The sequence below is a fragment of the Papilio xuthus genome, unplaced genomic scaffold (assembly GCF_000836235.2).
Source record: "Papilio xuthus unplaced genomic scaffold, Pxut_1.1 DF826923.1, whole genome shotgun sequence".
Classification (NCBI taxonomy): Eukaryota; Metazoa; Arthropoda; class Insecta; order Lepidoptera; family Papilionidae; genus Papilio; species Papilio xuthus.
The window spans coordinates 3,480,152-3,552,240 of NW_013531726.1; the positions used below are offsets into that span (position 1 = coordinate 3,480,152).

Genomic DNA, 72,089 nt, shown 5'->3' on the forward strand with positions numbered 1-72,089 from the left:
AATCGAATATTCTTTTTGCCAACTGTTTGTTGGCGACTTTCTTTTGTTTTATGATTCCTTAGTATTCTGATCATTTTATCATAAAGTTACATAAAATTGTTCCGGACGGATAAAGCCCATTTATGTCTTCTTTTTTTTAGAAACCATGACAAACTTGTCGCCTGTACAGTTGTGCCCATTTCTAGAAATTAATCATAATGTCATAAAAAGACGATTTTTGGTGTTAAAATATTAATAACGTTATTTTCATTCACAGCAATAAATTAGTGCCATGTGAGGAACTGCCAAATGTGGACTTATCTTTATGGGCAGAATCAAGAAATTACTATAAGAAGAAATAAGTAGGACAATCTTTATGTTAAGAATACATAATACGATATCTAGGTGTAAAAAAATATGAACTATCTTCCTATGTATCCTATGCCTATGTATTATTTATAGAGGAACAAATAACAATACTAATCATGTGATATAAAAATAATTATCCATTGTATGTAGCTTAGATATATGATAAGTAGAGTTATATGATTTAAATGATTAATAATTATTTTTTTACTTTTATGTAGGTTAGTTAGGCTTAGTTACCATAAATTTCATTATATATCATTGACATTGTATGCATGTAATAAATAGCTTATGTATTTCTTCAAGTGTTCGCATAAATATGTAATATTTTTAAAATTAAGTTTGTAAAGATTATCTTAACTTATTTTCTTTTTGTAAATAATGTTTAGAAAAGAATAAAATCGAGATTAAAATTAACTATTATTATTCTATAATATTTTAGTCTATTTCTAAGGTGTAAATAAATATATTTTTTTTACGATAAATCGTTTTTCTTTTCTTCCTCTGTTCCCTAATATATTTGGATTCTATTATAAAGTAAAGTACCTAAATTCTGCATGTGATTAGAAACCATAATTTGATGCTAAGACCTGTTAAAAGATGATGCAAAATCTTGGTATAACTCTGGTTTAAAACCCAACACAAATGATTAATTAGGTATTGAGATTAGTACTAGACTTCATAATAACTTGAGCGTCATCTTTAAAACTAGAATTAAGGAATATTTTTTTCAAAGAATATACCAAAAATTTTCGTTAACATAGTTTACGTCATGAGTACACTGCTATTGGAATAGAAGACGTGACGACGCACGTATATTTTCGTAAACATTATAATTTTATTCACTGCTTTCGCCTTATCCAATATACGACGAAACAAAATAGCTTATTTAAAAAAAATGCTTGTACGTATCTTCATAACTTTATTCTTAGAAAAAATGAAAAGAACTTTATTTACGAGTATAAGCAGCCAATTTGTTTGACATTCCAGAGTTGTTAAATATGACATCTTAAAAATCCTCTTACATTTAAATGATGTAAAAATTGGTATTATGATTATAGTTATTATGGTGTTAATATAACCTAACCTAACATAAGTAACGTATCTTTTGTGTAACGTAGCAGATGGGTGTTGTGAAGAAACCCTGTGTTTGGTATCGATTGAAACCGGAATTTAATAGACCAAGTAAACGCTTCCACAGGTTCCAAAGACTTTATTTGATAAAATTATTCCAATGTGTAATCTTATTTTATATTTACGTTCTATTACTACGAGTAAGAGTTAATACATAACATAATTGTATGCGCGCATCATAAACTAATTACAAGCAAATTAAATTACTTCGGTGTTGTATAATTTCATCGAACACGCCTTTCCTGCACTCGGTTATGTATTTTAATTTAAAATAACAATGTAATGTTTTAAGGAAAATACTGTTTTTGATAGAATCGTCGAATGTTTTAGAGCTGATGTTCACAATTATAGTTATGAAGGCACAGAATTGAATAAAATATTTATTGTTAATGTTTAAATTACAGGTCAAAGAGCGATTTACAAAAGAAATCACTGATTTTTTTCATACGAATACAGAGCCCTCTTGACAAGCACTGATCTCTTTTTGAATGATATGAGACTAAGTTCCGCTGTGACATGGTCCGGCAGCTGGTTGTAGAAATAAGTTTACATCTTATCTTATTCATTATTATTCAAAAGAAGAATAGGTGTTCTATCGTTTTTAACCTTATAATGAAAAAAATAATTCACTAGATCTCGTTTAGTTAATAACACATTATAGGTAATGTGCAATTTCTTTGTTACTTCTACGTAAACAATTCTGGGATATTAATTCAAAACAGTAAAAATGTTAGGTTTCCAAAGAGCTATATTGTAACCAGAAACGATTCGTGTTTTTGAAGCTCTGCGCTATTTCACTTAGCATAGTTTCATACTATGTATGCTATATAGGGATGAAAATCTGCCATAGTTGTTAACATAGTTAGGTAGTTTAGTATAATTTACTCACGAATGTTGTAATACGTCGTTATGTTATCCCTAGTTTGCGGAAAGTCTGAGCCCTGCGGCATAGTGTTTATCAAATTATATAACTTAGACATATATCATATAAGTTGTACGAATTGGTACAGAATTAGAGAAAGAAATAAATAAAGTTTATAGACGTTAAAAATTATATGACACACTATTCTTTTAGAGCGTCGGTGGCTCAGGTGTTAAGCACTTGACTTGCAATCTGCAGGTCCTGGTTTCGAATCCCGCCAAGAAACAATGCGTTTATAGATTCAGATATACATATATATAACTGTCGGCCAAAAGTTTCAGACCACCTTGAAAAAATTACAATATTGAACTTTTTATGTAACATAAAATAATTTAAAAAGTACAATAATTATATATATATATATAGCCAGCGTGGTTGACTATGTCTAAATCACCCCTAACTTAGGGTAGGTTCCGAGCCCCTCGATGGGGACGTATAGTGAGCTGATGATGATTGTTTTAGACAGTGCTTCACCTAATACGTTAATAAAAGAGAGATAAATAAAAAATGGGAATACATATTTATTTTACTTAAACATAAGGGAAGTAGTCACAGGAATCAGCTACATTATGCTAACGAGGTAATTCAAACATGCAAGCGCGAATACTGAATAGAATTACATGAGATCAAAGCAAATCAATGCGTCGTTACAAGTTTGTTGTGAACTTATTTTATAGAAATTTACTCGGAAATAACATCACGTGTAGGATAGGATGCAATGATTGTGAATATGAGTACGTTTCAGAGACACTTTAATTAATATTGAACCTTATTGGCGTAATAAAAAGATTATATGATCTTCACTAAGCTTTTAGGTCTCATAAGGGGACAAAAAGCAATGAAGTCGAAGCTGAATTTTGACCGTGCAAAATAGAAAGGTTATGAAAGCCTCATTCTTTTAATAATCAATCATAAATTAATTACACTACATTAGATTTCTTAATAATATGAAATTTTAATACAGTCTAATATGCTTCTTTTGTGCGTTCTAAGCCTGCAATACCCGATCCGGACGCGAACAATTCACCACAACCTTTGTATTTCATCTCCATTGTTGTCGGGACTTTACAAAAGAAATGAACAAGACAACTTCATACTACGTTGGTATTTTTGTGTCAAGAACACAAACTTTTTGCGCAATAACGGAAAACATGATCTGCTTGTTTTATTGTTATTTAATTTCAATCAGTTTGATATCTTACGACTGCACTCAGAGTTATTAAGAGATTATCAAAGGAGACACTAATTGTAGATTCATAAGGTTAATCTAGACTAAGGAACTGCTCAAAATTTGACCGTTAACTGTAGACAATTAATATAAACTGTGCTCGTCCCTTATAATTTTAGGAATTGATAACGGTGGATTAAGTGGTTGTTGAATCTTGTCGAGTATCCTCAAACCGAAATGTACTCTTGTACTAAGCCTCAGTTGCAGCCATCGTCTCATCTCATTGTTGTTAATCGTAATTAATTAAAGTCGTTGAGCCCTGTTTTTAATTAATTTCCTCTAACGTTTACTTCGACAACAAAAAATCTTAAAAGAGAAACAGTTGCTCGAAATAAAATAAACGTTGACAACACTCGTAAATGAGACATAAAAGGAAATAATAAAGAATTCCTTAAAAAGAGACTTGTTCCTTAACCACGTTATTTTATAAAATGTACGTTAAAGATACAATCTGTCAAAAATAAATGTACTTGTTTGTTATAGTTTAAGTACAATTTATAACTTTTATTTTAATACTAGTTATTGTTTGTTCTCTTTAGATTATAAAATTATTACTCAACATAAAAATTGTACATACGCAATGTAACTTATAGGAAGTCATTGGCTCCTTAAATACAGGGAAACCTAGTAAAGGAGCCAAGGTTATAATGAACCAGATTTGTAAAATGTACCATAAAGCATTATTATTTTAAAAAATATATATTTTTCGAACACTTTTAGCAATAGGTACTTCATAACCGTTCTACATATTTCAGTATTGGATTTTATTTCTAATCGTTAGAGATATACGAAAGAGAGTCTGAAAAGTAAACACTATTAGTAGAAAAAGTGCGAAATCTGTAATTTACTCGATATCTTGGTTTCGACCGATTCCACCGATGCTATTACATAAATTTAATTAAAGGCGTTCAAAAGTAACCACAACACAAAGTCACGCTTCTTAACCATTTTGACTCATTAAATTACCAATTAATATGATTGTCTTCATATTTTGAACATAATTTGACAATTTAACTGCAAAATACAGGTCACGTCAGTGCTTCGAAGTGTACAAGTAATGTAATCGTTGAATAAAAACTGATGTTTGCTTAATTATTATTTGTTCTAGCAGTAATAAGAATCGGTTACGTGATTCTTACGCCCATACCGGTATTGTGAAAAGTAATTATCAAATAAGGTATTTTAGTATAATAGTGTTTTTTTAAGCGGTTTCAACTGCTGATTGAAGTGGAAGAAATTCCGTGTTTCGCCTGATGAGTATGCGTGCCTGAGGGCTCATTATTTCCTTTATCTTTCCTCCCTTTTTCTTATAAGGGAAGGATGAAAAGGGAAATATCCACTTTCTGGGCTTCTTCTCCTCCGTCGATTTTAGGCAATGTATCTGCAATTACAAATGTCTATTGGCACCAGTCACTTCGTTGTTTCGGCGAAATCAGGTCGCAGGTCGCTAGTTTTCCACCTTTTAATATAGAAAGCGGACGGCGTGGAGAAATCATTAGTCAAAGTTTGCCATGCACGTTCACAGTTCGATCTGCTATAAAATGCAGCTGGATGACGGCAGCAGTCGGCACCGAATGCTTAAAGTAGTTCCGTGTAAGGAAGTCCTTAGATGATGAAAATAAATAAGATGAGAAGCACAATGGTACATTAAGGGTATGTAAAGGAATAGACAGAGAAAAATGAAGTGAACTCATCATTTTCAACCCGTCTCATTATAATAAGTAAATTACTTATTATATTATTTACGTTAATTAAATTCGGAAGATATTGAAATAAGTAGCTGTTAAGACTTACGGCGAGGCATTGTAAGCAGATGTAATCATTTTTAATCAGAGCGGAACGAATCGCTTGGTTACCTCCGTGTCATCGACTGTTGTCTTCAGGACATTGGCCGTGAATTATCTTTATAAAAACAATAATGTTTTTATATCCAAGCAATCGCGTAGGTTAAATTTAAAAAGACTTGATATTATGGAACTTTTGGCGTGTTTTAATATTATTTACATTAACAATGCGAACGGCAACATAGAACTGACAATTAACGCCAAGTCTTAATAACGAATTGTGTCATGACGTAATATTCATGACGGTTGCTGGACGTTGCTGGGCGCAGGCTGAATTTCGAGCAACTAATTGCTGTCAATCAAAGTCAGCAAATGCTTTACGGTATAATTACGTTTTCTTTTGTAATTCTTTTAGCATTTGAAGAAAGTTTAAGAGATTTTTTACTGCGGTCTAGATATGTTAAAATAAAAGATATGTTTTAGATCGGGCTTAAGTTTCATAATTCACTATTCACTAATATTATAAAAGCGAATGTTTAGAAGGATGGATTGATAGAGGGATGGATGGTTGTTTGAAGTTATCTCCAGAATGGCTCAACGGATCTTGACGAAATTTGAAAGTAATATGTTTTTTTCCGCGCGGACAGAGATGGGTGACAACTAGTTTTTCAATAAAGAACAAAATAATTTTATCTCTGTCACCGTGGGTTTCTGAGAGCAATATTAGAAATTCGAAAAATTTACACGTGTATGGGTTCATGTTTAATGGAATAATCTTGTGAAATAGTCACTGTCCTGTATCGATATTTTATGATTATATATATTTAAATGCGACAGATGACTTTGCCAGGTGTGCAGGGATTCCTATTACATTATCAGTCTTACTTTTTACTAATGTTATAACTGCGAATGTTTGGATGGATGAAATAATGGATGGATGTTTGATTGAAGGTAACTTTAGAACGGCTGAACGGCTTGCGCTGAACTTTGGCACAGATGTAGAACACAGTCTGGAAGAACACATAGGCTAATAATTAAGACTTATTAGATCCGTACGGACGGAGTCGCGGGCCACAGCTAGTCAACAAATATTTCTGCTTTTCTTCCTATACATAATTATTTCGTATTCCTCTTTGATTTAGGTTTTATTAGCATACGGTACTTTATTTCTCTGAGGTTTGTCTTCTTCATAATTAAAATGACAACGTACTATTCTCATATAACATTTCCCGCAAAAAAACTCCGCAAGTTGTATAACAAAAGCGTGTAATAGAAACGTGACAAATTGACCGCTTCCGAGCTTGCTTTTGTTTGAAGAAAAAGGACAAACCACACAAAGTCCTTGGCTTTGTGCAATAAATTATCCATAAGGGAAGAAGTAAAAGAAAATGCGTAAGATTCAAAGAAAATACAGATTGCTTATTGACATGACCACCAATTGCATAAGCGAATCCACTTTTCTATTTGGTTGGTTTCAAATAACAGATACAAAATTCTGTGTTTAATTCAGGGCAGGGTTCTTCTAACTTAACTTATTTGATGTAAGCTGACGTCCTTTCGACGATGGAGAGATGAAGAAGAGATGAACTTGGGATGCTTTTTACTGAGCATAAATTTGACTAGGATTCAAGCGTAATTTTTTAAGATATAATACTCTATGTTCTTGACATACAAATACCGCGTTACAAAAAACAATCGCGTTTATAATATTAGTAATCAGGGCAGCGGGGGAGGGGAAGAACCCAATGAGTTCAGTATACTAATAGTTGACCTCCTTGTGTCACCAAATAAGATAAACGCGCCCTGATTTACTAGCATAACGTTTTTCTATGTCGTCCTCTATTTCCGACAAGGCTTTCTTTGTTTAGTAGAATAACAAAATTGTTTTATCTGTGCCAGAAAAATAAAACGATAATTGTTGTGTGTCTACAATAACGTTACTAAAAATACACATTTTTAAAAATATCAAATAGATGAAATCTCGTGTTTTCAAAAATGTTTGGCATCCTTCTTTTTCCTGTGTTCTGATGCAAAAAATTTAAGAATAGTTCTTCTAAGATATAATAAGGAATCCAGAGCCACCAAAGTTAGCTTGCACCTAAAAATTAAATAAACCTAGCAAATTTTGATTGGTGGAATGCAATATAATAAAATTCATCAAACACATTTAAAGGTTTCTGAGACAAATTATCATTAGTCTAATGTACTAATGACCTATATTTTTTAAGTAGTCAAAGTGATCAAACTAATACCGTAGAACAAAGGTGACTTGTGATTAATCACAGAACTAAATGAAACACTAGATAAAAATATTTGAAGTTCAAAGAAAGACATCGAACAAAGGAATTAAAGGATTCTAACGACACAAAAGTACTACTAACTAGTATATTCATTGATACAGAATAAACATGTTAATAAAACTTAGTATCTACGTAACACTTCGATTAAGGATAGGATAATAATTTACATAAATTGTGCAGATAAAATGATATAGGTACAAAAAACTTAAGAAGATTTTAAGAGAAGGTACGCGAAATGAAAAAGGAAGCCATCGGAAGTAAAATTGCCATCGGATTTCCAATTTATTCGGAATTGGTCTCTAATGGATACGTTTCATAATTGGTACGTTATTTTAGAATATTCACTCAACTTTAATGTTACATTACGCTTTGAGAAATTGAACCAAATATAAATAACTTAAAGCTCGCTATCCGTCCCTACTAAGGTGCTCGAAGCCTACCATAACTTAAGAGTGACTATGCGATAGTCAACTACGCTGGTCAAGTGCTGGTTGGTTGACTTCACATATATCCTTGAATTTGCATCAAGATGTTTTCCTTCACCGTAAGAACGTCGGATAAATGTACCTATTGTTTGGAAGAAAATCCGACACTGTTCCGGTGTACTGGCGCAACACTAGCCTTATTGAAATGTCGACGTTTATGTCCCTTCACTAATCATTCTGACACTTGACTTGGTAACAAAAGCGCGCCATTCGCTCCAAAGGATTCTAACTAATAATGTCTAAAATGATGTGATCGAAAAACACATTGGTACATAGCGGTATTCGAACACATAACCTGCAGATCACAAGTCCTTGATCCAGGGATCAAGCTTAAGATTAGGTAGCTACTAAAGCTATAAAAATAATTTATAAAAGAAACAAAATTAAAAATAAATAAAGAGCTTGAAACAAGCCTTTAAGAAAAGCGACATCAAAAATTTGGTCTTAAATGTCATCCTATCTGACAAGGTGACAAGGCTAAATTAAGTTAGACAAGAAAACTTTATTAATATCAATTAAAAGCTACAACAAAAAATAATCGTTTTTACGAAGTCACCTCCGAGCTCAAATTAAACACCATATTGGAATAGCAAATCAGATATAAAATTATGTAGTTATCCAACACAAAATATAAGCTTACAATAATAAAGATTTTGTAATAAATACTTTCACACATTGCGATAACGTTATAACTGAGATTTATTGCCTTCACACAAATAGCTAGCAATTAAGTGATTCGCGCGATGTCTGCTGTAACGTGTTATAATTTCTTAGAGAAAATTAATCAGGTGATTGCAGATTGCAAAATAATGTTAATATTACTATGGCTATAAAGCTTAAAATGTATTTTTGTTCCTTTGATTTTGTGTCGTTTTTTCCAATTTAAGTTAAAGTCAAAGTACATATAAGGAAAATTTAATTTTCTAGTAGTCTTTTGTTTGATATTTAACCCTTATAGTTTTAAGTGCTATCAAGTCAACCACTTAAGGAGACTAAAGTTTTATGATTCAAGATTACAGCTGCCGCTCAGCTTTTTACTAATTATTAATTTCTATCTCTGCCCATAACTGTGAGTGCTCTAAAACAGACAAAATATTGGCAGTGAAATATATTTATTATTCACCATCTGATATTTAAATAAACGTTTAGAAAGTATAAATTAATTTTATTATGAAATTCTAGACTATCTACTAAACCTTAATTGGTTACAATAGTAATTTGGGGTTAAATTACCGTTAATTATTTTAATTACAGTATGCAGAAAAGGCAGAATAATTATTATACATTGGTTAAATAAAAAAATATTATCAATTAGGATGCAAGTAAATCCAAAATAAAGTGATGAATAAAAATAAATTGTGATCTTAAATAAAAATAGCAAAGAAAACCTCTGACAGAAACAAATGAAACCATTAGGCACCAGTTGCTTCTAAATTGGTAATTAAAAGGTATTTTTCCGTTGCAAATTACACGGCGCCGCATTTATACTTTATTATCTTAATAAACTAAATGTTTTATTTAATACTAGCTGTCGCCCGCGACTCCGACGGCGCGGGATTAAAAAAAGGTTCCTAAAGCGTTTCCTGGCAACTATAAGAATTTTTCTCACCTTTTAAACCTTCCCTAGACCTCCGAGAAAATTTCAAGACCAAGATAAATCCGTTCAACCGCTCTCGAGTTTTAGTAAGACTAACGAACAGCAATTGATTTTTATATACATGGATTACACAAGCAAATTTTACGTGCTGGTTACAAATAATATTCAGTAACACGCGACGCCGCAAGCCTTAATAAATGAATAAATCCAAAATTTATAAAGGAATCTTTATAATTGTTCGGATTTAATTGTTCTTGAGATACAATAATGAAATGTTAAGACATAATGGGATATTAATGGATTCCAATTTGATTTATCTGCTTTGTTATTAAAGAATTTAACACTATACAATTTCATCCAGGTTATAATTCAAACGACCTAGAATTGAATACCCGACGAATACTTAAAAAAAAAATAAAGAAAAAACTACAAATTCTTTTTTTTGTGTCAGTAATCGATGTATTAACGACTAGGTTTTGTGCCAGTGCATTTTGAAAGTCAACTTTATATATTATATAAGGTTTTATTGCGAAAAATAAATGTCCCCATATATAAATTTGGCACAAGAAACGTTATATTTCGAATTGGCTTGGAGCCATTTTATCTTACGATCTTGATGCTTAACTTTTGTTTGACTATAAACTGTTTGACTTCGGGTAAGTATGGAAAATAAATAACGAGCTTTGGAACAAATCCAGTATCGTTTTTGATTTCCTAATGACATTTTAATTCATCCTCATCCAATCATTCTCGCCCACAAGTTTATAATATTAGAAATAAACAAAACAAATTCACCGTTCCACTAAAATATCGATTATGAAAGAATTATCTTAAAATATATCATTATTTACTTAAATTGAGCTTAAGGATACACTATATTATGAAATTAAATAAATAATAAATGTATAAATAAATAGATTATACAGTCGCAAAAATACTTATTGTTTGTGCTAAAGGATGAGATATAGACAAGCCTGCTATAAATTATATTAATAACTTTGTAATCCTCGAGCAACAATGTTATTAATCTTGTTATCTAGTGTTTAAAGATCATCAGAAATATTTTTAACATTTGAATCGCTTTTATGCGGACTTGAGACGTTCGATCTCAATTGTTTTTTTTATCGTAAACTAGTGCTCGTCCGCGAGTTCGTTCGCGCGGGATTTAAACAATAATTAGTAGTATCTTAAAATTAAAACAAATTGTCTCGAGGACTTTACTTTCATATTGATGTCTAGTTATGAAACATTTTGTAATTTATTTACTTCTAATAAAATTCAAATAAAAATAAAGATCACTTTCTTAACGTTTTTTGGAACTATTTCCAATAAACCACTAAGGAGAGAAGAGATAGAAATAATCTGGACATAGATCACTTTCGTCATACCGGAGAAATTCAACAAAGAATTCAAGTGTAGCAACTACTTGTAAGTCAACGATCAATATATTAAAGAAAACAGCTGGTTCATGTCTGTACTATGAGATTAATAAAACCTCCGTGTTCAAGAAAATAACTAGAAAAAAGAGATTATTTAAAAAAAAACAAAAACCTTACTAATACAAAAAGGATATAAGGAGTTAATTTCAAAGTCGGTTTGACTAATTGGTAATTTGAACTCCAACGTCCACTATAAAGGCGAAAAAATTTCCCCTCCCGTGTCAGTCGGTGTAAGAAAGTCATTAAAATCTCATTTGAAAACTCATTGTGTAAAGAGGTTTAGCTAATAACTGGAACAATCGAAGTGATTGATTGAAATTGATTACAAGGCTCTGTTTTATACATTACGCATACGACAAGAACGGATTACGAATTGTTCAAGAGAAGCCTATATCCCTGCTGTGTGGATATAAAAAATATGTAACTATATTAAGCTAATATTATTATTTCAGTGTCTCATTAGTAGTTGCATTAATTCATCATATGGGCATTGCCCAACTGCCGGGTTAATATAATCAGAGATATTCGCGTATAAACAAAACCATTAGACGTCTCATAAATTAACATATTTATGGATGACGATGATGCAATTCAATACTAAAATTCAAGAGGAACTAACACTACAAAGCTTCATTTAAATATACAGAAGTATTGTTTATATTGGGTTGGTATTATATCTACCTAACTACAAATTCAACGTTGTCATAGCAATAAATCATTCATAAAATATGTTGGTCAAACTTCAGATATGATTTCTTATTACCTAATTAGTTAGCAGAGGTAAGCTGCTACTTTATTGTGTTATTTTGAGAACCAAGTTCTGCAACTCGAGACTACATGGAGCCTTAGATATGAGACAATATTTACCCAAAAGTGTCATAAAAATTGGTAATATTCCCAGATAAATATATCCAGGAAAATCTATATAAAATTATAGATAAAAAATCTTCAAAAAGAAGGGTTACTCTTTAATCGACTGCGATGTTAAAATTTTGGTCGCTGTGTTAAACAAAGTGTTTTAAAACTGAATAAAGTTTCAGTAAGTGTATTTTACGTGCTTATTTGATATCTCGGGGAACCAGGTATATAACGCGCTAAATTATAATACTATAAAAATTACAATTAAGTAAAATTATCACCAAAAGCCAGTGTTGTTGATTTTTATTTTATCCTAAGAATAAAGCATAAAATATAATATGTCTGTAACCCTTTCCATAGTATTTCTGTAAGGAATCTAACAATAGCCCGTGCATTTTCAATATTACTATTTTTAATAAGTACGGAGAAAAGTAGAGTTAAAAAAGTATTTTTTTTGTTCTTTATGTTCTTTATGTATTTGCAATTTTAGTAACTTTAAATATTTTTTAAACCATAAACTACTAAACTATTAAAGGCTTTAATTTTTAAACTAACATTATAGTAAGTATGTCAATTTAAATAGTTTTCATATCGTTTAGTTAGCATTCATTGAAAAAATATCTCACAATCGTTACCATTTCCTTACGCCAGCTTGAAAACCCTATTTAAATGTAAATATACATCTTGAAATGCGGTTGGTATTTCAACGTGAGCGCTTATGTAATTTCACGTAACAAAGTGGAAAAATTCAGAAGTAGATTTGAAAAAATCCAACTGTTCTCATATACTAGAGCCCTTAATTTGCATATGAGATAGGAAGTGTAAAGGTAACCGAATAAATAGAGAATATAAATATATAACAATGGGTTCCCTCTACGCAAAATACCTGTACAGAATCATTCCTCTCATTCTTCTCTATGAATAAAACGGGGACAACAAGTTTCTATAACAAATCTTAATACCTATAAACTTTAAATTACTTTAAAAATATAGTACCTTTTGACTTTTTGAATTAGGAATGAGTTGACAAATAATTTTGAATTTTATAATAGGGTAAAATAATTCAAACGTAAAGTAAATGTTAAAACGTTGCATAGATACAAAGTTTCTATTATAGAAAGTAAAATGCCAGTTAAAACTTTTAAGTCTAACTGGATTACATTAGCTGATGAAAATGTACCGAGAGGGTAAGTCGAGAGGGAAGTTGCTTAGCTTAAGTAAGATAAACACTAAACATAATAAGACAAACTCAAGTGGCGCACCATTCCGTCAACTTCGGTACACATACAATTAAAGGTACAAATTTATTTCCCTACTGGTGATTTAAATGTAATATAATAATCATGAGAAAATTAATAAAAAGAAAAACATTATGGTACTTAAAAGATTTACTATTTTCGAATAATGGCATTCGAACTCTCGACCATTTGATGGGAAATCTGTATACTTCAATATTAGGTTATGGGCGCTTGAAAAAATTAAAAAAAAAATCATTCGGTATCTGCTACGGTGGATAGTGTACCGGTTTTCAATTAACCTTGCAAAATTTTAATTATAAAAATTCCCCGCTTTAGTAATGTTATGAAATACATAACTTCGCTGGTGAGGCAATCTTTTGAAATAATCGTGACGTCATATAAAAGTACCTCGTAAACCAAATTAGCCATCGAACTCTCACCACATCAAATATATTTAAGTTTATAAAGTTTGGACATTGTAAGCTACACTTTCGCTGATTGTATCTCAGTACTGGCTCTATTTCAGTTGTATAGTATTACATGCCGACTAGTGTCACTGCATAAACGTCTGTCCGAGGGAAAATAAGAAAAAACTAGTAGCCCGTGTGTTCTTTCAGGCTATGTTCTACGTCTATGCCAAATTTCAGGGAGATCCTTGCAGCCGTTCTGGAGATATCTTCAAATAAACATCGTTCCATCCATCCATTTCAACATTCACTTTAATAATATAAGTAAGATATCTCCAAATTGTAATAAGCTCCCTCTGTTGTTAAAGTGTGATATAAAATAAAATAAAAATTATATATGTATCATACATAACATGTTAATTCTTACATTTGTTACACTCTATTTTGTAAGATTCACTAGAAAGGGCACATTGGCTCCCTAAAAACAGATTAATAAAATCATTAAAAAAACATATAGGAACGGTTAACGAGGTAATTAATCAGTTCCAGATCTTATAACATGTTTAAGTCACTTTTATATTAATTTAGGACAGCTATCAGTTTTGTTAATTACTTTAATTAAAACTAATTATGTTGTCATGTTTTTTACTATTTATTAGCGCTAATTGATATGCGCTTTTGACTATTCATAAACAGATAATAGGTCGCTAATGTAGATTAGGCGAAATACCATCTAAGAAGAAAGTAGGCCTTTCGCTCTCTCTAAAAAACGAATTTTATTTAATCATTGTACCATAGATACTGCTCAAGAGAATATTGATTAATTAATTTTATAATTATTATTAAAAAAAAACATTCGTGTTTTATTTATTTTCGACGGTCTTCTTTTGTTTTTATTCTTTCCAAAGACTCAAATCCACTGATGGTAAGCTATCACATGGAACTATTTTATTCCTGAAAAATAAAACAAGAATAAGAATTTTTCAAGTTGAAAAACTTGTTAACTAAGTTATAAGTAAAATTGTAAAAAAAAAGCAAGTCGTAAGTTAAATTTAGTATGTTCTAGTGGTAGAATCTTACAAAAACTGTTTAAGGAGTGTCTTTGAAAGATTTTACTCCACGTAAATAAATAAAATTGTACTTTACTTGGGAGACACCAGTTCGAATGCTCTGGGCTGCATACTCTTTATATTTATTCCATTATCACAGATCAGACGAGCCAAAGAAGTTCCTTTGCGAATCGTAGCTAGTTGACCTGTTAAAGTTTCAATGTTCATGTTTTTTATGACTTCTAGCTGTATATATATTATAGCATAGAAGTTATCGAGTACAAAGTTATTTTTTTTAGTAAAACTTACTCGGTGTAAAAGCGATATTCATATTGCTGCCATTTTCATAAAAGAATCTATCTCCGACACGAATTTTGTAGAACTGTATCAGCGAAATGCAAAGATAAGTTGGTCCCATCAGTGCGTCGGGGACATGCTTCTCTAATGACCCACCCACGGTAAGGTCTATGTCGTCTACTGATTTGTATAATGATTTCAGCATTGCTATATTCTAGAAAAATATTTTTATGTTAAACCTTCATGTATCGTATCTATTTAAAAATAAAATATCCTATTAATCTATTTTTTTCCTGCCAGTCCATCGCTTGAAGTTCCTGCAGGGCCAGTTCTACGGCGTCTCGGCAGCGGTATCTGAGCCGCCCGATACGTCGACGGTCAATCAGGAGATAACGCAGGATAGGCGACCTTGGCGATCTCTTGTACTGGAGGCCACGACTCACTTTGGGTCGCTGCGCCAGCGGAGTAAGTAGTTAATATTTTTTTCCGTACTTACAGTTCTTGAAATATCTACACTCAAGTCATCAAACGTCTTCGGCTCGGAAAGTCCGCAGAAGCGTCGGAGAGCGACGTAGCTAGCGAGACGGTGATCACGTCCGCGTTGAATATCAATAGCTCGCAGATCACTACCTTTGGTATTGTTTCCTCTGCATAATAATTGATAAATAATCACGAAACAAGCCAAGTTCTTTTTACATCTTAAATTGATCGACGATAAAATTTAAATCATGCTTTCCCTTAGAGTTTATATCAGCGTAAAAAAATAGATAATTACTCCACGAACTTGAGAATAGAATTCAGTTAAACATCAACATAAAAAAATACAGAGTGATTTAATTTTTATCACTTTACCTTAAAAGATATTGACTGGTTTCTGCGTCAAAATATTGGTCAGCTCTATCTTCAGATTGATACGACAAGCCTCTCGCTAGGCCATCAAAAGCATCAGGTTCTTCGATTACAGAAGGTCGATTATACCAATCGCTTAATCTTATAGTACGCTGCAATATGCGGTTTTCTTTCACAATTCTACAAAAGAAAACAATTTTAAACATTGGAATTAGTCAAGTTCTATTACTTCTGTGTACTCTTCTAAGTAGGAACATTATTAAGACTGAAAATCTGGTCTTTCTGCTAAGAAACTTTCTAAAAAGAACTAATAATATTTATAAACGATCTTACTCGATTATATTATATAATATAATGATATTTTTAATTAATTATAGTTATGGTTACTATGACTATTAATAATGTTGACGTCATTTGCTTCATGATAATTTTTTGTAATAAATTCTTAAGTTTCAGTTATTACGATGTCAATATGTTACTTACTCCAGTTTCCCTCGTATTAGCGTATGAAAGTATCTGTACGCTGCAGTAGAGAATTCATTTGTTACGCCAGCACTTATATCTGCTTTGTAATCATTTATGTAATCTTTTGGATCTTCGTAAATTATTTTATTTTTTAGCATATTATCTCGACCTGTTAAAACATAGTTAATATTTATCTTATAACTAGCTGTAGCTAGTCTAGCGAACTCCGTCCACGCGGGATCCAAAAGAAACTCAATAAGTAGCGTAAGTTCTACATCTATGCAAAATTTCATCAAGATCCATTGGACTGTTCTGAGGATACCTTAAAACATCATCCATTCACCAGTCCATTCACAGCCACAGCCCCCAAGCATTTCCAATGAATTATTTTAAGAATACTAACCAAGTAATATTGGAAGATATTCGTAATAGGTAATATGTTGAGACATAGCTATGACAATGCGTCGTGTTTCCTGATAAATTTTATCGTCGTTCCATTGTCCATTCAACTTTGATAGTATACCAGCTATGCGATTGTGTTCCTTCAACAAAATGATTTGAAGTACCGCTAATTCTGGATTTTGGTTAATTCTAGAATCACCTGGATAAATGACAATTATAGTAAAATGCAAGAATGTAATAGCTACACAGATGTTGTGTTATCGTATCGATTTGGACTGATGTTTACATTAGGCAAGACATGCTTAAAACTTTTAAACAATGATAAAAGTGACATATGATCTTGCTGTTGAATGAGAAACAATGAGGTTTTCAAAGGCTTGACATTATTTCTTCTTCCTATCATATTTAGCCTTATACCACGCTGAGCATAAAAATGTGCAGATATTTTGATTTATGTCCCTCTTTTAAAAGGAGAAAAGAACAAATTAAATGATCGCCTAATGTTAATAGACCCGACGCCTATGGATACCAGTTTTCTTACCAGCTACATAGCAAGTATCGTTAGCAGGTATGGTGGGTGTGCATGTTTCTTGAGCATTTGCAGCCTGAGGAGGCCATTCGCCTCCGTTGCGCTCAACAGTTAACATTCGACCTCCTTTGCCTTCACGCAACGATTTCGATTGGTTGTCATTAACGCCGTATATCAATGATAGGTCCATGTAACAGGTGTTTTCATTTATCTAAAACAGATAATTAACATGATCGGTAATATTTGTATGTCATATGGTCATCATAACATGGTCGTTGAATTTGATAAAAAAGTACCTCAATGCTTATGATTGTTTGTATAGCATATGACTCATGATATATTATATATAAATTCATAGTGAAGTAAAAAGAAAGAGAATGCTAATGAAAGTCAGTTATACTATTGTTATGGTGCGATATTCCAAAGTATTCTATTGATTTTCCTTTGGCTAATTTCTTTATAATAGCTGTCGCTCGCGACTCCGACCGCGCGGAATTAAAAAAAAAATAAGTATCCTATGCGTTCTTCCAGACTATATTCTACATCTACGCCAAACGACTTTCCGGAGGTACGTTCGCATTTATAATATTAATAAGAAGTAAGTCAACACAATCGACTGTTTTACCGGGTAAGAAGGAGCGGTCGGCGCTGTACATCCTGTATCGTTTGTAGTTACAGTTCTAACAAAATCAAAACATTGTCTTGTATCCACGCCTCTCGGTATTGGTATGGCAGCGCAAAATTTATTACTATCAGCTTCCGATGTAAACTCCCCTTCATTGTTACAGCATGTTGGGCTGGGAGTATCTACAAGGAATGAAATTTTAAAATGTTGTTAATGACTATATTCCATATATTCTGGAATAAAGTAGGAGGTATAAACGTACTAATAAGTGATGTACTGCCTGTCAGAGAAATATCATGAGCTACAATTTGTCCCCACTGCATTGTGTTGAGCGTCCATTTGTAGTCCAGAAAAGATAATGAAGGAAATATTTTAAGCGATATTTCTCTAGGGTTCGGTAACAAATTTCCTTGTGCAGATATGTTTATACCTGAAATATACGAAAACTATAATATAATTTAATTAGTTGCTTAAAGCAAGCAGTTTCGAATTTAGCATATCTTGGTTTATTTAAAAGCTCCTGGTTACGATTAGGTTTCCTCGACCGTTTTAAATCTGCAGTCTAAAATTATAACAGCATTGTATCCTTCATTGTTATTTCCGCGAATTTTTTGTATGTGTTACTGTAAAATTATTTTCAGTTATTATTATACTTACTATCTGGACGAGCATCTGCTACCAGCACAACGAAGGGTTCTTTAGCAGCACCCCAGGACGGGTTCTGTAGATTGTTGCAAGTGCCATCTATCGATCGGTATCGAGATTCTCCACAAGATTTCGTTTTATCACAAGTTTGAATAACAATATCCCTGTCATTTATTTCGTTATTTAATGCTCGTTTGTTTACATTTGTGTCTTCTAATCTGTAAAAGTGAATATTACATGATAAGTAACAGTTTTTTTATTAAGTAAAAGGTCATTTTTTTACAGAAACTTACCCAAGATTTTTTAAGAAAGTTTCGAGACGATTAAATAATGCACGGTATACCTCTTGAAGGCTGCTACAAAAGGCCAAAGAGTTAAAATTCTTTTATCTTAATACAAGCGGTCGCTTGACTTTGTCAGCGCAGAAGTAAAAAAATAGCCTATAATGGGACCGCGTGGATTAGTCATTCAGACAGATGAAAATAAAATAAAAACAAATAAAGATATCAATTGAAAATACAACATTAAAGGTTAATAAAATAAAATTTGTATGTATGTTTTCCAGAAGTTTTCTTACTTGTCATCCTTTTTGGGACAGATTACTAAAATTATAACGTTACCAACCATTATACTAATAGTTTATGTTAGTATTGAAATATCTAATTAATTGTATAGTCTTTTAATATAGAATTATTACTTCAATTTTAATTCTAACCTAGATTTATCTTCAGTCTCCGTAGAATCTGCAGCACTTAGTAATATAGACAAACTAGTCAATACCACAAAACAGATTTTTATCTTCAACATTTTCTCTGCAAAAAAAAGAATTCCAATTTCGAATATTAAAATAAAACTCACCAGTAATTATAAAAAAAAGAATAAGCGATATAACAGAATCGTACCACATAGAAATTTGTGCTTCCCTTTCTGATTATGGGACTATTTTTAGTGCCATTTTGTTACATTGTTAGATACCTTTATAAAATTTTCCTTTAAAGTATATCGTTGATATACTATAAGGCGATAATCCATGGACCTTACCTTTTTTGTATGTTTTATTTACAATTTATTTATTTTTGTTGCAAAATCTACATTACACTGGTTTGTTTTACACAGTTTCTGTACACTCGCTCTTTACTACAAGTACGATTGTTTTTTATACATTTCCTAATGAATATTAATCAGAAGATACATAAAGTTAATGAAAAACCTGTTTTTTATTACATGTAATAAGACCTATCAGTACATCTTACTACAATTTAAAATGCGATTGTTTGGATGGATGGATGTTTGTGTATCCAAAACGCCTGCATGGATCTCGCTTGTATTTGGCATAGATGTAGAACATAGCCTGGAAGAACAGGTAGACTACTAATTAAGTTTTTTAATTCCGCTCAGACGGAGGCGCGGGCAACAGCTAGTTTTGTTTATTTTTCAACCATAACTCAACAATCACAAGTAATTTGTTATGTCAGATAGTGCAATGATGGTATTTATATATATATTTTAAACATACGAAAATCGGAACGAAATTTCCGGACAACCTATAATGTTCATACAAAGTGTGAAATGAATTTAACAGAAGTAGTATATTCCAAATTGTACCACAAGAATATAGACATAGAGTTCAATTTTGTCAAATGTTACGATATTTTTGCATACCTTGACTGGTTAGTTACTTATGACTCTGTGGTAGCTACTATATTTATGGACACCTTAATGTACTCATATATCTGACGCTGTGTATGTACCGATGTATTTGAGCTGAATGAATGTTTCTATTAATTTGAGGACTTTTGTTGTACTTATATAAATGATTACTTTAGGAGTACCTATATATTTGAATGTTTTGTTTGCTCCGGTCTTTATGCAGCTGACTGTACTCAATAAATGCAGACACAAAGAATGTGTAATTCGTAGACCTATGGCGTCCATTTTTGTCCAGCGCCCTGGGCGGTAGCCCCAGTGCAGAGCCTAGAGCAATTGCCCAAACCCGTTAGTTTAGCAGCTAATTCTTCCATCACGGATAGCAATTGATGAAAATATGTAACATCTGTAATCGTTTGACCAAAATTTAGAAAACCGTAGTGACAAACACTAGCACTAATCCACTATACACTCACAAGTAACTTTTTCCTTGTATATTTTCGCTTGGGCAGGATTTTGCTGGTCCTTCAGAGTTCAACCGCTGCTAAAAATATTTCCTTTTACGACGCATGTTTGTTGGTTTGCGTTAGTCAATTCATAAACTAACTCTGAAGTAATTTGTGATGGATCTGCTTCCGCCTTTAATTCTTCATAATTAACTTTGGTGTCCACGGAGCTTATTCTAAAGGTCGAAATTTCCTGAACGAAAACTTTGGAACCAAAAACGTATTTTCGTTTGCTGCACCATCGCCCTACACAGAGTTAATTTGAGCTATTTCTGCACTACTGCTGCTATGGCAGAACTCGTATTCGGTAATAATGCGATATTTCAAGTATTCCGATGTGCGAAATTAGCAACGCCAAAAAAAGTTATTGAGGAAAAAAAACAAATAAATTACTGGTTTCGAAATTCAAATGTACTAGCTAAATTGGCTTATAAATTTAATTTTGGAATACCTAATAAAAGTGGATATATCCCATATTTAATTGACCTATAGGGCAACCGGTTTCCTCGTATATGTTGTTGGTGAATTGGTTTTATGTTGTTAGCTTTAAATTAAATTAACCGAAACCCATAGTAAGATTGGTTATTTTATATTGTGTAAAATTGTTGTGGTAGAAGACGACCTATAAAAACTTATGCCGATCAAATTAGTGAAATAGAATAGAACCGGGAAACCGGTAAAAAAATATGAATGAATAAAAAGCAGAATCTTAGAAATGTAGAAAAAATGTCACACATAACTTTCCAAATTTATTTCAATGGATGTTATGTTATTGTTAGTTTTAATATATTTCTTATATTTTAGATCAATGGAAAAAAATATTCAAACATTTTCTGCCAAGACCTAAACTCTCTTCCTGTACCAAAAGCAGTTAGTAATAAAAACACTTAACAGCTGTGCGCCTTTAATTTCACAAGTAATAAATTGTGAAACTTGCCGGTTCTTATCTGAATCTTTATACAAAAACAGCCATGTTTCGTTCAAAATTGAAAGAATATTTACCTGTTTCACGGTAATAGAATTTGAAAATATAGAAAAATGTGTTCACCAAAACTAATTGGTAAGGATTTTTAGACAATTATTGATTATAGTGGTCAGCCACAAAACCACCTTTCAGAAATTTCTTTAGGAAGTTTCTATTGCCCAGAATCTATTTCTGTTGCTATATTTTTATAGCACGTCTGATCCAAAGAATGTTAAATAAAATAAAAAACTTGTAAAATATTGGTTTGAGAAAGTAATAGGATTAAGGGAAAAAAGAGCCGCAAGTGATTTTGGTTGTAGTTTGTATTCGCTTGCGCGATTCATTTCGTAGTTCAGTATTTATATTTTTGATCGTTATCCAATATTTGTTAATTTAATTTAAAATGTATAAAATAAATTTATATGCTTTGGTTAAAGGGACTGTGACGAGGAACTTAGACGATAATACACGTCTAGGTTTGGGTTCCCAATAATTAGTTCTGTTTGGAGTTAAATAATAAATAATCTTATTTTATTTTAAAACTTTAATTTTTAGATAACTTTAAATGTTAAAAATATAATAGCAATTTTAAGTGATTGCAAAAGTGCTATTTTGTTATTTTCAGTGTTTGTTTTGACTTTGTACTCCGCCTGCGTAACATCTATTAAAATAGAAATCGATTCTGAAGATGTGTATAAATTTGTACAGAATTTTATGAATTTCGACGTATTTAGAAAATTTGCAATAGACAATTACAGAGGTTTATTAAAAAGCGAATTCAAGAATCCTTATCACCCGGAGGACAACGTGCCCAACATTGAGAAGGTGACAGTATCTTATGAAAAGGAAAATGAACTTCTAGACATGAAATTGGAGAGTGAAAACAGAATATTTTTATCGGAACTATATAAAAAAGATTCCGCTAACAACAGTCATTTCTCAAATCCTTACAAAAATCGAAAAATTATTAGCGCTATTGGGAGCACAACGTTACAATGGGCTAACAGTGCGACGTTGTTACCTCTTTTTAAAGGAACCTAATAATGTTAATATTTATAATTTTATTAAATACAATTATTTTACTTTTAAATATACTATACAATATATAACTTTAATAATTATATAAGCGTTAAAAACAACTTTAAGCGTTTGATCGATAGATACCTTTCATTATCTATAATATGACTAGCTGTTGCACGCGACTCCATTCATCAGCGCAGAATTAAAAATAGACTAAATTAGTAACCTATGTGTTCTTCCAGACTATGTTCTAGACCTATGGCAAATTTCAGCAAGATCCGTGCAGTCGTTCTGGAGATACCTTCAAACAAACATCCATCCATCCATCTAAACATTCGCATTTATAACATTAGTAAGACGTAAGATTACATTGCTTTGGTTAATATGAACATAATCGTTTTCAGCCTAATTAAATACTTAGGTTTTATGAGATCATTGCACTATTTGTAGAAGTAGGTGATAAATATAAATATCAGGACAATTTTCTTCATCCATTTTAAGACTTTTGTCCGCTTCTCATGTACATAAGTTCATTTGTAAGTAGAGCGACGTCATATAGTCTTAATTATATACCTCTGTAGACAATAGCTATCATTCAGGCCAATGTCTACATACAAAAGAGTTGGCATCTTCAAAACAGATCGTCAAACTCAAGAGTACATTTTTCACATAACGAACAACAATTTCACTCTACTAAGACAAAGCCTCGGCGCTTAAGTCACATTTTTCTTAGCTTATTTAGGCTAATATATTTGACGTCGGCTTCGAAAAAATAACGATGGATTATTTGTTGGCTTTAACATTTTAACTAAGTAACTACATATTAACAAATTAGTTAACTCACAAACCTAATATTAATATATAACCAAATTTACATCTTAATTCTTAATAATCTTATAAAGGCCAATGTTTCGACGGATGGATGTATGGATGTATGGATGTTTATTAGAAGGTATTTCCAGAATGGCTCAATGGATCTTGATGAAATATGACGTAAATTTAGAACATAGTGTGAAAGAACACATAGGCTAGCAGTTTTGTTCAATTCTGCGCGTATGGTGTCGCGGGCGACAGCTAGTAAATAATTAATGTAATAAATAAAGAACGCCGTTCACCAATAGCCAAATTCAAGATGGTTGATATAAATTCATCGGCTGTTCGTCTTTATTTAAATTCCCTTGGGCTGGCATTGTTAGCAATGTTGATTTTAGCAACCACGCTTACTTGAATACATCTTGTTATTTAAAAAAAACGTTTATTCAACGTAATATTTGAATAATTCAAACAATTTAGCATTTATTTTGATGAAATTAATTCATTAGTAACAAAACATCTGTAAAAGCAACTTAAAATTTTTGGAACAAAATAGTTTTATTCTGTATGGAAAAAACATGCAATTTTTTTAGTTCCGTGGACAATTTATTTTCAAGTCTAGACACGCCGCAATACTGGGACTCGTTATTTTTTATTATCACAATGTTAGTCTGGCTTGTGTTTATGAAAGTTATAAATAGTTTTAAATATATATATTATAGATCATATCAAATTTATTTATTTCACGTGCAATATTACTTTCAACTCTTAATATTATTAATGCTTTGGCCACGCAGGACAGAACAAAGACCACTCTGTTCCGTCTTTAACGTGCATACATGCAACTCATTTAGTTGTTCCGAATCTTTAAACTTCCTGCCAACATAGAAATTAATTTTGTTTCCTAACTCTTCGAAACAATAAAAGAACTTTAAGGTTATTATTTTTATTAAAACAAAGTATTTCTGCTATACTTCCATCAATATTCATTACGGAAACCTTTTGAAACCACCAATCCTTTTAAACCTTAATAAATTTACTATTTTATGAAAAAGGGAATTAAGAAAATTTCGCTCTCAACATCTTGAACTTGAAAAGGGAAGCTTATTTTCATCTCGGAAGCGTGTTAGATACTTCTCCGCAAATTTTCCCAAGGAAAATGAGCGTCTAATGTTGTAAATAAATCGCCATAAAAAAGAAAATAAAATGCTGTAACACAACGTAAAATAATTTTACATCTTCTATAAAATAGAGCTTTTTAAATATTTTTATTGAACATTTTTGTATGTGATTATGTTTAGTAGACATTTTTTTTAAATGCGGGATCGATAGGGAATTTTCAAGGTTTGAAGACAATGTTGTCCAGAATAATCCCAGCAATTTTCAACTCTATGCAAATTGTTTAAGCTTCAATATTTAAATCGACAGAGGTACGAATAATAAAATCGATTGTAGGAATGTCAGTTATTGACATGACAGTTAGGGCAGGGCGACTCTATTCCCTTTTACAACGCCTAAATCAAATTTCGGATCGTTTGTTTCAATTATCTTTCTCGTTTCGTTCGGAAGAAGAAATTAGGTTATTTTCCCCAACTTGATATATGTGCTCGCATCTTTTCGGAGGGAAATAAAATATTGAAAATTCGATGAAATTCAGTTTTTAAGACTACACACAGTTGCAAAGTTATCATTGAAAATGTGGTTCTCAGACCGAAATCCCCGTTTAATCACTTAAATTAACATGTATTAATATATATAATAAGTAGCTGTCGACCGCGACTCCGTCCGCGCGGGATTAAAGATAGATGTTGGCCGATTCTCAGACCTACTCAATATGCTCACAAAATTTCATGAGAATCGGTCAAGCTGTTTTGGAGGAGTCTGGGAACGAAAATTGTGACACGAGAATTTTATATGTGTATAAGATATGAATTAATACTTCTCGATTTTGATTACTACAAAATTTAATTTTGTAAAATCTTAAGCGAGACAAAATTTCTACATCTTTTTCCTCGCGATTATAGAAAAAATAGTCATTAAAGGAGTAAAAATCGCATAATTGGCTTTTAATTTAGTACTTTTACACAATTTTAAATAACACCGAAATACGACGAAATAAATCTTCAAAGCGAAGGTTACGATTAATCAAAAAGTAATTGCGCAGATCAAGACAAGAATACGTGATACAAAAAACACCGCATATAAATTTTATTTCCATTGTATTTTTCCTTCGCAAATAAAGTAAATAAGGTTTTTTAAAATTTCGTTTCAAAATTAATTATAAATTTTGTTAAAACTTCTCAAATTATTGTCAGTGTTACGGCATTAAGTCCGCATACGCACATGCGCTTTTTTATGAGGCGTTAAAACGCATTAAATAAAACAAATTTTCCATGTATCTGTTCATACGGCAGCGCTTTAAAAACGCGACGCTTTTTATCGCACAGTATTGCATTTTGAACGCTGGATCATGTAAACAAGAGTGATTTTAAAGAGTTCGGCGCTTAACGCTGAGTTTAAACGCAGCGTAAAAAAAACGCCCGTGCGAATGCGGGCTTAAACTATAAAAAAGGGTCTTGACAGACGGACGGACCGGACGACAAAGTGATCCTATAAGGGTTCCGTTTTTTTCCTATGAGGTACGGAACCTTAAAAATATCAATTTGTCCAGATATTCGTTTAAATTAGTTCAGCTTGTTTTAAAATTAGTAGCTCTAGATCAGAAGGTATTTTAATAAAATACAAAGAAGATATAAAATAAAAAGAAAACATGGGTTAAAGGTGTAAAGAGATTTGTTGTGTAATTTTGGTACAAATATTACGAACGAAAAATCCCAGTGTATCTTTATTTCGACATGGGATTTAGTATAACTTTACCTCGATATTAGATTTTCTTACTAGTTCATTCTTAATAATGTTCTTCGAAACATTGGATTTTGTTCAAACTTTCTTAATAAATCTTGGTTCTCGATATCTGTACTTAAAACTTAACTTCAAATAACAATTCAAGCATTTTTTATTGAAATCTAGAGATACAACAGTTTAAAATTTAATTTTAAAAAAATTTGGGGCAATAATTTACGCATATAAATAAAATGTATTTATGCAACGAGACGTTTTAAAAATTCCTTTCTCATTTATTTTTGGTTGTAAAGTCGAAAAAAGAAGGCACATTTAAGCAAGACTTATATAAGTTGAAATATAAGGCGCAACTTATCGCGATGTCCCATCACATGTGAAGATTGCGTTGTTCAATGCGAAAAAAAGGCATAAAGAATGTTAAGGTAACTAAATTAATAAAAGTAATAAAATAACGTAGAAGTTTAAAGTACATTGAGGCGTACTAATATTTTCACGTCTGTATTTGTGCTAAAAATGTGCTCATGAAAATTTCTTACAAATGTACGTTTTTTTTTACTTGTCTTATTTCTCAAGTAGAATGAAAGGAATGACAATTCATGTTTATACAGGTGATTCTATAGTACTAAACCAACCTGAAAGAAAGTATATTTAACACTTTAACTCACAAATACATGTGACGTACTTATTATACATTGAGTTAATTTTGTATCAACATATGAAACTGCTTACCGATCACCTAATTAATGTTCATGACAATGAATATATTTTCAAATGCGTCATCATATTAACAATACAGTTACGTATGATTCTTGTCTTGTTGTGAAAAAGAAACAACGATTTCACGGTTTTCATTTCATGAGGTCCTGGTACTTCACTATAAGAGTCGATATAATAATGTAACTAGTTGTTTCTAGTTAAAAAACCTGGTACGTCGTGCATAAATTACAGCATTAAATAGAAAAAAAAATTGTGTTTCCATATTCGTAATCTACTGAACTTATCCCACAAATTGGTAGATTTTGTAATTATGCTGTAGAATCCAAGGATAGGAGCGAGTTATATTGCTTATTAAGTAATACAATGGTGCATGTGGAAGAGGATAAAGGAATTAAGAACTGGAGCTGAACTTAAATTGAATCGCTTGTGAAGCTTTGGCAAGCAAACTTCAACAATGACGCGATATAGCACAATAAAATGATAAAAACATTGAATGTTATTTCATTTGGAGCTACATATCCTTACAGTAATCCGACATTATCTTTAAACACATAGGTACATACGAGATTAGACGACGAATAACTTAAATTATTCTATTCTCAATAAGTTAATATAAATAGTACGATTTTATAATAGATATAAATATGAACTTCATTTGTAAAACAAAACATATATATCACAACTCAACAATTACACTAAATTAAAATGCAAAATCGAATTAGGAATGAATATTTTAAATGCTACTCACGTGGCATGTTTTCCCTTGGACTGATCGGGAAACTCACAGCAATGGAAAACAATATGCCAATTAACAATCGGCTGAAACGCAATTTTATTTATAAAAACTATAGTTATACTTCGCAAATTTGCAAATTTTGAATGACAAAAATTCGGAAAGTGATAAAACGTTTCAAAAAGTTGTTTTCTACAATTAGAATGCCTTAATCAAAAGTTCACATAATTAATAAACTATAGCCGGCTCAAAGCCTTTAGTTTTAATTATTAAAAACTTCCTAATTATGTGTTTAATAACTTAGATATGATTCACTAACAAAAAAACCATTTTCTTCTATAATATTTCCATACGAAAATAGGAAAAACTTACCAATTGATGTTCACGCTTGATACATGGTATTCTCAGCTCCGTCGTTAAAACGTCTTTGAATTAGAACTAACCTCAATTTCCACAACAAAACTAACAATAACAAAACAAACAGAACCGAACACTTGTGATAGCAAACACCTTTGTTTACAGTCAAATATACTCAAAATAGTTTCAAGAGTACAAAATGAATATTACTTTATCACATTTTAAATCATTTCTTGTTACCAACATAAGTTGCTTGGAAAATACTAAATTATATTTAAATTACAACACAACAGTCCACGTTATTTTTACACTAGTAATTGTCGCATAAAAATAAGTCAATTAATTTTACAAATTTTATCAAGATTAAAAGAAGATTATTTTTAAGTTTTTATTCCATTTTTTCAAACACTAACACACATATTTAGGATCACTAAAGAACAAGGTTTTTGATGTACCTACTAATGTCATACTTACTGGCCATCTTCTGTCTTTTTTCAATTAAACTTTTAATTTTAGTGTTGTAACATTTAAAAATATGTAAATTATTAATTTTATAATGTAAAAAAATTGTAATTAAAAAGAATTTAGCAGAGCAGATAAATCTTCTGACATATTTTTAATACTAGGTATAAAACTTACGTCACCAGCTGCGACATTAAATTGCTGGCTTGTTTTAAATTAAATTATATACCGCGTTTTGCTAACAATGAGAATACAAGATAAGAGCCGAACACAGAGCTGCCTCGAATCTGTTGTGGCTGACTTGTTTACCACAAACATTGTTTTGAGTCATCTTTTTGATTTTAATAAGAAGTACTACGCGTTCAAAAACATTTCATAACGTAATATTTATAAGAAATTAAAATGGTATATTTTCCAAAATTATTTGAATTTAAAAATTATTTCAATTGTTTATTATTGTAATTAGTTATATTTTACTACAAGCTATTGTGCTGAGGCCTGTTTGGTACCAAAGAGGTTGGTTGATATTACATTATTTTAATGTCTTAATTGATCAAAGGTAGGGTAATACCACTATTATAAAACTAAAGTGTAACTAAAGGAAATTAGGCTATTGATTTAATTAAAAAAAAAGCTATCATGTTGACTGGCCAGCGACAAAATTTAGTGCGGAAAAAGACTGGCCGGCAAGAATGTGTTCAAAAAAAGAAAATGAAATAAAGTGTTTGTTGTCCCCCTGCATTTCCGGTGTATTAGATAGTGTTGCACAAGTACGAACTTTACATTATGTCAAAAGTGGTTTCTGTATCGACGCCCAACATTACTAGCTGAAAATGTTGAACAAAAAGAGAGCCCTGAAGTTATTTCGGCTACGTGTACAGCTCTGGTAATTGGGACAAAAAGAGCAGACTATGAAATCGCAAAACGTGAGTATTAATTTCTTATAATTTTGTAAGTGATCAAAGTCAGCATGGATATAAATTTTTATTCGTCTCAATAGTAAAGTATTGTTGTGGTCGAATATTAAGTGCATAAGAAATAGCGCTAAACGATGCAAATTTAATTTAATTGCGGAAATTTGACATGTAGACTCAAGTTCGTTTAAGACAGGTAAATGTGTAATTATTTAGAAGGGCCAAAATAAAAAGTTTGTTTTATTCGTTTTGGCAAAAGTAAGATTACTAATTTAATTGTCCAATGAGAAATAAGATTTTGAGATATATAGAGCGTTTTAATACAAAAAGTAGGTATCGAACAGGCGTAGGCGTAATATAATATTTTGGAAGTACCTCACGTACTCTTACTTTTCAGTTCGCATAATATGACATACAAGTATAATAATATTTCGATACACCGACACGAAATTGTATATTGTTGATGACTAAGATAATTTTTAGTAAGCGTTGAAAAAGAAAATACTTTGACTGATAACATTTTATTACTTTATTTTAACCGTTGAAAATACTAACGAGGTTTGATACGAAAACGAATAATTATTTTAAAAGGATTGTTTAAAGAGATCTTTGTTGTCGCGTCGATTTTAAAAACTTTGAAACGTTAATTTTTAAATATCAAACGGCAATAGAAAAACAAATGAGGCACGAAATAAAAGATTGGAGTTTAAAGTTTTGGATAATTTTTAAATTTTATTGCATTTATATTTAAAAAGATTACATAAAGCACGCTGCGGTTTTGTAAAATTTATAAAGCTCGAGTTGTCCCTACCATTGAGTTAGTTCTTACGCTGTAGTTACCGGTAGTCACTGAATGCCGAAAGGCGTGGTAGTTAACTTTGACACTATATATAGTGCGTTACATATTTTAATAATTTCAGTTTTCTTTAGTTATTTGGTGCACATTAATTTAATTACAAGTAAGTGTTCATTATCGTTAACGCTAATTAACATTTTAAGTGAGTTTCATTGTTCCTTTCATTCGTTTTGAGTTTATTTTACAATTTCATAAATGGTTTTTACATACCCGCGAAAGTAATTATCGTTCTGGCAGGTGGGAAAAAAAGTAAACGATTGTTATTTAATTTGATAATTTAATTAATGAATTAAATTCGTTTGGTTAAAAAAAATTCCGACACTTTACGTTTACATTTATATGATTTTTGTTTAATTTTAGTCTCAATATATTTCCATAAAATGTAAGATTTAAATCATATAAGTACTTGTCAATTCAAGTTCTTATTTTGACTCTCCTTTAGCGAATGAAATTATTTGTCAGATTAATACGTTGTGAAAGTTGTAAATATTTTGGAATTTTATTTTGTTCAGTTCAAGTTTAATATTTTAATTTGATATTTCAAAGTAATTACGTTTAAAAGTGATAAGTTACATCAAAAAATCAAACTATAAGTTTAGTTATAGTAGTGTTCATGAAATCTAGGTATACCTCAAAATTTTAAATACGTGTACCTTCTTTAACGGCTATATTTTGTGTTACTTTTTATTTCGCTGGCAATCCGTAGTTAGTGGCTCGTGAATGAATTAGTGAAACATTAACTCTGCAGCATACATTGAAAGGGTGAGCTAAAATGCTAGTTATTGTTTTGGTTAGTTTAGATAATTTGAGTTTTATTTTACGAAAAATTGAAATTAATTTCTTTTTTGGTTGCTAGGTTGCTTGTTGTTGATTGTTTTGTTGACAGGGTTGAGTATTTTTGAAATTACTCGAAAGTAATTTAGTAACATGCTTATACAACTTGCATACAAGGCCAAAGATTTTTACTACATTTTTTACGATTAATAAAGCCATAAAGTTTGCGCGTCTGACAGAAGTTTTTTATATTCGCAATCATGTCGATCCTTAGATGGAAGTATATAGATAAACATTCATGCCTTTTTACTTTTATTACGGATCATTTACTTAGTTCCTTTTCTTCATAAATATGATATGGAAAAAGGGTTTCGATCGGAAAGAAAGTTTCTTCTCGGAGATTTCCTTTTACTGGTACCTCGTTGGTCGGAGGTTGACTTTTCATACACATATTAACTAAATGCCTAGCATTTTGTGGTAAAAAGCAACTGTCCGGGAAGATTGAACGTATCTAGTTAGACTGGTCACGACCAGTCTGTAAAGACTGAAACGACTACAAATAATAATTATAGATAAACTTGAAATTAGAATTCGTAAAATGAAAAGGCAATTTTTTTAATAACTTTTACTTGGCTTGATAACACTACCGGTTTGATTTAGAAACATTTGTAGTGGGTGCATAATTCATACGAGTAATTTATTCGACTCAGTTGAATGAGCAACTGATACAAACGACGTTATGATATAAATTATACTATAAAACACCTCATATATTAAAACTTGTAATTTATTTTATGCAAGAATAATTAACAAATTAAGATAGAGTTTTCTAAGTATTGAATTAAAGCTTGAATCATCCTTATTTTTGTATTGTTAAATTGCCTACATTAGACCTACAATTTTGGTCAATCGTTCTATAAATATATTTTTCGGAATAAATTTATGTTTACATTTTTACGTCGTAAAATTTACTTCACAGAAACAATTTTGTTTTCCATTATTTAACAACTTTATATAACATAATACAAGTAGTGTACGTTCAACGTACCACAAACCGCATATTAAAGGTCAAGTTGTTAATAAAAGTGTAGATAACCTCTAAACACACGAAACTTCATAAACCTACCAGAGTACATTTTATTACAGTATGGTAATTTTACATAACTATATTTAGATCTATAGAACTTAGTCAAGGTTGGTCAAGGTGAAATAAATTTCTTTATTTTCCCCAAGCGATTTTCCCAGCTTTGGTCCATATTCATGACTTATTTGCAATTTCAACTTCCTCGTTCTCACCTATTGATTCTACGCGATTATAACTTAATAATTTAATATAAATATATGTGCTTTATACTTAATTCTGTAGCGAACTAATAAACTACCTACATAATAAAATTTGGCAAACTGAAAATAATTTGGCAAAATCACAATTAATCTCAGACTGATTTTCTTTTAAGTAGTAACGCAAATATTTTTCGATATAAAGTGTCTAGTTACTAGTTTAAAAAAAATGCGTATTACCTTATCTATAGACATTAAGAAAGTTCGGAGTAAGCAGTTGACATAAATAAAGGAAAACATTAGTGTTACTAATGCATTTCGCAATTTAATATAATGTAATGTGCTTTCGTTGGTGAAGTTTTGAAAGTTGCAATGCATATATTGAATATAAGCTTGTCACACGCTTAACTTGACTTCCTTATCCTTGTATGTTATGTAAGAAGTATTTACGTAACTTAAATCATCGCAACTTAAACACGTGTTATAATAACCACGCCTTACGTTCAATAATAACAGTTATTTCCATACTTAAACTTGTTACGGAAATTTCATTCAATTTAGTGGTCCAAAGTGTCCTAAAACTGAAGAGATAATAGACCTACTTTAGTTTACAAAACAGATAATCGTTGAGTAGAGAGAAAGTTCGTCGAATGGTGTACACGAAACAGTAAACTTAACGTTCGTAAAGTTTGTACCGTTATTCCTTAAAGCCTATACGAAAGTAACTTTTGGAAAATTTTGTTTTTAATTTTTAAATTAAAGCCACAGCATTATATATTGTTAAACAATATCATAAAGATTTTTTATAATTTCCTTTTGATACTAATTACCTAAGACATAAATTACATATCACATAGTACATAACTGCTTTGATATTACAATAACTCTGTGTTTTTATTAATTCAATTGTATTTTAATCATACGTACACTTCAATTAAATGCATATGTAAATAATATATAAATATAGTAGAGAGAAAATGTAGCGGCTACTGACGTCAAGTGACGGGTTCCTACATATTACTCATGCATCTATAAATATATATGTTTAATATCGATACAGTTATAATTTCAAAAAATTAATCTCATTACATATGTCGTAATCGTTATAAGGCTGAGTACACGGTGCGTTCAAAAAGTAAAGTCAGTCGTTGACGTTGGAAACCATGTCAAGCATCATGTGATGTAGGTTTTGTTCTACTTATGTAAGGCATCTCAAGGTTAAGGCGGTTTGAAAGTGGTACTTTTGATACATTTAGATTTGTGTTTTTGAAAATACTAATTAGGTTTATTATTAGCGGCATAAAGTGTCATTAATTATTTCTAAAATGAATATTTTGTGTTAAGCGCCTTTAAACTCGCCAATATTAATATATATATTTTTAATTTTAACCTAAAAATAACATACCTCCTTACTTTCTTTTTTACATACAGTAAATTCTTTGTTTCATCGACAAAAATTTCATAAATGTTTTCGCTTTATTACTTTCAAGTTAGTCCGTATACTTTGCGTTAGTTAAGTCATTATTCATAACTACCGGGTTATCTTCAAGCGACCACAGCTTCCGTAATTTTATTAAGTATGAACGGAAATAAGCTTCATGCTTAAGATATAATTTTTTTTTTAAATTAAAGTCTGAGCGCTTTTGTAATTTAAACTCCACCTGAAGTATTTTTGTTTAACTTGCTAAAATATTGATGTCAAGGTAGTGTTAATTTTTTGTGGAAATTTTTTTGAGCCACCAATTTTGTTTATTTTTTAAGTGCCCAAAATATTTACACAAGAATAAAACGCTCAAAAATATAACAATAATGCATTATATATATCCTGTAATATTTCTTGCATTAAGTCTTCTATGGAGCTTTCAAAAGCGAAATAGAATCCGACCCTCGGATAAAAAATATATTTTTGATCACATAGCGATATTAAACAGCGGAACGCTTTTACTCTTAGTTCAATGGATTTTTTTCTTTTTTCATTAAAAATTGTTTTTTTTTTAGAGGTAATAAGTAATTTTAACTAGTGTGTTACAGGGTAAACAAGATTATATATAAAAGATTCTGTAGTACATTATTTTAATTCCAAAACCAAGGCTTAGATAAGTAACAAAAAGTTAAATGATATAAATTGCACAAAAGATGCAAAAAGGTACGAATAAGAAGTCATTACCCTTTAAGCAATGTAAATTGCTTTAGAAAACCAAGCAGTCAACTGTAAGAGGTCAAGGTCTCGAGTCGACGATGACCGGAACGACTGTTACTGATTTATTATCGGTTCACAGCAGTTAGAGACAATATGTTTAGCAAGCTGTCGAGAATCGTTTTTATAGTATTTACATTTATATGTGTTAGTTTATTTTTTACAAAAAGGTTGGTAGTGACTTAGCGGTGTCCCATAGACATCCCTATGCTTTCTTAATAGAAACTTTTTTGAATTTGGCTGACTCTCACTGAAATTTGGCATAGATTATTTTTTTTAATCCCGCACGGGCTGAGTCGTGGGCGATATCTAGTAATGGATAAAAACTTAGTTTAACACCACTCTCCTCAAAATTACAAAAACAGATATTAACCCGCGATTAACTTGTTCGTATCGTTTCAGGTACAATGGCACAGTTATCGACCTTCCTACTGTACAAATTACTATTTGTTTGTACTGTCAGTGGAGGATATATTAGCTCAATAAACAATGATATTTCATCGTTTATCCAGAGTATAAATATTTTTGATTATCTGTTTCCTGAAATCAATAATAATCCATCATATAGTACACTTGAAAAGTTAACCGAAAATGGATTTAGGTAAGATAAATGATGTGTGTAAGTGAAAATGTCATTCCTCTTTAGCCCGGTGTAGATCACGGAGGCCTTCTTTATTGCTCGCCACAATGCCCACCCTTATTTTATTCTAATAGTGTATAACGAGTATTAAAGGTATTGAACCTCCATGGTAGCACGGGAGAGTTTGTAAGCGGCCAAGGATGTCGTACTGGCCGGTAATACGACGCCGCGCGAAATGACGAAAAGAAATATAACAAAGAAACGATTGAATAATTAAAAATGTAAAAAAATGTAGTTGTTAAATTAGTTTTGTTTCATAGTTTATTTTGTTTACTTTGTGATATAGTATATTTCATTTGGTTAAAATGTCTTGTAAATGTTATAGAAAATAAAATTAGGCAATTAAATAATATTGTAGACCATAATTGTACATCAATCTGCAGCATAATTATTCAGAGGTTGTACAAATAGTATAAAGATAAACTTAATGTTAGTTGCTTTTTCTATTAAATTATTTTTGCTTACAGAAATCCGACACCGCCAGATAATACTTGTCCTATTGGTCCTCGATATTGTTCCAATTCTCGATACAGATCTAGTGATGGATCTTGTAATAATTTACAAAACCCGACTTGGGGCATGGCGCAGACACCTTACGGTCGCTTAACGATGTATAATTACGCTGATGGTAAGTTAATTTTTAAAATCTCTAACAGTGGTTTTCTAAGACCAAAATCCCGGTTTAAAACATATTGCTATCTTTGTTAGGCAATGACGGGGGTGACGATATGTGTTACACATATTTTTTATCTCGGAAGCCAACGGTTAATCCAAATTATAACTCAATTTTATTATAACATTAACAAATCCTATAATGGTTAAAACATTTTTGTAATAACTATGTAATCTTAACATCTAAAGTAAGTAGGTTTAGTTTACATTGTTATATTTTTCCAGTACGAGTAAACAATCGTTTTTTTTCAGGTATCAGCGCGATGCCAATTTCCTTGACTGGCAGACAATTACCCAATCCCCGGGAAATTAGCGTAAGTCTTTTTCCAGACAAGCAATTAATTGATCCAGTTTGGAATTTAAATGCGCAACAGTGGGGACAGGTTGTAACACATGACATGTCTTTAACCGCAGGCGTAGCACAATCACGTGAGTACAGACAATTTTTATTTAATTTTATATGTATAAGCCTATTAGTACAGAGCACGTGATCGGTAATGTAGGTTGATTTGCTAATAGCTGTGCAAATAAACAACTCGATACTTAATTTATGTATCAGGTAATACTGGGCGTTTCTTGTTTGATGTGTACTTTTTTGTAATAAACAAAAATTTTTTTCAACGGTTTGAGTAATTTCAGAAGGAAATACGAATGTGATAATACGATTTTCGACTATTATTGACGTCTATTTATTGCTATTTTACTGGACCAGATCCAGGACCCCCGCGACTATTGTGCCTCTGATGACAAGTCACCTTAATAATGATGATGAATGATCACTATAACAACCTATATATTTTAGCATAATTCATTACAATTTATTTATGTTACCAGACTTCGCATAAAAGAATGACAATCATCAACTAAAACTTATATAATATATACTAGGTAAATAAATAGTTTGAATTAACTGTAAGCGGCTTATCGAATAATTAATTTCATAATCTTATTGTACAGAATTGTCTTTACCTACATGAATAGTACTATAATACTATTAATGTTCTGCATATTAGCTATTGAAATATAATTATATACTTTTCAGATAAGGATTTACTAACATGTTGCGATGACAATGGTCAATTGGCACCTGACGCTGCGTTCAATCCCTCGTGTGCCCCAATTATTGTCCCTCCTAATGACGTCATCCATGCAGCTCAGGGCACGCAATGCTTTAATTTCGTAAGAACAGGGACGACGCGAGATAGAGGATGCACTCCACCACATGCGCCAGCTCAACAGGTACATGTATAAATTAATTATATACTAAACACTACTTGCTTAACTTGTGTCATAGTATCATTAAACTTGATGGTCGGCGCGGCAGTAAGAGATAAGCAATTGATTGATATCGCTATAAAATGCAGTTGATTAGTGATATGTTTGTTACGAGAATCATTTATTTAGTTTTTTCTCCGTAGACGTCATTTTTGCTATGATTAGTTAGATCCTTAGGAGTATTCCCTAGCGTATTGGTTTTTATTTTGTGATATAAATGTTTCGAATCTCTACCTTATTCGTTCTTTAAATATATCTAAGTAACAATAACCTGTTTTCTTATGAAACATTTCATTTTAAAAAGAACACAAAAGTTTATTTGTTCGATCTGAAAAAACTCTGAGTCTTATATCTGATTTTAAAATAATTTTCTCGGTTTTACAATAAAAAGTCTGAAAGTACACCTTGAAGTATTAACATTTTGAAATTGTTTACACAGATATCTATAGTGTCCTCATATATGGATTTATCAATGGTATACGGCGCGAATGATTTACAAGCGGACGAGCTACGGTCTTACGTTGGTGGACGACTGAAGACACTAGTGAGAGGGGGTCGGCAGTGGCCACCGCAGGACTCTAATGTCTCATTGACTTGTGAATCTGCACTGTCACCTAACGAACCCTGTTATTTAACAGGTAAGATCTTTCTTGTCTATTAATCTTACTAAAGACTGCAAGGTAACATGATAGCAAGATCCCTTTGTTTAATGTTATTTTCCGCTTGACACTTCCCTGCGCAAGCGCAAGGAACTTCCAAGAGGACTCTGGAGTCCCCTGAGCACGATGAAATATACCCATGTGAAGACGTGGGCTTATATGGACTCCTGATGATCCCGATCGTTTATATTGGTGCTGAAATCTTTGATTTTTTATGTGTAAAGAAAGCTCTTCATCTAAAACATTCTATTAGGAACAACTACTAACCCAAAAATTTTTGAACTTTGTTTTATATAAGAATCAAACTCAATTAAAAACTTATTTTGTTCTCAAACGACCTACTAACTTATCTATAAATGTAAATATTTATTGAAACGTAATGAAATCATAAGTTTTAGTTGAAATTCGAAACCTTTTACGGATAATTTGACTTTAAAGAAAGAACTTTGGATGAGGAAGCAATTAGTTGTAGACAGCAAATGTAATCCCATTAGTGACTGATTCAATATTTTATAACACTTATTTATTTTTTGTCTATCAGTTATTTAGCTTGTAATATTAATCATGTATTATTTACAATAGGTGATTTAAGAGTGAATCAAAATCCTCAGCTGGCGATACTGCAAATAATTCTGTTGCGCGAACATAATCGTATCGCAGATGTATTATCCAGACTCAATCCATTCTGGGACGATGAAACCGTTTACCAAGAGGCGCGTCGTATTCATATCGCAGAAATACAACATATAAATTACTATGAATATCTACCTATTTTTCTCGGTAAGTTATACGAGAAATTAGTAAATCTTTCTTTCTCCATATTTGCTTTTAAATGTTTAATAGTTTTCTATCTTTAAGGTTTTGAAAATATGGTGAGAAATAAACTGATCTATCCCGGAGCGACGAGCTACGTCAATGATTATGATCCTCACGTCAATCCGACAATACTCGACGAACACGCAACAGCGGCGTTTAGACATTTCCATACTCTGATTCGAGGATATTTACAGTAAGTATTTCACTTTTATACATTCAACCTTTTTACTTTCACTGTTAAAGTACTTATAACGATAAAAAGTAGTAATACAATGCTGCATCAAATCCAAAATTTTATAAACACTTGAATTATCCATGTCCTACTTTGTTTCCATTCCGGGCCCTCTTGATTAATTTAAGTAATTTAAATAGGTATTTTTTGCAGAATGATCAGCGAAAATCGTAAGCTGGTGGGAGCAGTTCGATTAAGCGATTGGTTCAATAGACCGATACTTATCGAAGCTAATGATGTATTCGATGATTTAACTAGAGGTCTCACCGCCCAGCCGCAACACTACAGCGATCAGTTCTGGGATAGTGAAATAACGCAGTATTTCTTCAGGTTAGTCACATTAAATATCGTCTGTAGCTTTTGAAGAAAGGATTTTGTCAGAGATGAGTATAACATTTTTTTTTCTTGATAATAATTAGATTAATAAAATGTGTTAATGTTTTCAAATAGACGCAACAAAACATATGGAGAAGATTTAAGAGCTGCGGATATTCAACGAGGTCGCGACCACGGCTTAGGAAACTACATATCCGCGCGCGCCGCCTGCAACCTTCCTGTACCAAACACATTTGAGGATATGTTAGACTTCATTTCCCCAGAGGTAAATACTTACATTTTTTAACATTAACTAATGTCCTGATTATTTTTTTATAGAATAATGTGGCAAACGAGCGAGCGGCCACATGAAATCGCTGAAATAGCGAAGTGACATAGACATACGCAATTGCATATGCGTTGCCTACATTCAATCGACGGAGGAGAGGATACATAGAAAGAAAATATTTTCCTTTTCCATGCATCTTCTCATCCTTTCCTTATAAGAAAAAGGGTGGGAAGGGAAAGAGGACTAAATGAGGCCTCCGGGACGCACGCTCATCAGACGAAACGCGGAATTGTTTCCACTTCACGCCTGTCTTCTTTGTGGTCGTGGTATTTCACCGGGCGAGCCGGGCCAATACGTGCGAAGATGTTAAAGCGGGCTCTACCACTGTTAAATTTTTGCCCTTATGTCATGATACCTAGTTTTCGCAATGATTACAAACACCTCTTTTTTTCCGTACATACATCTCTCGCAACCTGCCTGTTTAAACAATAAGTAATTATTGTGTATTCATTTTAAACGTTTGCTTTTAGAATGTGGAAATACTCCGAAATCTGTACGAGACGCCAGAGGACGTAGAATTGGTGGTGGCTGGATCTTTGGAGCGCAACGTTCCAAACTTGCAGACTGGACCTACCTTTTTGTCTATCATGACGGAGCAATTCTATCGCACACGAGTCGGTGATCGATACTTTTATGAAAACGGCAAAGACCCTGAAACTGCTTTTACACCAAGTAAGTAATAACTTAAACTAATATTTTAATTGCAAATGTTTGCATGGATCGATGTTTGTTAGTAGACACTTTTAGAATGGCTCTCGCTGAAATTTGGCATAGATTCATAGTGTAGAAGAGCACATATGTAGGCTATTAATTATATTTATTTTTAATTCCGCGCGGACAGAATCGCGGGCGACATCTAGTAATAAATGAAAGTAGAGTATTTTATTATACCATCGTCTCACATTAAACAGGTCAACTGGAATCAATTCGACGCGGATCTTCAATGGCCAGGCTACTCTGCGACAACGCAGATAATATACAATCGATGCAGCCGAGGGCTTTTCAGCAAATATCAGACTCGTGAGTGATATTTATACTAAAATTTATCATTTTTGTAGTATTTTATGGTAGAATTTAACTTAAATTACTTAGTAACATTATTAATTGAATCACTATGCCACTAATATCCTGTTTTAATTTGGATAATACTAATTGAAATTGCTTCTTGTAATCATAACTTCTTGTAATACTATAACACTGAAAAATAGGAACTTAGTATACTTTATATTTCCAGGAACAATTTAGTGGCATGTGCTGATTTACCCACTATCGATTTATCATTATGGCAAGAAACCCATGCATCATCCCAACACATCAGTACGTTATGGTAATTTAGTAAAAATCTGCATTGAGTTCAAATTTTCACCATCATCAAACTATTTTGTCACAGTTTCATAGCATCATCTTTTAGCTAAATTAGGTTAAATCTGATATTCCTAAGATGTTTTTTTGAAAGTATGCCAATTGAAAAAGAAGATTATTTGAGATAAATACTGTATTAAGTTATCTAACAATGATAATTGTGTTTACTTTTTAATAATTATTACTTACCTCTAACTAATTCGATTATTAGGTTAAAAGTATTTTTACTTTTATTAAGGAATCGATTGTAATTCATCGAATAGTTTTACCACAAACAAGAGTAGTCATAATTTAGTATTTATTTGTGTATATTTATTTTATACATTTTGTTGACTGAAAGCATTTTATTTTGAAACCATCATTCCTTTTCCCATTACGACACGACACGACACAAATCTGTGTAAAGCATTTCTATTCATTGCTAGATAAGCACGTTAAAATAAACGCGAAATCTCGTGCCGCTAGAAATAACCACTGATATAAGGTGGCGTTATAAATGACGTACGAAACGGAGATGAGATTTTCTACTTCAATTTTAGATGCAAACACGTGGCGTGGCAATGGAATATAATGTGAACGCGTGGGAAATCTTTATAATTATTAACAAAAGACAAAGAGTTTTGACCCGGGACTAAGCAGGATAGGGGATTATAATTCAAAGTTCTTTGAACCCATATTTTTCAAAGCCGTTTTTGTTTTCTTTTCTTTTTGTGTCTGTTTGATCCTGTAAATTTCCATTGCTGAAACAACTGTACATATAAAAATATATTTTCTCTTTTTTTCTCAAACAGAATGAAAGTGATGACACTATGTTTAGCTATATGTTTTTAGAAATCCACAAGGATAAAGTTACTCCTTCCAATTCCTTAACGATATTTTGCGTTGTAATTCTATTTTACTTATATTTCTTGACAAAAGAAAAATACCTAAAAGCTGTAGAAATGCAATTTTGTTAGAAATTTTATTTGAAAATGTTGTAGCTTTTTAATTCCTGTATTAAGGGCTAGTATCTGTTACCCTGTTTAAGGAAATTTAATTCGGTTAAAACTGATTCGAGAGGCGATGAGGCTGAATTGCTTTATGGCATTTTAATTAACCTGGTTTGTTTTTAATTAAGTTTAACGAAACAGTTTTAATTAGTCGTATTTTCCCGTTTCACTATTTTTTACCGTTAATTACTAGTGAATTATTCTTATTTCAAGTTCTTATTTTTTTTTAAATAAACCTTTATTCTATGTACACAGTGAAAGGAGAAAAATGTTAATAAACCTTTCAAAATTTATGTACCTTTTTATATAATAATAGATGAATAATAGTAAAAAATTTAGAAGCTGATATATTCATTCTAAAATTTTCTTTTTATTAATTAATCATTTTCATCCAATTCCATCAAAGTACCTAATATTTCTACAACTAAACTAAATTTTAAATTATTGTCAAATAAAAACCATTTTTTTTAATCATCAACGCACATATAAATCTAATGTATAAAAAAAATATTCAGTTATGAAAAGTTTGAAAGCTTCTTGCGGAAAAGGAAACGGGACAAAACAAGTCAGCAAAATAAAATGGAAATAGAATGAAAGGGTCTTCTTTGTAAAAGTTTGGATGGTAACGAGTCTGCAACTGAATGACAAAATTTATATATCCTATATGTTTCTTAGAGGGTAATTGAATTCATGATAACAATCGTAAGAAACGGGATTCTTACAACGATTGAGTTGTTTGAAATATTGGGAGATCAAACAGCTCAATCGTAGTAAGAATCCCGTTTCTAACGAATTCGAATTACGAATTCATGTTAATCCTAAATACAATCATTTCAATTCAAACATTTTGTCATCAAAATGGTGTAATACCAGAAATTGTGGCACACAAAAATAACAGAACTATGTATCTATACATATTATTTAAATGTCTGCTGAATGTAACCGTACATAATTCGTAAACATGTAGGTATTTGTGTTAGTGCTAACGAAAAACCAATTTTTTAAATTTTTTGTCTGTTTTGTCCGCAAGGCAGTGTTCGTTCCGGGAAACGACCAGAATGGCCGGGAAACGACCAGAATGGCGGATCGATTTAGATGGAACTTTAACGGGAATGTAGCTAATGCACGCAGGTTCACTATAGGCTCCTTTTTTATCTTGTGTTGACGATTTCCTCTTACTGCACTATAAGCTATGCATTTGGAATTCATAAAGAATTGAATTCTTGCTCCTTATGCGCGTGTCTCTCTGTTCTATTGTGCGATATAAATACTAAAACTAAACATATGAATACTTTTATTCGTTTTCATGAATTTCAAAACGTGCGCTATATTTCATTGCGCTATTTTTTTGCTTTTGTCCCTAAAAATAAATTGTTTTTAGAAATGTTATTTTGTCCCGGAATGTCAATTTCGTGGACGCATAGCTCGTGTTAATCTATTATCCTCTACCTTAAATGTATGAGATAACGTGGCTACTTGCCAATTTTTGACGTTCTATATATTGTGCTTCAAAAACCTTCATCTATGACCATTAATAGTGACTTTTTGTTTAAATGGCCAGTTCGCAGTTATTTTATTTTCGATTTAAAACTGAATGTAATATTATATATCGGACAAAATATAATTTCTACTAAATCGTTTTTCAATCGTGTGCGTATCGTTTAAATTTATGAGGGTACTATATCAATGTCAGTGTTCACACAAGCTTTTATAAATATGTTTGTTCATGTTTTTGAATGTATCGCAGCAAAGTGTCGCTGGTAAATTTAAATTACTTGGCGCTACTACAAAACTTTAGACATAAAATCTTATTTCGCGATTTGCCGCTTCGTTAAAATTATACTTGTGATTCCAACAGTAATTTATTACATTGAATTTATAATTTAAGTAACCATTAGTTTTAAATGAAGTGAAAGTATTACACGATCATATTATCTACCTAAAATAATAATCATTTTACAAAAAAGCGGGCAACGTATGAAGCGCCTGTCACTTTTTTATATCAAAGTACATAATTGGTGGAGAGCGTCGGTTGCTCAGGGGTCAAGCACATGACTTGCAATCTGCAGGTCCTGGGTTCGAATCCCGCCATGTAACAATGTGTTTTTCGATTTCGGATTTACATATGTACATTTATCCGAAGGCCAGCGTGTTTGACTATGGCCTAGTCACTCTTAACTTAGGGTAGGCTCCGAGCCCCTCGGTGGGGACATATAGTGAGCTGATGATGATGACATAATTGAACTATACTCGTACATTTTAATACAAATTCTAAAAAGGAGTTTGTTCAAATAGCGACGAATGTAAACTTAATCATTACGTAGTCACATTTAAGTGAAGATGTATCTACATTTACGTCACTATTCACTCTGTTTTATATCTTATACTAAAATTACTTATTCCTTCACGTAAAAATAAATTATTCATATAATGTATACGATTGTCTATCATAATGTTAGGTTAGAAAAAATACAATATGTATTTTTTCCAACCTAACATTATTTTCTAACAATATAATGTTTGAAAATGAAAACACTATGTTTGAAGTTGAAACCTCATAAATATTTATGTTCAAATTAAAGTTTGCGAATTAAATTTTATCGAATATAAATAAAAACATCACTGATAGGATTTACTAAGCATAAAAGATCTGCCAGACAGCAATTAAAATATGGATCCTGTTTAATGTGCCTAAAACTTTACCGAATGCTGTTATTTATTATGATGAAATTAAAAATAGCGTACTGAAAATCTAGAAGATTATTGTATTAAATTACATAAAAAATCTTACAAATTGTATACAAAATTAACATGCAATTAACAAAAAGGGTAAACATATTGGATTGCGTGTTTAAATTAGCATAAGAAAATCGTATGTGTGTGAATACGAAGAAATTTCTAATTTTATAAAAGGGTCTCCGACATAAAACTTTTATTCAGGATTTAAGCATTTGTTAAGAGATGGTAAGAAAGATAAAATGAATAAAAGTTACTTTAAGTAATTGAATTTGGCATAAACATACAGCATAATTAAATGTTATTCGATTTATATTTTTAGTTCAGTTTAATTAGATTTCATAGTTGACGCCCGCGACACCGTCCGCGCGGATCTAAAAAAAATAATAATGAGTATTCTATGTGTTCTCTCGCTCTACTACTACGTACTATGCTCTACATCTATGCCAAATTTCAGCGTGATCCGTTCAGACGTTCTAGAGATATACCTTGATATAATCATCCAACCATCCATCCATATAAACATTCGCATTTATAATATTAGTACGAGTAAGAGTTCATTACTTTTGGGATTCATTATAATGGTTACGTAGAGGGCAACATTTAGAATCAAGGTCGAGAGAGTTCGTTGAATCGGGGTGGCAAGGGACCAATTTTTGTGGCGACCCTTCGGAGAGATGTAGTACATCTAACGGAAAACTTTGGGCTGATGATGATCAATACAAACAGATTGTGACTATGTATATACGGAATTGAGAAAAAACTCTAGTAAAAATTTTTTTTAAATCACAAGGTGGCAAAAGAGCGAGCGGCCACCTGAAATCGCTGAAATAGCGAAGTGACCGTTGCCCATAGACTTAATCGACGGAGGAGAGGATGCACAGAAAGAAAATATTTTCTCTTTCCATGCATTCTCTCATCCGGAAAGTCCACTTCCACTTCCCATCCTTTCCTTACAAGGAAAAGGGTGGGAAGGGAAAGAGGACTAAATGAGGCCTCCGGGACGCACGCTCATCAGACGAAACGCGGAATTGCTTCCACTTCACGCCTGTCTTCTGTGTGGTCGTGGTATTTCACCGGGCGAGCCGGGCCAATTCGTGCGAAGATGCTAAAGCGGGCTCTACCACTGTTATAAAACTGTTATTAGAAAAGTATTGGTAATATATATAATACTAGCTGTCGCCCGCGAATCCGTCCGCGCGGGATTAAAAATAGTTGTTGGCCGGTTCAGACCTACTCAATATGCTCACAAAATTTCATGAGAATCGGTCAAGCCGTTTCGGAGGAGTATGGGAACGAAAATTGTGACACGAGAATTTTATATATCAGATATACGTGTTGAAACTGCAGATCTCCTAATACCGTTCATTTGGAACTGATAATACCAACTGTACAACATAGTTTATGTTGAATAACAAACCATTGGTGTTACACTATTTTAAACCATTCGAGGCATTATATTTTATAAGTTACAATAAGTTCGAAATTAAATCTCTCTTTGTATCGTTGCTTAATTGCGAAATTGCTTCTTGGAATTAATTGCAGTTTCTTGAAACAGCGGAACTCAAGTTACATACAAAGCGTTCAACTAGATACCTTATATACTGTAACACTTGTTTCATTTATCAAATCATTTTAAATGAGGTACATATAGCCATAATAAATAAAAAAAATACGGCGGTAAAAGAAGCAGATTGTAAAACACGATGCAATTACTACTCGTAAATTGTATTCGTATTCCACAAAAATAAATTAAATCTCATCATCATCAGTTCACTATTCGTCCCCATTAAATTTAATCTATCTTACTAATATTATAAATGGGAATGTTTAGATGAATAGATGGATGGTTGTTTTTTTGAAGGTATCTCCAGAACGGCTCAACAGATCTTGATAAAAGGAAGAACACACAGCTACACAATAAGCTTTTTTTACTTCCGCGTGGACTAGTAGATAATAAATGACACTCAGCCAGTGAAATGTGTCAATAAAATTTCTCATTTCCAGTAGATTTATGTAAATCTACACTCAATATCTTTACATAAATGTACACTCAATATCTTTCCTGATAATGCATAGTATGTGATATCGATGAGAGAATGTATTGAAAATATGTATGTCATTTAAATTATATTAATATCAATTATTCTATAGTTGAATTCAAGTTGCATATGTATGCAGAAGTGCATTTTATATCTCATAATTCACGGCCGTAGCCTAAAGGGGTAGGCAGAGACCACGGACATCTATAACGCGCGGTTCTTCGACATTCATACATCTACACATATAGACTTCGCTTTCGTGTGCTTTTAATAATACTAAATATCTCGCTATTATTTTAATCTTTGGCAACATAATAAATATGAGGTAAATAAAACTAAGTTAACAAACATGATTGACTTTTTCAACGACTCTTTCCATTCGAAAAGGCGAAAGCTCTGTAATGTACAGAATTCAAAGAAGACAACCTAAATTAACATCTCACGAGGCGACTTAAACTTGTAACCTCCACAGGCAGTGAAGGTTAAATTAAATTTTCTTAAACAAAGAGGCACAAGCGTAGCGGAAATGATTAGGGGGCACGCAAATTCCTATTTAATGAAATAATTTCAAGGCACTTGCGGAGTTTTGCATTTTCTTTAGTTCTCCAAATGATTTTAACATATTTTTCTTCCTCGTACATTTTTAATGCTTAGTTTTTATTCTGACATTATCAGAGATATACCAAGATTTCACAGAACACAGGATTGACCTGTCGGATAAGACGTTGCGAAGATGCAGTTTCGATGGTCTTTTATTTACTTAATTCTTTTCCTCGCCTCTTTTCTGAAGTTAAAGCTTCTAGCAAGCGGCATAAACACAAGTGACCAGCAAGTTCGTTTGATATATCTTCCTTCTTTAAATTACTTCTCTCTCTTTGCGTTATTTAAATATTTGGCACATACTGAACAGTCTAAGTTTATTGCTTATAAGTTAAAGTTTATCGGCTTTACGATTGAGTTAGTTTAAGATTAGATTTATTAATCACGCAAGTTCATCAAGTGAGGTTTACGTTCACGCTTGGATTAATGAACTCGAGCAGCTGTTGCGACTGTAAAACAATTGTGAAGTAATTATTGCGAGAAGCGTGTCACAAAACATAACTTGTTAAAGAACAACAACTAATTCAATCAATGAGACTCGTTAGAAAAGATCGCTATATGTATGATTCAGAGTAAAAATATGTAGTGTTTTACCCCTTAATATTGTTTAATTCTATATTGTTCTCAGTTTTAATCATTTCCACGGTACGGCCACGTAGATAGACCTTTAAACATTAAATATTATAATTATAAAATACTGTGAATTGATTCGTCTTCTATATTCTTTATCATAGTTATGTTGGTAAGTAAATGTTTTATACCTTAAATAGAAAATTCACAATAATTTAAATAACATTTACTAACATTGCTTACTTTATAAAGAGGTCATGTTTAGATTGTTAGCATATGTTATGATGATCAATAAACGCTTAAAATGTTTACAAGCTTTTAGTTACCTGATACGACGCTTTTCACCTAAAATTTCATATTCATTTCTGCAACATAACGTTATTTATTGCTTGCAAAATAGTTGGCAATTAATGGTAAAGTACCATGTAAAGATTCTAATAAATATTTATGTATTAAAAAGTATTTCTTTAGTGTCTTAATTTACTTTCTTGTGTGTTTTATGGTGGTATACTTTGACTGAAGTCAAACAACAGGAAACAAAAGAGCAAATGTTCACAAAACATGTACTTTTTGGTTTCGACTGTCATGATACTTGTATCGACACATAATGTCTTCCTTCTCATTCGCTTTGGATAAACAGAGCCAACAACATGTTTCATTACAAGTTTCACGGCAATTGAAACACTAATGTTTGTTTTGACACCATTTTATAAGCTGTATAACGCTGGAAGTGACATTTGCCTCTACAATTCCAATACTAATGGTTTAATCAACAATATTTTATGTTTGTAAGAGAAAGATATACGGAAATAAATTCTTGCACATTTCAGACATAGATTAATACGTTTCTTGTATTGGATAGTTCTGGTAACTTTATCGCGCGTTTTAGGAGAAAATGTTTAGTTCCTTTGACCCTCATCATCGGCTATTTATGTATTGAATTAAACATGAGGCTTCTACCGAACAAATGGACTATAAAATGTAGTTTTATTTTCGTATTTCAAACCTACGACGACAGGAATTTGCTATTATAAGTTTTATTGGTTTATTTATCCTGCTAAAGCTTTTGCAAATAACATTGTCTGATATTAACTAGCCTAATAATAAATACTTAAGTATTTATTTAGTGTAGATCGTAATCTGTATATTTTCATTCCGATAAAATTAAAAATAAATTAACCGGAAGATAAACGATCAGTTGAATAAACATATTTTAATGATTTGGTAACATTCGTTTTGAATATTTCGTTTGCTCAATCAGTCTTAAATAAAAATGTAAATAAGGAAAACGGAACAAATGTCTTCATTTTTTATACCAGTAGTAGGTCGTATCTTATATACCTTTATTATGTAATAATCAATAAATTCACATAATTTATTGAACATTTTATTACTACGTCTAATTTTAATTTATTATTTAACCATTTAACAAACAAATTACCAATTATTTTAAAAGGTATTTAAAAAGTTAAAAATACGTATTTTTTGTTAATGAAAATAATAAGCTTGCGTAATAAGGTTTTAAATGGCCGGTAATTACACGGATCGTATTTAGTTACTCGTAACTTAGACCCTTTGTAAGCACACAAAGGACTAACCACAGACATGCTTTTTATTACCTAAACCTAACATATGCTAATGAGCTTAGGACATAAATACTCCCTAACCATATAGCTACATGTAATAACCTACAAATATTTTTTAAAGGTTAAAAGTTTCAAGGTCATTCAATGTTAATTTTTAAAAATGATGTATTTATAATAGACAAATCTTAGAGGATGAAATGTTTTCCTTCATCTGCAAAAAAGAGAATTTACTGAGTTTGTGGGCGATCTATTTTTCAGTAAATTGGTAAGAATAAAGCGAGGTTACGCTAGACGAATCTAAATTGAGTAGACGGTCGATTTACATGTGCCTAGGCTTAGGCGTATGTATCAAACTTGCGGCTGTATTCGTTTATAATTTTTTACATCGTTTGCTGCCTTGGCGTATTTCTGAGCAAATTCATGTGCTAGACATGTCGCGAATAAAAAAACGCAATATTGAATGCTAGCTGTGTCTTGTACCAGTTGTGTCGTACTCCTTTCCCGTACATTTACTTTTTTCCTTTTTCTTCACAAAGAGGGACCGACAGCATCTCTCGAATATTGTTAAATATTTTATTTCTGTTGTAATGTCTTAAAATAAAATCGCAGTCATTTGTGATCAGTAGTGGTCAGTCAACTACTTTACAGGGTGAAAATGTAATCTTTTACATTTTATAGCAATGTGTTTCTTTTAATAAATTATGTGGTAACCATACAATAGGTAAAACATTTTATGAATGCGGTCTTTTCGTAAGAAATTTACGAAACCACAAATTTTTCCATTTTAATATATATATTAGTGTAGTAAAACATATTTCTGTTTACATACATGAAATTATCAAAAACCCAAAATACAAAGAAACTGCGGATAAAAAGCGATTTTTTTTATTCAATTTAGCAATCATCCCGGAAATGATGGTAATCTTTCCTAAATTGATATTTAATATATTGCACGAGATCAAAATTTAGGACCATGGTAAATATATCTGTTTACTTAGAAAGGACACGGACTAGAAAAAAACATTGCTAAGAATAGTCTTTTTTCTATTTGTTCTATGTCATGTGTTTAATACTAAGTGATTCAACGAGAATTACTCGTATTTTATGCCGAATTTCTGTAAATTTTAACCACATTTTCTAATGTAGCAGATATAGCTTTGAAATAACCACTACATACCACATGACACCAATTCGAATGTTTGTCGTAAAAACAAAGGAAGTAACATAATTTATTGTTGTTCTTGTTAGCTTATAAATTTGAAATCTTTAAATGTAACTGTTTATTTTGGACTTATTATTCATAAAATTTGGAGTTACCTTATCGCAAAAAGAAAACAATCCATGAACGATAAGCGTGCGTTGGTTAGCAGTTTATTGTGTTCACGCGAATTACGCGATGACTTCTTGAAAAGCGTACGTGAAAACTAAAGAAGTTATCCGAGTTTATTCGTGTTTTTCAATTAGTTTTAGTAACAATGTTAAAGTGATTTTATTCACAATATCTAATGTTCGACTAAATTTTATGAATTTTAAATATAAATGCATGTTGAATTAACATACGATTTTAAATGTAAATTGAATTGTTGTATAACAAATAGAAGTGGTAAGTAATAACATTTTAATTAATAATATTTTTAACTGTCCACTTTACATCTTATTTCTATTGCTAATGGAAAATATCAATCACTGCTCAACACAATCTGAGTAATGTTTCAATAAGAATTGATGCAGGCCAAAGTTTTAAAATTATTCAATTATTTTATAAATTACTTTCCTATTAAAATAACATTATTCTCCTTAATTAATTCTCTATTAGTATCCTATTAATTGTATAATAGTATTATTATATTTTACTTATTATAATAATATTAAATTATTGTTGTAATTATTATGCAATTATAATAAGCATAACCAGTTCTATAGGTTTATTGTTTGTTGTTACCATGTTCTTCATCCTTACAATAACATGGTGGAAACGTCCAGTGATTTATATAGGTAGTTGCATATTGAAAATTTTATAGCACATAAAATTACCATAAACAAAGAATTCGCTGCCAAACGACTTGATATACTTACTGTTAGGTCAAACAGCTCTATGTTTAGCGGATGTATGATTTGAATCAAAAGAAATAGTCAAAATTATTTAGGTGGTGTCTTATCTCTTCAATACGTCCCCACTGAGGAGCTCGGAGTCTACCTTAACTGAGACGGGTGACTAGTTCACAGTCAACCACCATCAACCGTCACCGTCACCACCGTCAACAACCATATGTTATATTACGAGTCGGCTTAATATAACATCTGTTTGAATTTCGTCACAGATAAAATCGCAATTAAGACCGTCGGATGTTCATAAGTAAATCTAAAAACATATGGTACATGGAGGGATTCGAACCCAGGACCTATTGATTATTATCAGACCTACAGAAGTCAAGTGCTTAACCCTTGAGCCACCGACGCTTATGAATAGGTGTTTGAAGTAATAATATAAGTACTTCCACACTTATGTTGATAATCTTACCTATTTATAAGCAATATTTAATAGAAATGGTTTTCAGTATATAGTTTTCAAGAGACTCAATAAAGGTATGTTTTAAACATTAAATTATTTTGTAATTATATTAATAATTATCAAATTCCGTCTTTGGAAACGTGTCTTTTAATTTTTTTTATTATTACAGATGATGAAACAAGCAATATATGATTGTACGATAATTTTAATATTATTTAAATATGTGGCTACATATAGAGCGCATGATACATCGACTACTCCGGATATTCAATCTACAATGATGGGCGATGTTGTTGAGTAAGTGTGTATTTAATATCATTTAAATTTCTTACATAAAATAAGAATAAAAAGGATACCACGGGTTTATAATGATACCTATTCAAACAAAGTTGTTAAGCGTCAATAACGTATTAAAAAGGTAACACTATTTAGTAACTTATAATTATTTATTCGTAATTGATGTCCATGGGTGTCGTTGATAACCTCGGTGTTCCCGCCGCTCGTTTGCCCCCTTCTCTTATAAAAAAAAAAAATTAACAAACTCCTTATAAGGAATACAACAAAACATACGCTAATATATCTTACTTCCTATTTCTTACTAATATTATGAATGCAAATGTTTAGAGAGATAGATGGATGGATAGATGTTTGTTTGAAGGTATCACCAGAACAGCCGAATGGATGTAGTACATAGTCTGGAAGAACATATAGGTTATTAATTAAGTTTTTTAAATTCCGCGCAGACGGAGTCGCGGGCGACAGCTAGTTCTTAATAAGCATAAACCTTACAGTTACGATACCGATAGTGAAAAAGAGAATGAACTAACGTCAGCCCCAATATGTACTGCATATCAATCAAACTGTACAAAGACTCGTTACCGGTCATACGATGGATCTTGCAATAATTTAGCAAATCCCACTTGGGGAACACCAAATAATGCCTACGAAAATATGGTACAAAGTAACTATGCAGATGGTAAGTAATTACGGTTACAAAAATAATCATAGAGAAAACGCCATAATAAGTGGGTAACAGTAATATCAACATTCAGTAATTTTCAAAAATGATTCAAAACGCACATTCAATTATCTTTTTGTAAAAATCACCACCCTCAAGGAAAGAATAAAGTCCAATCCGAGATCCAAACTGATCAGATGATCTGTTAAAAATCGTCACGCAATTTATTTGAGGGACATCCCTTGGATTCATAGTATTGATTCGATATTTACATTGGCTAGTTCATAAATGTAGATTAGTTAATGAACCATTTATAAAACACCTGATTATATTTTCACCACAATTAGTAATGGTTGTTTTCCATTTCTACGTTTCGTTTATATAGAGACATATAAAATTACTTATTTCCTCAGGTGTAAACTCATGGCCCACGGCTTCAGATGGTGGGTCATTGCCTAATACTCGAGAGATTAGCATAAAAATATTTATACCAAAACTAGAAATCGAACATAAGTGGAACTTAAATACTCAACAATGGGGGCAAATAGTTGCGCATGACTTGTCGCTGACAGCTGGACCCGATAAAGCAAGTAAGTACATTATTCATTTAAAATAGGCTACGCATCAGGGGCCTTTAATTTGCTAAAGATGCATAGAAATCAGGTGGCCACTTTCTTGTTTGTCTCCTCATGGTATAAAAAAATGTATTCAATACTTGAATAATTTAAATTAAATGCAAATAATAAAAACGTAGATCGATTTTTGAAATGTCAATTTTCATTGTATACTCCTACTATTTATACTATTATCTTTTTACTAGAACTAGAAAGGCCTGTATGCTGCGACGACAATGGAAATATAGCTCCAGATGCGGGCACCCATCCACTTTGCCGTCATATCCCAATACCACCTGATGATGATTTTCATGTACCAGAAGGAAAGCAATGTATGAACTTTATAAGGACAACATCTACTAAAGATATAAATTGTACTGGTCCTAATGATCTCGCTTCTCCGGTAAGGTCTTAATTTTTATTTCAACTTATTTTTCCAATTATCTTTTCCAACATGTATTTAATAAAAAAGATTGTGACAAAAGTGAAATTGGCAGCTTTAAGTTTTGGATAAAAGAGAATGAAGGCGACTAAAAAATTTTTTTGGCGGAATCCTAAATTATATTCAATATACTTAAAGAAAGAGGTCATTAAGATTTCGTTGGACATTGTTTGTGGGTCTAAATAAATGTTGCACCATAACATCTGGTGATTTTTCAGTTGTCTGTGGTTACTTCTTATATGGATTTATCTCTAACGTATGGAAATGATGAGAGACATGCAAAGGCGATTAGAGAAGGCAGCGGAGGTCGTATGTGGACAACAGTACGAAATGGCTACGAATGGCCCCCGCAGACCGGCAACATTAAAAAAGATTGCATAGGTGTACATTCAACTGACGAACCATGTTATTTGCTAGGTAACTTGACTATAGCTTATGTACCCTAAGATCTGTTTATCACATTATTGATAAGGTCTTAAGATTTATAGTAATTACTTTATTCAGGTTTTGAAATCAAATACTATGTACAAAACAGTGCGTTTTTTAAACCAAATTAGGACGCTTCCTGGTTACTTTTGTTTTAGTCTTCAATAATTTTATAGCAAAATCTACATATATTTGAGTGTTTACATTCAGAAAAGTTCCATAGTAAGATTCAGTCTAGTCAGTTTGTATTTTATTACTCTATGAATTCACTTTACAGGCGTAGTTTTTCTTCATTTTATTACTTTATTAATTAAAAAAATTATGTCCTTGATAATACGCAGGTGATACTAGAGGTAATCAGAGTCCACAACTGACGGCACTGCACATAATTCTCGTCAATGAGCACAACCGCATTGCCGATGCTCTGTCCACTTTGAATCCGCATTGGGACGATGAGAAGATCTACCAAGAGGCGCGTAGAATTGCAATCGCCGAAACACAGCATATTAACTATTACGAATATTTAATTATACTTCTTGGTGAGTAGATCATTTATCATTCAATTTTTTTTTATTAACTTACACAATAGTTTTTCGTCGAGACTAATCAAATTATAATGTTATTTTTTTAGGTAAAAATAACATGATTAATAAAAAACTAATTTATCCACAACACAAAGACTACGTTAACGATTACAATCCTAATGTAAGTGCAGCGATATACAAAGAGTATGCGTCGGCTGCATTTAGACATTTTCACACAATGATACGTGGTTACTTGAAGTAAGATATCTTTTATAATTCCTACGATTAATTAACACTCCTTATAAAAGGATGATTAAAATAGTACTTGATAGAAAAACTTTTCTTGTTCTACTTTAATAAGACAGAAATAAAGTCTGTAATAGATATAACAGGTCCATTTATTGCCTGATGTGTTGTTAATGATAATACTACCTGTCGCCCACGACTCCGTCCGGGCGGATTAAAAAAATAATTAATAATTAACCTATGTGTTCTTGTGTGACTATATTCTAAATCTACGCCAAATTTCTGCGAGATGTAGCCGTTCTGGAGATACCTCCTTCAAACAAACATCCATCTAAATATTCGCATTTATAAGTTATGTTAGTAAGAAGTAAGATAAGATTTATTTTTGCAGTTTGATAACTGAGGATCGAATACTAGCGCGATCTGTACGCCTGAGCGACTGGTTCAACCGACCGGCTTTACTGGAGAAAGGCGACGGCTTTGATGATCTGGTCCGTGGCTTATCATATCAAGCAGCTGATAAAAGCGATGAGTATTGGGACTTTGAAGTCACACGATTTCTTTTTAAGTAAGATTCATCTTTAACTTTAAATCTATATGTCTTGTATTTTTTATTAAGCATCATTTAAAAAGTATGCTATAACATTATTTTCAGGGGAAACCATTCAAGTGGTGGTGATTTACGTGCTATGGATATACAGCGCGGCCGAGACCATGGTCTCGGTACTTATGTGCAACTCAGAGCTCACTGCGACTTGTCCGTCCCTGATACATTCAAAGACCTGAAAGAATATATGTCAAAAGAGGTAAGCTAAAAATTTACAAATTCGTGGCACGGTTACCCAACAACAACCAAAATTCTGGTTGGTTCGTTAATTTATTTTGACTGTAAAAATTGAATTACTCGATAAATATAAATAAAATATTATTAAGTAATTGTGTTTTAATTACAGAACGTTCAAAAATTGAAAGAATTATACGAATCAATTGAGGATATAGATCTAGTAGTTGGTGGTTCTTTAGAAAAACATGCACCAGGAGCTCTAGTCGGGCCGACATTCCTTTGTATTTTATTGCAACAGTTTCTGAACGTACGGATCGGTGATCGGTACTTCTATGAAAACGGGAAAGATCAGGACATCGCATTTACTTTACGTGAGTGATTTACGTTTTATTTCCACGTTTATCTATAGGTTAAAAGAGTTTGGACTTTTTAGTGACTGTGCGTTCACGCATTGGTACGGTGCTGATTTATTTATATTCAAAATATAATTTCAATTAATAACAATCATTTATATTATATTCTCATGTCTTGTTCCAATAGCTCAATTAAATAGTATCCGTAATGGGGCCTCTATGGCAAGACTTCTGTGCGACAACGGACACAAAATTACATGGATGCAACGAAGAGCCTTTGAATTGGTATCAGATGAGTAAGTATGATTTGGTAATAATTATTAATTATTAATTTGAATACTTTCAATTAAACGAATTTATTTATTTTAGAAATCCATTAGTGCGATGTGACGAATTGCCGGCAGTTAACTTGACATTATGGCAAGAATCTGTTCCAGAAGAAAAAGTAGTTGAAACACAATAAAAAATATGAATGAGTTTATATATGTTTGATTTTTTTTTTGTGTCGTTGTCTCTCATAATATCCACACAGTCTGTGGTCGAAATCGTTTAAGGTCCATTTTCAAGAAAAAAACTAAGATTTATCTGTCACCCGCAACTGCGTCCGCGCGAAATTAATAACAAAACATACATAATTAGTAGTCTATGTTTTCTTCCAGACTGTTCTATATGTATGACAAATTTCATCGAGATCTGTTTAGCCGTTCTGGAGATACCTTCAAAAAAACATACATCCATCCATTCATCCATCCATCTAAACATTCTCATTTATAATATTAGTAAGATAAGATTATTTCTGCTCTGCTGGGAGAATGTCATTAACCACATGAATCTAATTATTTATTTAAGGAAACATATTTAACAAAAGATATTGCAATTACTTTACACTGAATAAAAATGGTTCTTAAACAAACTTTACTTTTTATTTTTCTGGGTTAACATTTGGCGCTACAATTGTGTGCGGAATGTTCTATAAACCCTCGTTCATAAAGGTTTTTATTTTCATTAGAATAAAATGCGAAAGGTGACTTTATTCGCTCTGCGGTATTGAGTACAAGGTCAAAATTTAAGCCTTCCAGACTGTCTCTTTTGTACACATAAATATAAAATTTAGTAAAAAAAGAGTCTGCATTTTGTTAGGAAGAAAATCCTAGACTGTTTCGGTGTATCGGCGCAACACTAGCCTTATTAATATATCAACGCTTATGTCCCCTCACTATAATTAATCGGACACTTGAATTGGTAACGAAAGCGCGCCATTCTCTCTAAGTGATCCTAAATAATAATGTCTAAAAATTTGATAACATGCATATCTAATAGGGGCCGTGATGAACAGTAAATTCCTAATGGTAACTACATTTATAGTTAAGTGTCCTTGGTTTAATAAGTTATAATAATAACCTCGGAACATGAATCAAAAGAACTTTAATTACTTTATAATTTTTCTTTGGTGATATATGAAACATGCTTTATATTTGTACAACAAAACACAATTACATTTTAAAATTTCAAAGCATCAGAAACGTGTTTCTAATAAATCATTTTATCTAATCTCACAAAGCCTTTCAATGTTAACGCAACACAAGGATATGAAAATAGCCAGCGTTTTCCGTTTCCTCCAGACGTACATAATACGGAATGAGAGCTTTAACTTGAATTTGTGACATTTCCTGTGAAGCTTCAGATATTTTACTAGCTTAAGCTTTTATTACTTAAGTTATTGTTTGCTTAAGATCCGTGTTTTTATCTTTTATATTTATACCATGTATATTAACACAATATTCAAATGTAAGGCATTATCAAAAGTTTCATGAACGTCAAATCGAAGGCTTTATATTTTTTTATTCAAATATATATAATGTACAGTTAAATGAATTTTAATTTAAGATTAAAACAAGCATCGCTTACCTTTACAAAATTCTAACGAATATTGCCAAAGTTAATTAGCAATTCCTTTAATTTATTTTATTACGGTAGCAATCTTATTTGGATAACCGGAAAAAGTTCGTTATTAACGAGATTTTCAAATGAATAGGATAGCTTCGGGCTAAAAGATCGCGTAGAAAAATATACAATTCAATATTGCTATTTCCTGACACGTATTTACATTAGTAGTAATATTATATATCGTGTTGAAAAGTAAAAATCTTCGCGTAAGTTACTAAAAAGCTAAGTGTAAACGAAATTGATACTTTTCGATCACGTGTTCTTTATTTTAAAGCAAATCGCTGTTTAATACTTATGTCTTTGCCTATTCGACACACTCTTCTAGATTCATTAGGAACCAATATATACAAGTACAAAACCATTAGAACTGTATACACGCGAACAGAGATCGCTTACTGTTTCCAATTAATTATTGCTTATGTGTCTCCCCTGATTGTTCTAACATCGGTATTATAAGCTTAAGATATATCCTAAATACGTCTTATTTCAAATTACTATCAAACAAGTGAACATTTAGGCAGCTATGAATATAATCAGTATTCGGCAGAGTAGTTAAAACTATCAGTTCGTTTGTTTAAATGTTCGAATTCATTTATATTTTTCTAATTAAAATATAATTACAAACTTTTTACCTGCGCACACTTTTATTTACTAACCGGTTCCTTTACACTCAGACATAATTAAATGCACAAAAACCTTTGTAAAACTTTTGTAACGAATTAAAAGTTTTAACAAGCTCTTTTCATAAAGCGTTTCGTGATTCAAAAACATTCAAATAAATGTAACCAAAATGAAAAGTTAGAGAAAAGAGTAACATTTTTCTAAGGTAGAAATTTATAAAGAATTAAAACACACATTTAAATAGATTTTATTCAAAAATATATCCCGTGGTTGGCAAGATAATAAATTAATAATAAGCTTAGATAAAATTCTACATTTTCTAAATAATTTTCTCTTCTAAGGAATAAAAATAATTCCTACAAAATATTGTTTTCTACAAAAGCATTTTTGTGTTATTGTTTCCGAAAGACGTTTATACAATTGCGTTAACTTTTAGAATAGCGAACTTCTTAAAGTTAATAAAAAAAATTGTGTGCCTTCTCTCTAAATACTGTGCAAAATTTAAAATAACTCTTTCAATAAACTATGAATTAGCAATTTTATTTTTATGCCAACTAATAACTTAATATTAGATTATTGTTTTATTTTAGCAAACTGTAATTTCTGTGAATTTATTTTAATAAATTACTTTACTCAAACGACCATAAGGATTTTCCACAATACTGGTTAAAGTGATATTGTACTTTACTTAATCGAGAAACAATTATGAATAACAGCGTTTTCTAATATGTATGATTACTTACTAGATACATGTAAATTTCCACGATTTATTTTCTTATCTGTGTCAGAGCACGCGAACTGTAAACACGCTGTAAATGTTATTAACTATATGGTGGGCTATGAATAATTTATATAGAAATATAGAAGACTAGCTGTCGCCCGCGACTCTATCCGCGCGGAATTAAAATAACCTAATCAGAAGCCTATGTGTTATTACAGACTATATTCCACGTATCTGCCAAATTTCTATCTTATATCTTTAAATGAGCAATTCTTGTATATATATATATATATATATATATAGAATATCGGAATCGGCTCCAACGATTTTCATTAAATTTAGTATATAGGGGTTTCGGGGGCGACAAATCGATCTAGCTAGGAATCATTTTTAGAAAACGTCATTTTATTCGTGTTTTATCGATTATCAACTTAAACAAAAACTTAACTTTTTCTATCGGTAAGATCGAAAAATATTATTCATATTTTATCATTTTATTAGTAATTCCTACTTAAATATAATTTCCAAAAAAAAACAATTTAAAAAAAATACCGAGCAAAGCGAGGTCATCCAGGTACCAGCCTAAGATCCCTTCAAATAAACTTCCATCTAAACATTCGCATTTTTAACATTAGTAAGATTAAAAGATCGCCACTTATATCTGACTATAATACAATCACTAAAGAAAATCAACAAACAACGGGAATTCTCTGAACCGTGTTTTTTCCATTGTTTTAAGATCAATATCCTACTCCTTTAATTAAAACTGTAGGTTTCGAGACTGTCTATTTTTATGAACGATTTTCCTTTGAATGTTACGGGATTTTTCCTTCATTGTATTTATGTTAACGCTTATTATGTTTTTGCGTGTCTATTTTCAATAAGCCACGATATCCAAATTGATGTTCTTATCATAATTCAAGCATGAGGTCAAATGACAAACTGTTTTACTATCATATTAATGTAAAGTCTGTACTGGACTAAGTAATCTATAACTATAGTTAAAAAGATTAAAAATACTTTGCTTTTTATAATCTTGTAATGTTATAAATGCGAATGTTTAGATGGATTGATGGATGTTTATTTGTAGGTATCTCATTAACGGCTCAACGAATCTTGATGAAATTTGGCGTGGATGTAGAACATAGTCTGGAAGAACGCGTCGGGTATTTATTGTGTTTTTTTTTATTTCGCATGGACGGAGTCGCGGGCGACAGCTAATATTGAAATATATTCACATCAAAAAACGTCAAAGTGTAGGAAATGAATTGTTAAGACCCTTTGGATTTAATGCACTAGTAAAATATTTTCTCGTCGCAACGACATAAGAATTGTAAAGTGACAACCCTTGATTTAAAAAAAAATATAATGACCATAGAAAAAGTTTATGAAATTGTATAACTACATACGAAAATATTTCGATACACATTACCGGCTCTCAAAATATTATGTTAACACATATAACAATATTAGGTATTATCTCGCACTTTTTCCTTATAACACTGCTTTTTGTCCTTTAGGTTAGAGATAAATTTTGTTTTATTTATTGTTACAAAAGTGATTCTTATATAGCCGTAGCCTTGACTGCCCGCAGGGAATTTCCTTATTTTAACAATACGAAGTACTAAAAGCATTAGGAGTTTTTGTACCAGCAAACCTTTATATTAATTACAACATCCATTATATTGTCTTCCAAAAGTAATAAAATGTTTAATTCATTTAAATGCAAAATGCAATTTCATTGAAGGCTGAGTTTTAAAAAATAATTATAGTTAATGGAACATAATACAAAATGTATATCCAATTCCAAAGAGTTCTTATCGAACCAAATGCTCTAATATGTTGTAACTCCCAAATAACGGGACAAGACAATGATTTGCGTAACCGTTCGTCGGACCCTTTTTACCCCAATAATCATTATTCTAATTGACACTTTCGATTGTCATCTTTTAACGAAACTCTATCAGTTTGAGTGACATTACTTTATACGAAATATTTTTCGTGGACAGAGTCTACCTTGCTCTGTATGTTTATATACTATCAATGTATATTATATACAGCGTACATAGTGCAACTTTCCAATAATCGATCGTAACATTCAAGTACTATAACAGTTCTCTTACTGCGTGGTAAGAGTGTAATGAATTCTCCTTGCGTATTGTTCTGAGAATTATATCGTTAAAGGCATCTCGAGCCACAGAGACAATATATTTAGACGTTTAGCGGATGATAAAATTAAAGGGTTTTTATCGATTCATGAGACAATGAAGGTTCAAATGTTTAATTTTTTTTTATAGGAGAAGGGGGCAAATGAGCAACGAATTGCCTAATATTATTTGATCCGACGCCCATGGACATTCGCAACGCCAGAGGAACCGCAAATGCGTTGCCGGCCTTTAAGGAAAGTTTTTTAATTATAGAATAAACATGTTATGTGAGTTATATTTGCACGTCGTTTGCAAAAAAACTAAATTGCATCAAAGATCTCGTTCGTTACTTATAATATGCAACATAAAATAGTGAATTCAAATGTATATATACCATTTATAAACTTGCTCAACTTTTTATAACGAAACCTTTACTTTTGTTTTCTAATATTTCTTAAGGTTAAATAAATATAAAATTTTACCATTAAATTCTATTTAATTTCTTTAGAATGTCTTAAAAAAATAAAATATTTAGAGTTACTACGTCATGTGAGAACAAAATGAAATTTTTATTTTTCTCCCAATAAATTTGACATTGGCAACAGCTGTGTGGGTTTTAAGTCTTTCTCAAAAGATAATATCAGAAGTATTAGATTCTACCTAAAAGATAGACTATTCTACTCTGAACTTAACTCTAGGTAATTTTTAAAGAATTTAGTTTTAGAAAAATACTTAGTTTTTAGAATATGGACTGGAGAATCAGTTAACGATTCGCTAAAATTTTATCTTTTTCTTCTTGCGGGTATCGGCTAGAATATGCGGGTTCTGGCACATCACTAGTCCGAGTTGAATTAACATCAACATATGTCCTTCGTGTACTTCTTGTACTTATCTATAGGCGAAGTAGATAGACTAGATTGTACCTGGATTGGACCTAAGGGATATCCGTAATCGTAAGCAACCTTCCCTACGAGCAGATTATTATTCGCATAATTAGAAAAAGACTATTTTAAAAAAAACATATATCGTTTAAATAACATTTTTATTATTCAATTTTGGCATTTTATTTACACAGATTTAACATTTATTATATTAATTTAATTGATTCAAAATTTTATAGATTTTTCCGAATATATATAATTATACATATTATGTACTAACAAGTTTTTACATTAAGATGATGACAATTTTTTATAAGAATAAATATTAAAATGCTAACGTTATATATTATCTTAAATATAATATACTATCAATCTTTAAAATCAAAAAAATCTTTAAATTAAGAAAAGCGGTGAAAATCGACATTATTTTGAACTCAAAAGAGAACATCACAGATTTTTTGCTTGGAAATCTTCGTATCTAGGAAAATGCGTTATGATTTCAATTACATGTACAAAATTTCATCATAACTTTGCAGTTTATTCTTCACATCTACAATTTATCTTCGACCTCGTGGTAATTTCTCGCGCCGTTACTTCTTGAACCGTTGGCATGTATTCTCAACACATTGCCGTTTATGTGATTTGGCTTTGAATCTTCTGTGAACAAAACATTTCATTAATTATATAGAACACAATATTATAAATTAGGCATTATGACATATTCTATATTCTTTATTTGTCATTTTAACTATTTCACTGCAAATTACTGGACGCTTGGTAATTGTAAAACGTGAAAAAATAGATTAAACGTAACACAATACTGGATTTATTTCAATCGTAAAAGGATCTCCGTACCATGTAGAGGCATTGATCGAGACAGCTTGCACCGTCTGTCCGAGTGTCAGGCCCGCGAGCACGACGACGCCCCGTGAAAATGCCTCTGGCTCACTAAACCAAATATATTAAGTTGAATAGTATTAACATTTAAAGACAAGACATTCTAATTTGTCAATTCATCTAAAAGACGTTGTCTGGCAAATTGGAAACCAAGAGATTGGCGGATATGGATCTTACGCGGAGAGATGAAGACCATAATTAGGAAAGTAATTAGAATGAATTTGGATGGCTATAAAAGTAGAGAAAAAAAAGAAAGTATGGAGAAGAAGTAGATGGATTACGTGAAAGGCGACATGTGGAATAAGGAAATGAATTCACATATGATGGCTAATAGAGATAAATTAATAAGAACATTCTTTACCTACTCTACATAGAGATGAGAGTGATGATATTATTGAAATATTGTGTATAAGTTGTTTATGATAGCAAAACCTATTTTTATCTACAAGTAAAGTACAAAAAATAACATTTTCAATGTAAGCTTACCAGAGAGAGATTTGTTCAATTCAAATTGTTTTGTTAATTGATCGGGCGTCGAATTTTTCACTGACCGACACAAACAAAGTGCCATCCGAAAGTAAACTCTGAACCTGTAATAACATTTTTATTTTAACGGACATCACATAATTCAAATACTTTCAAATTTATTAAAATAAAATAATTAATTCTATACAATCACATTCATAGAAGTTGAAATAAGTATGAACGGTAAACCGCCTTTTAAACTATCAAATTATTTGCTGCGGCTTTGTTCGGCGCTTTCATCTATTATGTGAAATGTTGAATAATCATTTTTTTTAATAACGTTTTCCTGATAGTATAAATGTTAGAACTAAAAAACCAAGCTTTTTCTCGAAACAAAAAGTACAACAAATGTCATCGCGTCAATATTTTTTCTAATTAAATGGAAATACATTTCATTCCTCGGTATACGAGTTTAAATTTAGCAGCGGCCTATTGATTTATTCGTTCACTTCGACGCTGCTTTTGAGCTTTGATTTAGTACGATTTCTAATGGTCAGAATACAGCCACCATTATGATATTAATCATAAAACAGATGTGCTTTGTTGTATCACTTATTTCGTGTAGCTTTGTGCGAAAACATAAGCGATTATAATAAGGGAGGATGTACACGGGCAGCATTATTGCCAAACTGCGGTCCGTATATGTACGTCAACCGCTACAGTGAAGCTGTTCATATTGGCTCCTAATAGTGACATAAATATTTCATCACTTTATATATACTCACTTGTTGCTCATCCAATAGTAAATCAAAGGGTTGAACATAGAGTTGGCCATGGCTAGCCAGTAGAAAGCCAGATAGATGTGTTGCGCGAATGGTGCTGAAGCCAGTGATTGATGGTGGTACACCAGTACGAAGTACGCGTGGTACGGCAACCAGCACATTGCGAATACCACCACAACCAAGACAAACATACGCACCACCTAAGTTGAAATAGACACGACTTTAGATAATAATACTAAGCTGTCTTTGGTTCGTTTCCTTTCATTCGAGTATCCTTGGTGGTGAACCATAACTTAGGACAAAATTTAAGCTTACACAAGTAAATCAATAATCCAGAAACAAATATAGTCAATGCGATTCTAAAGATAACCGTGGCTTTTCAACGGATACTTTGATACAAGAACAAAGACCGTTTCGATCTCATTGAAAAATCTGAGATAACAATATTATTTTGTATGCATGTTTCGTCTATATTTTATTGTTATTAAGAAAAATGTTTAAATAACAGTCTCTTATCAAAAAAGAAACTCTTTAGAAGTTGAAAAAATATGATAAGATTCTCTTATTGAAATTTAAATCGCTGATCCGTTTTACTAAAAAGGGTTAAATTTTTTCTTTTATATATATTTTTTTTACATTACAACCAACTCACTCTATCCATAAACTATGTAAAAAAGTATTCATATATTTTACCTTTCTTTTGGCGCGAACAATCTGCATTTGGTGATGCGTGCACTCACCGATGCCATGACCTCGCAGCGCCGAACTCATTTGTGCGTACGCCCACACCATCACCGACATAGGGACCACATACGTCACAGATAAGAACACTAAGTTGTAGCTAAAATTATAATATCCTCATTAATATGCATCAAAGATTCATTGTTATTCAAATGAACAACGGTAGAGCCAAACAGTATAGTTGAGTGCATTTCTTAGAACGGAGAATAAATCATGGTATTTCGGGAATAAGTAAAAATAACTTTCTTAAACACGTTTATAAATTTACACATAACAATGGTTGTTAACATGCAAATATTATAATTTTAATCAAACTTTATCCATTACATTTGTTATTTTTCTTAATGCTGAAATTAAAAAAAAAATATTTAGATTGAATGTGGATGTCTACAAAGGTATTGAAAGAACAAAGAAAGTATGGATGGATTGTGTGAAAGAGGATATGTATAAGAGGAGGTAGATTCAGATATGACGGCTGAGAGAGATGTATGGAGGAGTAGTACATACTGTGCCGACCCTCCGTAGGAATAAGGGCAGGTTGATGATGATTTATTATTTTCTAAAACGTTCTTCAATATGTTCTGATTGCTACATAAGTAGCTTAATAAACAAAACATAGGTATGAGTAAAACTTCGTAAGTATGAGTGATAGGGAAGTTTTGACCGAAACTAATACACACAGAATGTTTACCTACAAACATAAGCAAAGCAATTAATAACTGTCTTACCAGTAATCTGTCTTAGAAGTAGGGTAACTGCCGTCGGGCCATTTGATAAAACATATCTCTCGCTCGCCATTTATGTATCTGAAAATTATATTCTATTACTAGCTGTCGCTCGCGATTCCGTCCGCGCTGAATTAAAAAAAAACATAATAAGTAGCCTATGTGTTCTTCCAGACTATGTTCCATATTTATCCCAAATTACATCAAAATCCATTCAGCCGTTCCGGAGATACACACGTCCATCCATCCATCTAATCTTGCTCACTTATAACATGAGTAAAATTAGCTGAACTTAAAATTTCATCGCTATTGGAATACAACAAATAATACTTCCGCGCGGACGGAGTCGCGGGCGATAGGTAGTATAGATATAAAACTAGTGGAAGACCGAATAAAGTATGGCTAGGTCGTGTAGACCACACTTTATCTAAGAAGGAGTGAAATCAGCATATATTAGACTTTTTGATATTTAAAAGGCATAAAAAATGTAAAAATACTCTGTTCCTTGTTATGCATTTAATTTATTATCAACTTTTATACAATCTATGCAAAACAAATATCAAACATAGGTCACGTTTGTGTCCCAAAGGGCGAAACTTTTACTTCACAATTCTGTCTCCCCTAATGGAGGGGTTACGAGCATATTATTTATTTATATAATACCTTATATTTTATCTTCGTCCTATTAATTTTTTGCCGTATGTTATATAAGGTTTTTGTCTTAATTAATTAATAATTTAAAAGGAACTTTTTCTGTAACTTATTTTAAAATAAACATTCTGATTCTTAACCCTACTAATAAATTAAGAATCTCGATTAATTAGAGATTTCTCTAGAGATAACCATTTTTTTATTTCATGATAATTAATGAAATCTTTTATTATAAAAGTAAGTAATAATTAATGAAAATTTGGATGGATGGATGGATGTTTGTTATTACGTATCGATATTTGGCATAGATGTAGATTATAGTCTGGAAGAAAGCATACACTATTTGCCAGTTTTTATTTTTAACTCCATCTGAACGAAGTCGCGGGCAAAAGTTAGTTAAATAATAAAGATCGTAGTACTTCTGCTGTTTACTTTATATAAATTTTGTTACAAAGGTAATTTACACTTTAGCTAAAAACAAGCTGATGGGAGTGGGCTTGGCCGGAAAAGGCCTTACTATCTCTATTGGCAGTTGAGCTATTTTATGTGAGCAGGATTAAATGAAGGCCTTGAGTGTGCCTACGCATTTACATGCCTTATCGATAGACGATACGATGCATACTAATAAACCTAAATAGATGGTGACGCAATTCTTATTAGACGGACTCATTTATATAGTCATTTTCTTTTGGGGATTAAACATTTTTTGCATTGATACGGAACAAATTTCTTATACCAAAAAGCTTTCATGGGCTTTGAATTTTTTCTTTGAATAATTGTCATACGTTTATGGTTTTAAAAAAAGTGGAAGAACACATAGGCTACTTGATAAGTTTTTTTAATCCCGCGCCGACGGAGTCGTGGGCGACAGCTTGTTAGGTATGTAGTCTACTAAATCAATTTATTGGCAACGTTTTTCGTTTTTTTTTTTTTTTTTTTATATCATAAGGTGGCAAACGAGCGAGCGGCCACCTTAAATCGCTGAAGTAGCAAAGTGACCGTTGCCCATAGACATACGCAATTGCATATGCGTTGCCTACCTTTAATCGACGGAGGAGAGGATGCACAGAAAGAAAATATTTTCCCTTTTCATGCATCCTCTCATCCGGAAAGTCCACTTCCACTGCCCATCCTTCCCTTATAAGAAAAGGGTGGGAAGGGAAAGAGGACTAAATTAGGCCTCCGGGACGCACACTCATCAGACGAAACGCGGAATTTCTTCCACTTCACGCCTGTTTTCTGTGTGTCGTTCAGATGTATAGTTTCTTTCTTTTAAAATCATTAATAACACATTTATCGTCACTACTTCTGGATATTACTAGTCAGATAACTAAGTATATGAATAACAAATATTGCTAGTAAAATCTAGTTTTCGTTTGTAGCAAGTTTTCTATCCATTAGCCACAAAGTGCATTAAGAATGCTGAAAGCTTAGGGGAAATGGCCGGAATAAAATACGTGTACGGCGTTCGGTTACAGCTTGGGCGTATTTGAGAGTTGAAACGCAGTTAATGCGCTTCATCGTATAATTTTGCTACAAAAATAGAGCAACTGTGATATTTATTTATGTCATAAAACTTACGGTACATAAAGATGTTTTACAAGAATTAAATGTTGCGAAATACTAAAAAAGCGAAGGTTATTTTTTAGGAACCATTGTAAAATAACTTTGAAGAATTTTGAGAGAAATGAACATTATCAACCGGTTTGAAAATTTTTATTATAATTAACTCTTCTCTTTATAGTTTTTCTTGATTCAATTCATTAATATTACTATTCACTATTGTGTACAATAATTCTATCACATAAGCCTATAAGTGACAAAAGCACTCTGATTTTATTTTTATATTTATTGACACATATCGTTTGTAGGTAAGAAGTTAGTGACATAATGTTAAGGAAGTCATTAAGAGCTCCCGTAATCGTGCGTGAGTATCAAGATTGCGTAAAATGGAAATTCGTAATCTTGGCCCTTCCGGATAAAACGATAACAGCCGGAATTAACATTACGTAATGAAATAAAAAATTAACCCCCTCTATAAAATAGAAATACTGCAACGATATACTTATTTTGTCAATCGGTTTTAGCCTTTTTCTAGACTATCGTCTGAGGTTTATGGGCTTCCCTTTTCTTCTCTAAATGCTATAGAATAGTTTATGTTCAGTTTATTAAAATAAATTTGATAGTCTAAGGAGTACCCAGAGTGCTGACATTAGCCTTAACCAATCTCTAGGTCATAATACTTACTTTTTGGTATAAGTGTCCGAATAAAGCAGAGTAGGTAATGCTAGTATAATGCTAGAACACCACACACTGAATAGTACTGCGCGCGCAACTCTTCTACTGAGCCTGTGTTGCAAAGGTTTCACTATAGCCACGTATCTAAACAAAAGATTCAGAAATTAGTATAAACGAGAAATATCTGTGAAAATATGCAATAAACCCTATGTATCGTACTCCACAGACTTCTTAAATACCTCTGATTAAGCTATTAAACGAATATTGAATTTTATTATCAGTTTGGCAAAAATATCTTATCTTTGCAAGAACAATAAACACTTTATTATATTTGTGTTGGTAGCGAATCTCAGATCACATCCACTGTCTATACTCTTATATTTACTTTGGATGTTATGATCGCTTGTGTAAAGTCTGTCTTACAAGAGATCTTATTATTCTATAACCTTCGTAAACCTCGACCGATGACGCCTCTGTAACCCTTTTAAGGATACCGCTAAAAATAAAGATCATTAGTCAATGGATAGTATTACATCCCCCTCATTATCGCGTACCTTCTTAGTAAACGATTAAAGCCATGATGTATTAAAAACGGTTTTATTTCTACGAAGGACAACTTGTGCTAAGTTTTACAGTCCTCTGTATACTATAGAGCTTTTCATCAAACTAGGCGTCATAGGCATCAATGTAATTGGATCTTCCAATTCATTACGTGTATAGTTTAATGCTTTGATGCACGATAAATTCCAATTACGTTGATTCATTAATCATTATTTACAACTTGGTTACACGTTGACTGATGTAATGAATCAAAAATTTTCTAACTACAGATTTTAGGAATTTATTTCGACCGTGACGCTGTAAGATTACAAACGTTTTTTTGTCCAATCTTATTTTGATAAAGATTGCAGATCGTATTTCGATAAAGGAATCCTTAGTAACTTTGAGTATTTTTTTTTTTCTTCATTTTAACAATAATATGACAACTTGTTTACTGGTTTACAAGTTATTTCGATGTTTGACCTTGACTGATATCAAAAGTAAATAAACATATCGTGTCTTTTAATTTCTATAAATTAAAAAGATAAATATTTAAATTAATGCATGAATATTAAAAGAATACTTTCTTACCTATCAACTGTAATGGCTACAAGAGTGAAAACTCCTGCTGATACAGTCAAGTTAGCTGTGAAGTTACTGGCTCTGCAAGTAATTGAACCGAAAGGCCAATTCGCTGTTACCAAGAAGACAAAATTCGGAGCTCCATTTAATGTTGCCATTAGAAGATCCGCCACAGCCAAATTTACCAGAAAACAGTTGGTCACGGTTCTCATTCGTCTATGGGCTACAAAAAGAAATATAAAGGCATTAGAATAAATTGTCTTGTCTATTCTCTTTATAAGCCTCTAAAGTTATTCAAAAAAGAACGCTTTAAGATAGAAGTAGCTCTAATAAATGCCTCATTAAGGATATAGTCAAGCAAGGCTTACCGAGTACAATCCAAATAACTAATGTATTTCCAATTATCGCGAGTAAAAGCATTACTGCGAATACAATGAGCCAGGCGAATTGACCCCACCATGGTGGGCTGTACGGTCTTCTGCCTAGACCCATGCAGTTGCCGAGTGTCACTCTGTCAACGATAAAATTAGAAATGCAGATTAAGGTTACGAACATAAGCTCGGACGGTAAGTCTTGGAAGGACGCTGCGCAATCACTGTTGAGTGGTTCTCTAGGATATAGTTAGTTTATTTTAAATTTAACAACAATAAAGGTAACACAGACATCTGATAGAAAATACAATTAAATACATAAGTGTAGAAAATCTAAGCAATATCAAAAATATTTCCGATAAAACTTACTTCAAATTTACATCTTCCAGTAACTGTTTGGGCAACATGTCCAGCAATTGCGACACATTGAGATTCTCCCACGACGTGTCTTGACCCAGTATGTGCTGAGTGCAATTGAAAAAGTTCTGTATCTCCATTTCAGAGTCCATCTCTTCAACCGTTTATATCACTTTAACTATCACTTCTCAATTCAAGTACAAACTATTGAGTATTTTTTAATTAAAACTTAGGTTATAAAGTAGTGTTATGTAGTAATTTATAAATAATATTATTAATAGTGTACAAAAACATAAAGTTTTACTTGGATTGAAAGAAAACCATTTTTTTAAATAATTTTATATATGCGCAATGTAAATCTGTAATTTGTATTTTCACTGCCGTACTTCATTAATTGGTCACTAAGATCTTGTACTAAATAATTGTATTTAGTTTAAGAAACTGAAGGTTCTTCCACGAAGACCCTCAGATCCCTTAAAAACTCGTGCAGTAGTACTCACAATGATTTCCTTAATTAATCATTACTATTTAATTCACTGCAATCTTAAAACATCGTAAATATAATACGGGACAAAGCCAAAAGGTTTAAATGAACAATGAAACGACCACAAAATACTTAAACGCGTAATTTATTAACCGCTTTTAAGGGCATACTCATTAAATAATTTTCTAGTTATATTTATGCTCTTATACATTACCCTAATTTCTGGATAAAAAATATATTTAACTTCTGTATATTTGCTTCATTATAAGAAGATTTTTAAATGAAACCTTGAATTAGGTATCTAAAGCATTGTTAAGTCGATATACACTTCCTAATCATTATTTATTTGTAGCAATATACTTGTCATCTTCACCATCAAATTCAGTTGAAAATAAAAACGAAATAATATAGTAAGATAGTCAGAAACACATTCTTTCATCTTTTATTATAGGATACATTATTGAATAAGTGCTCTAAAGCTCTACTGAATAAGTGAATAGGGATCTTTTTAGACGGAAAGTATTTCTATGAAAAGA

The 72,089-nt window shown here is 31.7% G+C and overlaps 6 protein-coding genes across 16 annotated transcripts in view; 4 read left to right on the forward strand and 2 right to left on the reverse strand.

The window, feature by feature from the left end:
- LOC106122476 (peroxidase) overlaps positions 1 to 442 on the forward strand; it is a 16,885-nt gene extending 16,443 nt beyond the window's left edge. For both annotated transcript variants that reach the window (XM_013318451.1, XM_013318452.1), the window contains one exon: positions 257 to 442. In XM_013318451.1, coding sequence (XP_013173905.1) covers positions 257 to 341 — 85 coding nt within the window. In that variant the 3' untranslated portion in view covers positions 342 to 442. The remainder of the gene's footprint in view (positions 1 to 256) is intronic.
- Positions 443 to 14,494: 14,052 nt separating this feature from the next.
- LOC106122634 (peroxidase-like) lies at positions 14,495 to 28,344 on the reverse strand. 4 transcript variants are annotated; one of them, XM_013318726.1, is made up of 14 exons: positions 28,233 to 28,344; positions 19,314 to 19,410; positions 18,892 to 18,951; positions 18,611 to 18,816; positions 18,216 to 18,383; positions 17,954 to 18,135; positions 17,341 to 17,539; positions 16,801 to 16,998; positions 16,416 to 16,566; positions 15,936 to 16,112; positions 15,580 to 15,730; positions 15,096 to 15,297; positions 14,884 to 14,992; positions 14,495 to 14,691 (listed from the first exon to the last, which is right to left on the reverse strand). In XM_013318726.1, exons 2-14 carry the CDS (start codon positions 19,403 to 19,405, stop codon positions 14,631 to 14,633), a joined length of 1,956 nt encoding a protein of 651 aa, XP_013174180.1. In that variant the 5' UTR covers positions 19,406 to 19,410; positions 28,233 to 28,344; the 3' UTR covers positions 14,495 to 14,630. The 4 variants fall into 4 exon arrangements, with proteins under 4 accessions (XP_013174180.1, XP_013174176.1, XP_013174178.1 ...); XM_013318722.1 differs by having other exon boundaries at positions 18,892 to 18,954; positions 28,233 to 28,341; XM_013318724.1 differs by lacking the exon at positions 28,233 to 28,344 and adding an exon at positions 19,640 to 19,733 and having other exon boundaries at positions 18,892 to 18,954.
- On the forward strand, positions 21,745 to 22,756 carry LOC106122330 (uncharacterized). The gene is made up of 2 exons (XM_013318270.1): positions 21,745 to 21,811; positions 22,341 to 22,756. The coding sequence occupies exons 1-2, from the start codon at positions 21,790 to 21,792 to the stop codon at positions 22,754 to 22,756; spliced, it is 438 nt and encodes a 145-aa protein (XP_013173724.1). The 5' UTR covers positions 21,745 to 21,789.
- Positions 28,345 to 29,540: 1,196 nt separating the features above from the next.
- Positions 29,541 to 41,151, forward strand: LOC106122608 (peroxidase-like). 3 transcript variants are annotated; one of them, XM_013318678.1, is made up of 13 exons: positions 29,541 to 29,605; positions 35,104 to 35,302; positions 35,809 to 35,969; positions 36,266 to 36,442; positions 37,056 to 37,252; positions 37,728 to 37,926; positions 38,530 to 38,727; positions 38,806 to 38,956; positions 39,149 to 39,325; positions 39,446 to 39,596; positions 40,130 to 40,331; positions 40,571 to 40,679; positions 40,894 to 41,151. In XM_013318678.1, the coding sequence occupies exons 2-13, from the start codon at positions 35,109 to 35,111 to the stop codon at positions 40,988 to 40,990; spliced, it is 2,013 nt and encodes a 670-aa protein (XP_013174132.1). In that variant the 5' UTR covers positions 29,541 to 29,605; positions 35,104 to 35,108; the 3' UTR covers positions 40,991 to 41,151. The 3 variants fall into 3 exon arrangements, with proteins under 3 accessions (XP_013174132.1, XP_013174133.1, XP_013174134.1); XM_013318679.1 differs by lacking the exon at positions 29,541 to 29,605 and adding an exon at positions 30,474 to 30,552; XM_013318680.1 differs by lacking the exon at positions 29,541 to 29,605 and adding an exon at positions 31,193 to 31,211.
- A 6,942-nt stretch (positions 41,152 to 48,093) lies between these two features.
- Positions 48,094 to 56,873, forward strand: LOC106122610 (peroxidase-like). Of its 5 annotated transcripts, none has more exons than XM_013318683.1 (14): positions 51,114 to 51,147; positions 52,103 to 52,130; positions 52,226 to 52,353; positions 52,848 to 53,032; positions 53,428 to 53,604; positions 53,835 to 54,031; positions 54,289 to 54,487; positions 54,838 to 55,035; positions 55,128 to 55,278; positions 55,658 to 55,834; positions 55,922 to 56,072; positions 56,220 to 56,421; positions 56,591 to 56,699; positions 56,773 to 56,873. In XM_013318683.1, the coding sequence occupies exons 3-14, from the start codon at positions 52,226 to 52,228 to the stop codon at positions 56,864 to 56,866; spliced, it is 1,968 nt and encodes a 655-aa protein (XP_013174137.1). In that variant the 5' UTR covers positions 51,114 to 51,147; positions 52,103 to 52,130; the 3' UTR covers positions 56,867 to 56,873. The 5 variants fall into 5 exon arrangements, with proteins under 5 accessions (XP_013174135.1, XP_013174137.1, XP_013174139.1 ...); XM_013318682.1 differs by lacking the exon at positions 51,114 to 51,147 and adding an exon at positions 51,560 to 51,755; XM_013318684.1 differs by lacking the exon at positions 51,114 to 51,147 and adding an exon at positions 51,560 to 51,691.
- A 6,424-nt stretch (positions 56,874 to 63,297) lies between these two features.
- Positions 63,298 to 71,264, reverse strand: NGR-A33 (neuropeptide receptor A33). Its single transcript, XM_013318393.1, has 10 exons — positions 71,082 to 71,264; positions 70,710 to 70,852; positions 70,351 to 70,564; positions 69,229 to 69,363; positions 66,334 to 66,411; positions 65,558 to 65,705; positions 64,868 to 65,064; positions 64,104 to 64,207; positions 63,576 to 63,668; positions 63,298 to 63,377 (listed from the first exon to the last, which is right to left on the reverse strand). Exons 1-9 carry the CDS (start codon positions 71,219 to 71,221, stop codon positions 63,622 to 63,624), a joined length of 1,206 nt encoding a protein of 401 aa, XP_013173847.1. The 5' UTR covers positions 71,222 to 71,264; the 3' UTR covers positions 63,298 to 63,377; positions 63,576 to 63,621.
- Positions 71,265 to 72,089: the final 825 nt, after the last annotated feature.

What these genes read in the sequence shown, in the direction of transcription:
- LOC106122634 (XM_013318722.1), bottom strand. Translation starts at nt 19,405, where the DNA reads ATGTTGAAGATAAAAATCTGTTTTGTGGTATTGACTAGTTTGTCTATA. An exon ending in AGCAGATGCTCGTCCAGATA is followed by an intron (nt 18,384 to 18,610) that starts GTAAGTATAATA and finishes CGTATATTTCAG; the next exon opens with GTATAAACATATCTGCACAA. An exon ending in ATATCTTCCAATATTACTTG is followed by an intron (nt 16,567 to 16,800) that starts GTTAGTATTCTT and finishes ATGTTTTAACAG; the next exon opens with GTCGAGATAATATGCTAAAA.
- LOC106122330 (XM_013318270.1), top strand. Translation starts at nt 21,790, where the DNA reads ATGTGTTCACCAAAACTAATTG. An exon ending in GTGTTCACCAAAACTAATTG is followed by an intron (nt 21,812 to 22,340) that starts GTAAGGATTTTT and finishes TGTTATTTTCAG; the next exon opens with TGTTTGTTTTGACTTTGTAC.
- LOC106122608 (XM_013318678.1), top strand. Translation starts at nt 35,109, where the DNA reads ATGGCACAGTTATCGACCTTCCTACTGTACAAATTACTATTTGTTTGT. An exon ending in CGCAGGCGTAGCACAATCAC is followed by an intron (nt 36,443 to 37,055) that starts GTGAGTACAGAC and finishes TATACTTTTCAG; the next exon opens with ATAAGGATTTACTAACATGT. An exon ending in CACATGCGCCAGCTCAACAG is followed by an intron (nt 37,253 to 37,727) that starts GTACATGTATAA and finishes TTGTTTACACAG; the next exon opens with ATATCTATAGTGTCCTCATA.
- LOC106122610 (XM_013318681.1), top strand. An exon ending in GTCACACGATTTCTTTTTAA is followed by an intron (nt 55,835 to 55,921) that starts GTAAGATTCATC and finishes CATTATTTTCAG; the next exon opens with GGGAAACCATTCAAGTGGTG. An exon ending in GGACATCGCATTTACTTTAC is followed by an intron (nt 56,422 to 56,590) that starts GTGAGTGATTTA and finishes TTGTTCCAATAG; the next exon opens with CTCAATTAAATAGTATCCGT.
- NGR-A33 (XM_013318393.1), bottom strand. Translation starts at nt 71,221, where the DNA reads ATGGACTCTGAAATGGAGATACAGAACTTTTTCAATTGCACTCAGCAC. An exon ending in CTGGAAGATGTAAATTTGAA is followed by an intron (nt 70,853 to 71,081) that starts GTAAGTTTTATC and finishes TATCGTTGACAG; the next exon opens with AGTGACACTCGGCAACTGCA. An exon ending in ATTGAACAAATCTCTCTCTG is followed by an intron (nt 63,669 to 64,103) that starts GTAAGCTTACAT and finishes TATTTGGTTTAG; the next exon opens with TGAGCCAGAGGCATTTTCAC.